At 42.7% G+C, this 53418-nt stretch overlaps 2 protein-coding genes across 4 annotated transcripts; both read right to left on the bottom strand.

The window, feature by feature from the left end:
• Positions 1-11386: 11386 nt before the first annotated feature.
• On the bottom strand, positions 11387-28647 carry dolpp1 (dolichyldiphosphatase 1). The gene is made up of 8 exons (XM_041897659.2): positions 28523-28647; positions 18851-18951; positions 18466-18550; positions 13743-13842; positions 13499-13597; positions 13162-13290; positions 12860-12949; positions 11387-12742 (listed from the first exon to the last, which is right to left on the bottom strand). The coding sequence occupies exons 1-8, from the start codon at positions 28596-28598 to the stop codon at positions 12706-12708; spliced, it is 717 nt and encodes a 238-aa protein (XP_041753593.1). The 5' UTR covers positions 28599-28647; the 3' UTR covers positions 11387-12705.
• Positions 28648-31272: 2625 nt separating this feature from the next.
• miga2 (mitoguardin 2) lies at positions 31273-41088 on the bottom strand. Of its 3 annotated transcripts, none has more exons than XM_041897660.1 (15): positions 41001-41088; positions 39672-40053; positions 39210-39420; positions 38811-38929; positions 36970-37090; positions 35866-36032; positions 35404-35521; positions 35082-35182; positions 34813-34922; positions 34469-34541; positions 34267-34353; positions 33946-34044; positions 33500-33634; positions 33125-33295; positions 31273-32718 (listed from the first exon to the last, which is right to left on the bottom strand). In XM_041897660.1, exons 2-15 carry the CDS (start codon positions 39807-39809, stop codon positions 32506-32508), a joined length of 1863 nt encoding a protein of 620 aa, XP_041753594.1. In that variant the 5' UTR covers positions 39810-40053; positions 41001-41088; the 3' UTR covers positions 31273-32505. The 3 variants fall into 3 exon arrangements, with proteins under 3 accessions (XP_041753594.1, XP_041753596.1, XP_041753595.1); XM_041897662.1 differs by having other exon boundaries at positions 35896-36032; XM_041897661.1 differs by lacking the exon at positions 41001-41088 and adding an exon at positions 40778-40992.
• Positions 41089-53418: the final 12330 nt, after the last annotated feature.

The raw sequence follows: 53418 nt of genomic DNA, 5'->3' as shown, positions 1-53418 counted from the left end.
ACTTTCCTGTGGATACCCCATCTCCACCTACCGCCAAAAGGACCAACACCATGTACAACCGGTAAAGTAGGTTAAAATATAATTGTAGTCAACATGCTGCCTTGTAAAGACTATTGCTTCAGTCAGACTGTAATTCCATGGTGTAACCATGGTAACAGTCTGACGTTTTTTGGTAAGGTCTGACATAGTACTCCGACTCAGGGACTAGTTCTTTAATACACAAATAAACACATCGGAGAACTAAATCAGCTGAATGAATATCATTCATGATGACATGTAGTAATAGTAATAATAATAGTAATAATTAATTAATAATAATTTAAAATGTCAATACTATCTAAAAAAAATTCTAGATACTATTTTTTAAAAACATATAGGATATGTTTCTTAATTTGTAGCATTGTGTGCCGATTTCTATATATCCTTGTTGCAGTGATCAGCACAGCAGGGCCGCTGGCAAAAATATGGCGAGCTGACATTTGCCCCAGCACTTTTGGTTTGGTATAATAAAAAATAGACACAAAAGCGTTGAAAAGAGGGACAAAGTACTGTTGTTTAGACTGATTTGCCACATTATTTATCTACTCATGCACACGTGTACCAAATTGTGTTACAATACGAGAGTCCTTGACTGATATACAGTGCATTCGGAAAGACCCCTTCCCTTTTTTCACATTTTGTTTACATTACAGCCTTGTTCTAAAATTGATACAATTATTTATTTTCCTCATCAATCACACACAATACCCCATAATGACAATTTTTGCAAATGTATTAAAAAGAATAAACAGAAATACCTTATGTACATAAGTATTCAGACCCTTTACTATGAGACTCGAAATTGAGCTCAGGTGCATCCTGTTTCCATGTATCTTTTTTTTTTTTTTTTTTCACCTTTATTTAACCATGTAAGCCAGGTGAGAACAAGTTCTCATTTACAACTGCGACCTGGCCAAGAAAAAGCAAAGCAGTGCGATAAAAACAACAACAACACAGAGTTACACATGGGATAAAACAAAACATACAGTCAATAACACAATAGAAAATCTATATACAGTGTGTGCAAATGTAGTAAGTTATGGAGGTAAGGCAATAAATAGGCCATAGTGCAAAATAATTACAATTTAGTATTAACACTGGAGTGATAGATGTGCAGAAGAAGATGTGCAAATAGAGATTCTGGGGTGCAAATGAGCAAAATAAATAACAATATGGGGATGAGGTAGTTGGGTGGGCTAATTACAGATGGGCTGTGTACAGGTGCAGTGATCGGTAAGCTGCTCTGACAACTGATGCTTAAAGTTATTGAGGGATATAAGAGTCTCCAGCTTCAGAGATTTTTGCAGTTCATTCCAGTCATTAGCAGCAGAGAACTGGAAAAAATGGCGGCCAAAGGAGGTGTTGGCTTTGGGGATGACCAGTGAGATATACCTGCTGGAGCGCATAATACGGGTGGGTGTTGCTATGGTGACCAATGAGCTAAGATAAGGCAGGGATTTGCCTAGCAGTGATTTATAGATGACCTGGAGCCAGTGGGTTTGGCGACGAATATGTAGTGAGGGCCAGCCAACAAGAGCGTACAGGTCACAATGGTGGGTAGTATATGGGGCTTTGGTGACAAAACGGATGGCACTGTGATAGACTACATCCGATTTGCTGAGTAGTGTTGGAGGCTATTTTGTAAATGACATCGCCAAAGTCAAGGATCGGTAGGATAGTCAGTTTTACGAGGGCATGTTTGGCAGCATGAGTGAAGGAGGCTTTGTTGCGAAATAGGAAGCAGATTCTAGATTTAACTTTGGATTGGAGATGCTTAATGTGAGTCTGGAAGGAGAGTTTACGGTCTAACCAGATACCTAGGTATTTGTAGTTGTCCACATATTCTAAGTCAGACCCGCCGAGAGTAGTGATTCTAGTCGGGCAGGAGGGTGCAAGCAGCGTTTGATTGAAGAGCATGCATTTAGTTTTACTAGCGTTTAAGAGCAGTTGGAGGCTACGGAAGGAGTGTTGTATGGCATTGAAGCTTGTTTGGAGGTTTTTTAACACAGTGTCCAATGAAGGGCCAGATGTATCCAAAATGGTGTCGTCTGCGTAGAGGTGGATCTGAGAGTCACCAGCAGCAAGAGCGACATCATTGATATACACAGAGAATAGAGTTGGCCCGAGAATTGAACCCTGTGGCACCCCCATAGACTGCCAGAGGTCCAGACAACAGGCCCTCCGATTTGACATATTGAACTCTATCTGAGAAGTAGTTGGTGAACCAGGTGAGGCAGTCATTTGAGAAACCAAGGCTATTAAGTCTGCCAATAAGAATGCGGTGGTTGACAGAGTCGAAAGCCTTGGCCAGGTCGATGAAGACGGCTGCACAGTACTGTCTTTTATCGATCGCGGTTATAATATTGTTTAGGACCTTTAGCGTGGCTGAGGTGCACCCATGACCAGCTCGGAAACCAGATTGCATAGCGGAGAAGGTACGGTGGGATTCGAAATGGACGGTGATCTGTTTGTTATCTTGGCTTTCAAATACTTTCCAAAGGCATGGCAGGATGGATATAAGTCTGTAACAGTTTGGATCTAGAGTGTCACCCCCTTTGAAGAGGGGGATGACCGCGGCAGCTTTCCAATCTCTGGGGATCCTTGAGATGTTTCTACAACTTGACTGGAGTCCACCTGTGGTAAATTCAATTGATTGGAAATGATTTGGAAAGGCACACACCTGTTTATCTAAGGTCCCACTGTTGACAGTGCATGTCAGAGCAAAAACCAAGCCATGAGGTCGAAGGAATTGTCTGTAGAGCTCCAAGACAGGATTGTGTCGAGGCACAGATCTTGGGAAGGGTACCAACACATTTCTGCAACATTGAAGGTCCCCAAGAGCAATCGGGGGAGAAGGGCATTGGTCAGGGAGGTGACCAAGAACCCAATGGTCACTCTGACAGAGCCCCAGAGTTCCTCTGTGGAGATGGGAGAACCTTCCAGAAGGACAACTATCTCTGCAGTACTCCACCAATCAGGCCTTTATGGTAGAGTGGCCAGACTGAAGCCACTCCTCAGTAAAAGGCACATGACAGCCCACTTCAAGTTTTCAATCTGTTGTTATAGCACCACCATCTGGCCAATCAGTGTTATTTTGTAAATACCAGATCTCTATGGCAAGACACATCATTCACCCAAGTTTTGTCAAAATCGGGCCAGTGCTGTCTGAGATATTGCATGTGACTAACATATGAACGTCACCTCAAGATGGGAAGACCATGATATTGACAACCAGGACAGGTATACCCTCCCATCCTCTTCACCCATCACATCAAGATGGGAAGACCATGATCATTTCATAGGATTGAGTGTGTACATTTGATATCAGACCACTGGCAGACATGGTGCAATTCTGGTCTGATTCATGCATGTTGTTCACTAGGGGATTTGACTGGCAAACCAGATGATTGTCCGCAACCAACCTCTGCCTCACATAGGTCCAGAAACAGTACTTTCTCTCTCAAGGGCACAGCTGTGTGGAGAAATGAAGAGAACAGAGGCTAGCCTGAGCAGTAGCGACAATTCTATCAGCAGAAAGGAGTAACAAAACTGTTGTTTTCACTTGTTTGTGCACCATGATCTCACACACTTGCTAAACTGCACATACACAAATGAGATTGTATCTTTCTATAAAAACTGAGACCCGACCCTGGTCGTCGGGCTCTCAATAATCACCTACGGGTGACCAGCTTCATTATTGCAATAATTAATCGATATTAAAGTATGATTTTTTGAAGAATCTGTAGTCTCTCTTCCTTTTGATTAGAATTTCCACGACACAATGATCACACTTCCCAGTTGGATTTTTCCCCACCAATTTCAATGTACTATTGAGCCTTGTATGTTCCAGTCTCAGCCTTGTGATTACACTTTCCTCCCTTCTCTCTCGGCCTGATGACCTCCCTCCCCCCACCTTTTCCTGAATCTTACACAGGTGTCTTCCCTTTCCCACAACTCTTGACATTTGTTTTTTACCACTGTTTTTATCAACCCCTTGGCTCCTGCTTTACTGATTGACAATTCCATCTCAACATTAGGATGTTTAAGAGCCTGCTTGGCGATAACATCCACCTCCTCATTCCCCTCTACTCCCACATGAGCTGACACCCAGAGGAACATTACAAATACCCCCACCTGTCTCACCCTATACAAGCACTGCAAAACCTCATACAATACATCATGTCTGCTCTGAGACACAAATGAATTTAAGCTCATCAGTGCTGCACAGGAGTCAGAGCAGATGACTACCCTGTCTGGCCACACCTCCTCCACCCACTCTGCAGCCAATAGTATGGCCATCAACTCCATTGTATAAACAGATAAATTATCTGTTGCTCTTTTTGTCACTGCCACAAACTCAGGAACACTAAAAGCAGCACCTGTCTTCCCTGTTTTAGGGTCCTTAGATCCATCTGTGAATATATTCAAGAAAGCATAGTATTGTATTCTTAAATGTTCACTTACAACTAAATCAACTTCCTCAACAGCTCTTACCCTCTCAAGCAACCCTAGATCTATCACTGGCTGAGGGAGCAACAGAGGGGCTAAACTCCAGCCCAAACAACCCCATCTCTCTCACCATGCAATTGCCTATCCACCCAAAACTTTTATTCAGATTTCGTTTATGTTGCCAGCACTCTAGGAGTACCTTTTTTGTAGGATGTGAAACCTTATGTCCTTGTAGATTTACCCAATATGTCATGGTTAGCTGTTGTCTTTTAAACTTTAACGGCATCTCTCAAAATTCTACCTGCATCACTGCCACCAGGGAGGTCCTGAGTGCTCCACAACATATTCTTAGGGCTTGGGCCTGGTTTACATCTAGCTTAAAGATGTATGAGCTGCTAAACCATATGCTACACTTCCATAATCCAGTGATGACCTTAACAGCACTATATATAGCATTTTCAATGCCGTTCTATCTGCCCCCCACTCCATTCCAGGCAACACATCACATTCAATATTTTCTTTCCTTTGACAACTACTCTGTTAATATGCTCCGCCACACATCATTCGAGTGTCAAACCAGACCCCCAGGAACCTAAACACTCCCACCCTCACAAGATTCCTTCCATACAACTTCAAGTATATTTCCTCCCCAACCTTCCTTCAGTCTGTATTTTCTCAACTGAAAACTTGAAGCCCCACCTGAGGGACCACTACTCAACTTCACTGATTGCCTCTTGAACTCTCCTGGCTGTGTGGGTAATATTTCTCCCCGTCTTCCACAGTGCCCTGTCATCCGCAAACAATGACCTCCCAATATTAGGTCTCACCTGAGAGAATACATCGTCAATCATAATGGAGAACAACAAAGGACTAATGACACTTCCCTGGGGGGGTACCATTATCTACCTCATAGCTTTCTGACATAGAGCTCCCCACCCTCACTTGTATTGATCGGTCAAAAATAAAATCCTTTATCCAGTTAAAAACCCTTCCTCCAACCCCCATGATATCCAGCTTAATAAGTAGGCCTTCCTTCCACGTCATAGGCCTTCTCTACATCGAAGAAAACGGCTACCACCACCTCCTTATCTGCCTGTGCCTTCTATATGTCTGACTCAAGGCACAGTACAGGATCCATCGTTCCCCTGCCTTTCCTGAACCCACTTTGATCTGGTGACATTAGTCCTCTACTCTCCAGGAAGTAATTCAGCCTTTCCATTAACATCCTTTCCATAAGTTTACATACGTGAGATGTCAACGCCTATAGCTTGAAGGACTAGAAGGATCTTTCCTTGGATCTTTCCTTGGTTTCCGTATCGGCACCACTACAGCCTGCTTCCAATTTCCAGGCAGTTTCCCTTGCTGCCACACCTTATTGTAAAGGCCCAATACTTTCCCCATTGCAGTGTCACTGAAATGAGCCATCATGATGTAACACATCTCATCCTTCCCAGGAGACGCTACCCCAGCTAATGTAAAAGGGGCATTCAATGCATCCCCCACGATCTTTCTCTGATCCAGGACCCCCAGATGTTCTCCTCTGACCCCCTCTCTCCCACGCTGCCCCTCTTCTGTCAGATTATTTGAGCTGTTCACCTTCACAAATGCCTGGGCTAATATCTCTGCCTTCTTCATATCTCTCACCGCAACAATCTCCCCACTGAAAAATATCCAATAGCTTTGGACAATCTGAATGATTCTGTTGTGCCATTTAAGTAGAGAGCACCTTCACCTTGTCGTCATGACAAAAGTGCCCCCCTAAACTGTATGAATATATATATATATATATATATATATATATATATTTGGCAAGTCGGTTAGGACATCTACTTTGTGCATGACACAAGTAATTTTTCCAATGGGGGGCTGTTGCTCTGCTCACAGCCTGGGCATATGTGCGGCTGTCATGTTGAGGTCCTTGCTGCAGGGGCAGGGGGCATGGGGGGGCAGAAGGGACATAGGTCTGATCTGGGGGGGCTTATATAGGGTGTGGCCAGGGTTTGTTTGGGGTGGTCTCAGCTGGTTGGGGTGTGGCTGGTGAAGCTGTGGTCCGGGTGTAGGTCCTCTTGGTGTGGGTTCTCTCGGTGCAGGTACTTCGGGAGGGGGTCTTGCAGGTCTGGGCGGGGTGTCTGTTGCTCCTGTGTGAGGTGCTGGGGCTGCAGTTGTGGGTGACGTCCTTCAGGGTCCTGGCAAAAGTTGGGATTGCTGCCTTGTAGAGGTGGACCTGGTCGTAAAGGCTGTTCAAGTCCAGGGTGGAGTTGTGGGTCAGGTAGACATTAGGTTTTGAGGCACAATCCCGGGAAACGCTTGTGTTCACCCGCTGTATGATGGCAAGGTGAATGTATTTTCGTGGTAGCAGGGTGGAGATAACCACTTGTGCGTTGGGGAAAGTGGAAGAAGCTTTTTCAATCACTTCCTTGAGTGCTGTGGCCACCCTTTCCTGCTGGGCCCTCAGGTCGTTTGTGCCAATGTGAATTATAATGTGGCTGGGGGACCTTAGTCTGTACTCTGACATCAGCTCCAGGGCATGCCTAGTGTCTGGGCACCAGAGTTCAGCCACTTTGTGTTTGGGAAAAAGTTTATTCTCTTGAATGTATTTGCCATTTGAGTCAATGAGGAGCACAATTTCTGGCTTTTGTGTGTCCTCAGTGGATGTGTGGGGGTTGTCGGGAGACCTATTGGGGGAGCTGACAGGGGGGCAGTTAGGAGGTGGTGGGGTCTGTTGGGTTGGTGGGTCCTGTGTTGTCTGTCCCATTGTGGTGTTGAGGTTCTGGTCCGGGTCTGAGGTGGGCTGTTCTGCTGGCTTCTCTGGGGGAGTGTCCGGCTCTCTGTCACACAGCTTTCTCACCCTCTCATTGTGCTGTTATCTGTGCCTTGTGTTCCTCTTCCTCCTCCTTCAGTGCTGTTATCTGTGCCTTGTGTTCCTCTTCCTCCTCCTTCAGTGCTGTTATCTGTGCCTTGTGTTCCTCTTCCTCCTCCTTCAGTGCTGTTATCTGTGCCTTGTGTTCCTCTTCCTCCTCCTTCAGTGCTGTTATCTGTGCCTTGTGTTCCTCTTCCTCCTCCTTCAGTGCTGTTATCTGTGCCTTGTGTTCCTCTTCCTCCTCCTTCAGTGCTGTTATCTGTGCCTTGTGTTCCTCTTCCTCCTCCTTCAGTGCTGTTATCTGTGCCTTGTGTTCCTCTTCCTCCTCCTTCAGTGCTGTTATCTGTGCCTTGTGTTCCTCTTCCTCCTCCTTCAGTGCTGTTATCTGTGCCTTGTGTTCCTCTTCCTCCTCCTTCAGTGCTGTTATCTGTGCCTTGTGTTCCTCTTCCTCCTCCTTCAGTGCTGTTATCTGTGCCATGTGTTTCTCTCCCTCCTCCTTCACTGCATTTAGCTGTGCCATGTGTTCCTCTCTCTCCTCCTTAAGTTCTCTCACCTCAGTCCGTAGAGCAGCCAGCTCTCTCAGACAGCAGTCCATCTCCACCTTCTGCCCTCCGGGTCTTGTTGAGGGGGTGTTGTTGTGCTGGTCTGTTTTGTGGGTCTGTTCTTTCTGGATTGTGTGGACTAGCTCTCTGAGCTCCACCATTTCTCTCTCCAGCTCTGTGAATTTATCCCTCTCAATGATGGAGGAGCAGTGCAGCTGTGGGACCTGGGTGTGTTCAGTGCTTGGGAGGTGACTATCCTCGTCTGCAGGACAGTTTGAAGAGGTGTGATCAGACTCACTCAGGATGGGGGAGTCGTCACCGAGAGAGAGCTTTTCCTGCTGTGCTCTCTCTTTGATCCCGTAAAAGTCCTGCTGGAACTGCATGAGGATGCCCTGCACCATTACTGCCCCAGACTTGTACACGTTGACAGAGGTTGTTTCAATTTCCTCAATGTCTAGTATTCTGAGTTTCCACCCTCTCTTGACAAAGGGGTAGTGTGCTCTTATAGCACCGTGCCATGCCAGGGGATGGTCTGTGTGAAAAATTAAGTTGCTTACATTCCCCTCTTTTTAGCAGTCAGAAAATAGTATCTCTGGATTGTCCTTAAGGAGCTTCTTTTTGTACTTATTCTGTGCAGTGTTATTTTTAATTTCCAAGGGGTAATGTACTGTGATGACATCTGCCCAGGGGTACACCATGGCGCAGGGGGCTTCAAAGGCCTCTGAATTTGGGTGGGGGAGGCTGTGAAACTCTGCTGCCATTGTTAGGCTCAAGAGTTTTCACACATCTCACTTCACACTTCAGTGCTAATTCAAGTTGCAGCCAGGTCTGTTCTGTCCTAGCAGCTTGGTAGCTTATTATTATTTACAAAGATTTATATAACAAAATTACCTAGAGATTGTCTTTTACTTTTTGGCTTCAGAAGTAGGTTCAGATTGAACATTACTCACTCAGTTTTGTGTTGGATGTTATTTCCAGGTTTCCACTGTGTTTCTTCTGCAGGTTTTGGTTTGCTAGTAGTTTTTTCTTGATAACTCCCGAGTGGCGCAGTGGTCCAAGGTAGGGGAGGGTTTGGCCGGCAGGGATGTGGGTTCGTTTCCCTCGGGGGGCCAGTAAAAAAATAAAAACATGTATGCATTCACTAACTGTAAGTTGCTCTGGATAAGAGCGTCTGCTAAATGACTAAAATGTAAATGTAATAGTTCTTGGTAGTAAGAATACATTCAAGGTAATTTTGTCCAAAGTCAAGGTTTTAGGTATGGAATTTTGATTTGGTTTGAAGGTTTTGATGTAGAGGGTAGTATCCTGTATAGGTCCTTGAGAAAAAAATCCACGTTTATCTACATTTATCCAACTATAATTCTATTTTTTGCAAAAAAAACTAAGGAGCCCATGATCTCTCACTCCCTCACTCATTAACAGCCTGTTCACTGCCTGATAGTCAGCAGCAGCAGGTCACAGTGAAATATATATTTTAAGAAAAATAAAAGCTAACCAACAACTGTAATGATGTATTGGACACAAGTGGCCATGGTGCAAATGTACACTACCGGTCAAACGTTTTAGAACACCTACTCATTCAAGGGTTTTTCTTTATTTTTTACTATTTTCTGCATTGTAGAATAATAGTGAAGACACCAAAACTATGAAATAACACATATGGAATCATGTAGTAACCAAAAAAGTGTCAAAACAAATCAAAATATATTTTATATTTGAGATTCTTCAAATAGCCACCCATTGCCTTGATGACAGCTTTGCACACTCATGGCATTCTCTCAACCAGCTTCACCTGAAATGCTTTTCCAACAGTCTTGAAGGAGTCCCACATATGCTGAGCACTTGTTGGCTGCTTTTCCTTCAATCTACGGTCTGACTCATCCCAAACCATCTCAATTTGGTTGAGGTCGGGGGCTTGTGGAGGCCAGGTCATCTGATGCAGCACTCCATCACTCTCCTTCTTGGTAAAATAGCCCTTACACAGCCTGGCGGTGTGTTGGGTCATTGTCATGTTGAAAAACAAATGATAGTCCCACTAAGCCCAAACCAACTGGGATGGCGTATCGCTGCAGAATGTTGTGGTAGCCATGCTGGTTAAGTGTGCCTTGAATTCTAAATAAATCACAGGCAGTGTCACCAGGAAAGCACCCACACACCATAACACCTGCTCCTACAAGCTTTACGGTGTGAAATACACATGCGGAGATAATCCGTTCACCCACACCGCGTCTCACAAAGACAGTCTCCTCTGAACAGTTGATGTTGAGATGTGTCTGTTACTTGAACTCTGTGAAGTATTTATTTGGGCTGCAATTTCCGAGGCTGGTAACTCTAATGAACTTATTCTCTGCAGCAGAGGTAACTCTGGGTCTTCCATTCCTGTGGAGGTCCTCATGAGAGCCAGTTTCATCATAGCACTTATGGTTTTTGCGACTGCACTTGAAGAAACTTTCAAAGTTCTTGAAATGTTCCGTTTTGACTGACCTTCATGTCTTAAAGTAATGATGGACGGTCGTTTCTCTTTGCTTAATTGAGCTTCTTGCCATAATATGGACTTGGTCTTTACCAAATAGGGCTATCTTCTGTATACCCCTACCTTGTCACAACAGAACTGATTGGCTCAAACACATTAAGAAGGAAAGAAATTCCACAAATTAACTTTTAAGAAGGCACACCTGTTAATTGATATGCATTCCAGGTGAATACCTCATGAAGCTGGTTGAGAGAATGCCAAGAGTTTGCAAAACTGTCATCAAAGCAAAGGGTGGCTATTTGAAGAATCTTTAAATATATTTTGATTCGTTTAACACTTTTCTGGTTACTACGAGTCCATATGTGTTATTTGATAGTTTTGAAGTCTTCACTATTATTCTACAATGTAGTTAATTGTACAAATATAGAAAAACCCTTGAATGAGTAGGTGTTCTAAAACTTTTGACCGGTAGTGTGTTTTCAATAAACATGAGATGAAATATAGCTTACGTTGTCAACAATGTAAGCCAACCCTGTCTGTTTTGACCCATAGTTGTGCATACATTGGTTTTGTTGCTAAACAACCAAGCAGTCTATATGAACCACAGCCCTCTGCAAACACGCCTTCTCTGACGTTGGTTTCAAGGTGGTACTTTTTTAAATTAGGTAAGAATATCATGTTACCATTGGTGTATGGAACTGAGAGTTAGGGTGATGTCACCCTGTCCCCTTAATAATCCTGCCTCCTGAATCTAAGTGTTGGGACATGGGGGGGAACCAGACATTTTATTATCAAACTTTGTTAATGAAAAAGCAACAGTAATTTTTCATACTTGTCATCATATAGTAAGTTGATCTGGTTTCATCCAAATATCATGAAAAACATGACTTTGACACTTCATGACCTTTATAGAGGTCATATTAAGGGACATATTTCTTAAAATACATAATTATGCTTTTCTGGACCTCTGGACCACTTTTTGTTGACTATTCACTGAAGAATTGGATGGAAAAGAAGCATACATTTATACATAAACACATCATGTCTTTATTCAGCCTGATATGGGTTACACTAGATGGAAAAAATTATAATCTAAGAGAACTACTTCCCTTTATGGAGTTAATGACATTTCCAAACCAGCGTTTGACCCTCACCAGACAGCCTCAAACATCAGTTGTTGCATTTACGAGAGGAACACAGCATTATCACATGCTACGATTGACCTGAGGTTTCCTTTTAAAAACAAAACAAACATTTTTCCCTCAGCAGTCATATCGTTTGTTTTTCCACCAAAAGATATGGAATGTTTTGGAAAGGCAGGTGAAAAGAAAGTTAAGACAGACAAGTGGTAATCCACCATTTCATGTTCTCTAGAACCGCAACAAAAATGGAAAATAAATTTTAAAAAACTACAAATCCTAGGTTTCTGCTCCTTGGGTGTCAGACATGCAGGGAGAAAGGGTTTGATAAAACACTCCTTTGCTCACTGTGTGAGGAAGAGGCGCAGAAACACAGCACTTCCCCTTGTGTTGTGGCGCTCATTTCTCTGCTTATGTATCATCTCAAACAAACATAAATCCAGAACTTGGTGCTGTGCAGAAAGTAAACTAGCCTCGGCTTGTACATTATGTGAGCGCTTAAACGCCTGCAAGTCAATTTTGGAACCAAATACATAGGGTTGGCAGTCATACAGAGAGGAAAGCGGTATCAGAGGGGGGAACAGGGGGGTCTTTCACATGTAACTAGTGTTAAACGTTTTTTCCCCACCTTTTTCTTAAATTTTCAGAGTGCAAATTTGTTTACATTACGTTTTACACAAGTTTTTAAAAAATGGTTCTTTTTTGTAATATAAGAGCCAAAAAAAAAAAGCGGTTAACTTGTTTACCCCTAAAATTCTGCAATATAAAAATAAATCACTAATTTCATGCTGTTTTAACACCAGCCAATATTTGTTACTTGACAGAGCCCTCTTTCTTGGCTTTTCTGAAAATATTTTTCTTACAGTATATGGTTACTATCTGCGCGCGTGCGTTTACAGTTAAAATATATATTAATTTATCATTAAATAGTATGCCTCTTGCACAGTCTTGCATGCATTGGGGGAGCATTTGGGCAAGCTATACAAGGAGGCATGTGGACGGACTTGCTCAGGCTGTAGACTCCAGGCAGAGTCCAGACACTCTTTAGGTCCACCTGTAAATGGATGGCCTTTTTCCATTGCACCCAGGTCAGTCCAGAAGATGATTGATTCTCCAGTGTGTTTCTTTATGGTTTGAATGTCTGTATGTGTGTGTGTGTGTCTGTCTGTTCCTTCACTCAGTTTCCCCAAGGAACTGCTGAGATCACTGAAGTTTTGTTCCAAGCTTCCGTTGTCTGTTTCTGGAGGATAAGCAGACATTCAAACCATTACTACACATGTAAACATGGTTAAAAACAAACTCTATATGGAGTCACACAGATTCCCACTGAATTTGGTGATTAAAATATGTCCCTCACCTCGCCTCTGACCTGGTCACCGTGTACTCGAACCACAGGATGTTGGGGATCAGGCTCGTGTCCCGCACCAGAAAGAACTCTGATATCGGCCTGTCAGCAGTCAGGGATGGGGAGAGAGGTGGGACAAAGTCAAAAATGGAGAAACACTGAGAAAGTGAAAAGTACACAAGAGATAATCAAGATGAACAAATCAGAAACACTAGCTACAGTATACGCTGGCCAAATCCGTGCCAGGCTCTGATGGTTCACTTCTTGCTAAGCCAAGCCTGTGTGCCCCCCCTGAGAGGTGTCCCGTTCTTTACCATGCTGCCATCTTGGGGAATAGCGGTGTCAGCACCTCCTGTGTGAAGAAGAACCAGACTACTCCTATGGTGCTACCGGCCACTCCCCCATAGAAGACCTGACTCCAAGTGTGGTACAACAGGTATACCCTGAGAAAAAGATGCGTACATTATATATTTTTTTAAAATAGCAATTGTGCAATTCTTGTATTTAGCTAATTACGATACAGTTATTAACAGCTAAATAGTTTCAAGAGTTGGGACCAAATTGACCAACTGTGTCATGGTCTAAAAATACATTAAAATCTAGATAAATTAGTTGTTTTTTTACACTGGGTCTCCCCCTCCACTCCCTCACCTGCTGTATGACACTGATAAGGCCACGCCCAACAAGGTGATGGACAGTATGTGTCTCCACAGCAGCTCCACACACCGAGCGTTGTTCGTTTGATGCATTCTAGACACAGGAGGCAAAGTGCGTCAGCCGACATCAAATGCCATGTATGGTTACAATGCATACAGACTATGAATTTTTAAAAATCATTTTCATTACTTTTTTTTATTTGAAAATAAATGTTGTCTGGGAGAGAACAGTCACTCACCTTAAATAAAGGAAAAGAAAGAAGTAAACAACAAAAAACCAGATGAACTGGGAATGACTGGAGGGCATCCCATATTCCGTAGTCAGGGTTGTGTGAGCTCCTGGGAAAATATAAGGAAGAACAGGGATTAACCACATGGTATGACATTAATCACAAATAGGCGCTCTAGGCCATATGCATTGGCCATTTTTGTCCGTCAAAAGCTGAAATTAGTCAAACTCGTGACGGTTAAAGTCAAGAGTTGCTTACGTTAGAAATGCCTTCAACAACAAGCTGCCACCCATAGTATTGTTGTTTTGTGTGTATATATATATATATACACACACACACAGTGGGGAGAACAAGTATTTGATACACTGCCGATTTTGCAGGTTTTCCTACTTACAAAGCATGTAGAGGTCTGTAATTTTTATCATATGTACAATTCAAATGTGAGAGACGGAATCTAAAACAAAAATCCCGAAAATCACATTGTATGATTTTTAAATAATTAATTTGCATTTTATTGCATGACATAAGTATTTGATCACCTACCAACCAGTAAGAATTCCGGCTCTCACAGACCTGTTAGTTTTTCTTTAAGAAGCCCTCCTGTTCTCCACTCATTACCTGTATTAACTGCACCTGTTTGAACTCGTTACCTGTATAAAAGACACCTGTCCACACACTCAATCAAACAGACTCCAACCTCTCCACAATGGCCAAGACCAGAGAGCTGTGTAAGGACATCAGAGATAAAATTGTAGACCTGCACAAGGCTGGGATGGGCTACAGGACAATAGGCAAGCAGCTTGGTGAGAAGGCAACAACTGTTGGCGCAATTATTAGAAAGTGGAAGAAGTTCAAGATGACGGTCAATCACCCTCGGTCTGGGGCTCCATGCAAGATCTCACCTCGTGGGGCATCAATGATCATGAGGAAGGTGAGGGATCAGCCCAGAACTACACGGCAGGACCTGGTCAATGACCTGAAGAGAGCTGGGACCACAGTCTCAAAGAAAACCATTAGTAACACACTACGCCGTCATGGATTAAAATCCTGCAGCGCACGCTCAAGCCAGCGCATGTCCAGGCCCGTCTGAAGTTTGCCAATGACCATCTGGATGATCCAGAGGAGGAATGGGAGAAGGTCATGTGGTCTGATGAGACAAAAATATTGCTTTTTGGTCTAAACTGGAGGAAGAAGTAGGATGAGTACAACCCCAAGAACACCATCCCAACCGTGAAGCATGGAGGTGGAAACATCATTCTTTGGGGATGCTTTTCTGCAAAGGGGACAGGACGACTGCACCGTATTGAGAGGAGGATGGATGGGGCCATGTATCGCGAGATCTTGGCCAACAACCTCCTTCCCTCAGTAAGAGCATTGAAGATGGTCGTGGCTGGGTCTTCCAGTATGACAACGACCCGAAACACACAGCCAGGGCAACTAAGGAGTGGCTCCGTAAGAAGCATCTCAAGGTCCTGGAGTGGCCTAGTCAGTCTCCAGACCTAAACCCAATAGAAAATCTTTGTTCTCTCCACTGTGACCCATACAAAAGCGATTGGCTCATTTGTTTTTTTCTAATACAAAATCTGTCTGGCTGCGAACTGGAAGCATTAGCTAAGTAATGCTGTGTACCATTTCTGCATTCTGTCTTGCCTACAGTATGAACTTATGTTACCATACACCTACTGTATATTTGATGCACAGACAGACACTGTGTATTGGAATTATTTGTATGTTTACAATGCATTCGGAAAGTTCAGACCTTCACTTTTTCCACATTTTGTTTTACGTTACTTATTCTAAAATGGATTAACTTGTTCCCCCCCCTCATCAATCTACACACAATACCCCATAATGACAAAGCAAAAACAGGTTAAGGAATTGTTGCTAATTTATAATGAAATAATAAACTGAAATATCACATTTACACAAGTATTCAGACCCTTCACTCAGTACTTTGTTGAAGTACCTTTGGCAGCGATTTCAACCACGATTCTTCTTGGGTATGATGCTACAAGCTTGGCACACCTGTACTTGGGGAGTTTCTCCCATTCTTCTCTGCATATCCTGTCAAGCTCTGTCAGGTTGGATTGGGAGCGTCGCTGCACAGCTATTTTCATGTCTCTCCAGAGATGTTCGATCGGGTTAAAGGCCAGGCTCTGGCTGGGCTGTGTGCTTAGGGTGATTGTCCTGTTGGAAGGTGAACCTTCGCTCCAGTCTGAGGTCCTGAGCGCTCTGGAGCAGCTTTTCATCAAGGATCTCTCTCTACTTTGCTCCGTTCAGCTTTCCCTCGATCCTGACTAGTTTTCCAGTCCCTGCCTCTAAAAAACATCCCCACAGCATGATGCGGCCACCATGCTTCACCGTAGGGCGTGACGCTTGGCATTCAGGCCAAAGAGTTCAACCTTGGTTTCATCAGAGCAGATAATTGTGTTTCTCATGGTCCGAGAGTCCTTTAGGTGTCTTTTGGAAAACTCCAAGCGGTTTGTCATGTGCCTTTTACTGAGGAGTGGCTTCGGCCAGACAGAGCAAAGTACAAAGAGATCCTTGATGAAAACCTGCTCCAGAGCGCTCAGGACCTCAGACTGGAGCGAAGGTTCACCTTTCAACAGGACAACGACCCTACGCACATAGCCAAGACAACGCAGGAGTGGCTTCGGGACAAGTCTCTGAATGTCCTTGAGTGACCCAGCCAGAGCCCGGACTTGAACCCGATCTAACATCTCTGGAGAGACCTGAAAATAGCTGTGCAGCGACGCTCCCCATCCAACCTGACAGAGCTTGAGAGCACCTGCAGAGAAGAATGGGAGAAATTCCCCAAATGTGTGCCAAGCTTGTAGCGTCATACCCAAGAAGACTCAAGGCGGTAATCGCTGCCAACTGGTGCTTCAACAAAGTACTGAGTAAAGGGTCTGAATACTTACAGTGAGGGAAAAAAGTATTTGATCCCCTGCTGATTTTGTACATTTGCCCACTGACAAAGAAATGATCAGTCTATAATATTAATGGTAGGTTTATTTGAACAGTGAGAGACAGAATAACAAAAAAATCCAGAAAAACGCATATCAAAAATGTTATAAATTGATTTGCATTTTAAATGAGGGAAATAAGTATTTGACCCCCTCTCAATCAGAAAGATTTCTGGCTCCCAGGTGTCTTTTATACAGGTAACGAGCTGAGATTAGGAGCACACTCTTAAAGGGAGTGCTCCTAATCTCAGTTTGTTACCTGTATAAAAGACACCTGTCCACAGAAGCAATCAATCAGATTCCAAGCGCTCCACCATGGCCAAGACAAAAGAGCTCTCCAAGGATGTCAGGGACAAGATTGTAGACCTACACAAGGCTGGAATGGGCTACAAGACCATCGGCAAGCAGCTTGGTGAGAAGGTGACAAAAGTTGGTGCGATTATTCGCAAATGGAAGAAACACAAAATAACTGTCAATCTCCCTCAGCCTGGGGCTCCATGCAAGATCTCACCTCGTGGAGTTGCAATGATCATGAGAACGGTGAGGAATCAGCCCAGAACTACACGGGAGGATCTTGTCAATGATCTCAAGGCAGCTGGGACCATAGTCACCAAGAAAACAATTGGTAACACACTACGCCGTGAAGGACTGAAATCCTGCAGCGCCCGCAAGGTCCCCCTGCTCAAGAAAGGACATATACAGGGCCGTCTGAAGTTTGCCAATGAACATCTGAATGATTCAGAGGAGAACTGGGTGAAAGTGTTGTGGTCAGATGAGACCAAAATCGAGCTCTTTGCCATCAACTCAACTCGCCGTGTTTGGAGGAGGAGGAATGCTGCCTATGACCCCAAGAACACCATCCCCACCGTCAAACATGGAGGTGGAAACATTATGCTTTGGGGGTGTTTTTCTGCTAAGGGGACAGGACAACTTCACCGCATCAAAGGGACAATGGACGGGGCCATGTACCGTGAAATCTTGGGTGAGAACCTCCTTCCCTTAGCCAGGGCATTGAAAATGGGTCGCGGATGGGTATTCCAGCATGACAATGACCCAAAACACACGGCCAAGGCAACAAAGGAGTGGCTCAAGAAGAAGCACATTAAGGTCCTAGAGTGGCCTAGCCAGTCTCCAGACCTTAATCCCATAGAAAATCTGTGGAGGGAGCTGAAGGTTCGAGTTGCTAAACGTCAGCCTCGAAACCTTAATGACTTGGAGAAGATCTGCAAAGAGGAGTGGGACAACATCCCTCCTGAGATGTGTGCAAACCTGGTGGTCAACTACAAGAAACGTCTGACCTCTGTGATTGCCAACAAGGGTTTTGCCACCAAGTACTAAGTAATGTTTTGCAGAGGGGTCAAATACTTATTTCCCTCATTAAAATGCAAATCAATTTATAACATTTTTGACATGCGTTTTTCTGGATATTTTTGTTGTTATTCTGTCTCTCACTGTTCAAATAAACCTACCATTAAAATTATAGACTGATCATGTCTTTGTCAGTGGGCAAACGTACAAAATCAGCAGGGGATCAAATACTTTTTTCCCCCTCACTGTATGTAAATGTGATTTTTTAAAAATACATTTGCAAAAAAAATAAAAAAATAGTTTTTGCTTTGTTATTATGGGGTATTGTGTGTAGACTGATGAGGGGAAAAAACAATTTAATCAATTTTAGAATAAGGCTGTAACGTAACAAATGTGTAAAAAGTCAAGGGGTTGAATACTTTCCAAATGTACTGAGTCACTACAGTCGTTTTCCTCACCTTCACATGGGCGGGGCTCCCGTAGAATATGCTTCAGCAGCCAATTCACCCCTTCGTTCAGTACAAGCCCACCGAAGAAAGAGATCTAGGGACGAGGAATGGGAAAAGGATTAGGTGTGATCATATGCCTTAGTCCACCATGTGAATGAATACAGCTTTTAGATATTTTCTTACAGCAATGTAACTTGCAACATCAGCCTAATCTTTACTATTAATGGGCAATAGACCAATAATAATCTAATCTATATGACCTTGCACAAGCATTTCTGTATGTAGGGCTTAGTGCGTGTCATATGTGAGTGTGACATGTCCTATCCTCATTTAGTGGTCCAGCAGGGATTTAGGTAACCCCATATGGGCTAAGTATCTGGGTTACATTACTTACCGTGTGCAGTTCACGCTTGAACACTATGAGGGTGACAAAGCCTACGAGGATCGCTATGGGCAGCAGGCTGGTGTAGGCCAACACTTGTCCTGTCAGATCCCCTTTGAGAACAACCAACAAGAAATTCTTATACACAATCCCCTTTCAGGAAAATGTGAACATTCAGGCGGAACTTACATCAGGGCATGTGGGGTATACAGTGGGGAAAAAAAGTATTTAGTCAGCCACCAATTGTGCAAGTTCTCCCACTTAAAAAGATGAGAGAGGCCTGTAATTTTCATCATAGGTACACGTCAACTATGACAGACAAATTGAGAAAAAAAAATCCAGAAAATCACATTGTAGGATTTTTTATGAATTTATTTGCAAATTATGGTGGAAAATAAGTATTTGGTCACCTACAAACAAGCAAGATTTCTGGCATTCACAGACCTGTAACTTCTTCTTTAAGAGGCTCCTCTGTCCTCCACTCGTTACCTGTATTAATGGCACCTGTTTGAACTTGTTATCAGTATAAAAGACACCTGTCCACAACCTCAAACAGTCACACTCCAAACTCCACTATGGCCAAGACCAAAGAGCTGTCAAAGGACACCAGAAACAAAATTGTAGACCTGCACCAGGCTGGGAAGACTGAATCTGCAATAGGTAAGCAGCTTGGTTTGAAGAAATCAACTGTGGGAGCAATTATTAGGAAATGGAAGACATACAAGACCACTGATAATCTCCCTCGATCTGGGGCTCCACGCAAGATCTCACCCCGTGGGGTCAAAATGATCACAAGAACAGTGAGCAAAAATCCCAGAACCACACGGGGGGACCTAGTGAATGACCTGCAGAGAGCTGGGACCAAAGTAACAAAGCCTACCATCAGTAACACACTACGCCGCCAGGGACTCAAATCCTGCAGTGCAAGACGTGTCCCCCTGCTTAAGCCAGTACATGTCCAGGCCCCGTCTGAAGTTTGCTAGAGTGCATTTGGATGATCCAGAAGAGGATTGGGAGAATGTCATATGGTCAGATGAAACCAAAATAGAACTTTTTGGTCAAAACTCAACTCGTCGTGTTTGGAGGACAAAGAATGCCGAGTTGCATCCAAAGAACACCATACCTACTGTGAAGCATGGGGGTGGAAACATCATGCTTTGGGGCTGTTTTTCTGCAAAGGGACCAGGACGACTGATCCGTGTAAAGGAAAGAATGAATGGGGCCATGTATCGTGAGATTTTGAGTGAAAACCTCCTTCCATCAGAAAGGGCATCGAAGATGAAACGTGGCTGGGTCTTTCAGCATGACAATGATCCCAAACACACCGCCCGGGCAACAAAGGAGTGGCTTCGTAAGAAGCATTTCAAGGTCCTGGAGTGGCTTAGCCAGTCTCCAGATCTCAATGCCATAGAAAATCTTTGGAGGGAGTTGAAAGTCCGTGTTGCCCAGCGACAGCCCCAAAACATCACTGCTCTAGAGGAGATCTGCATGGAGGAATGGGCCAAAATACCAGCAACAGTGTGTGAAAACCTTGTGAAGACTTACAGAAAACGTTTGACCTGTGTCATTGCCAACAAAGGGTATATAAAAGTATTGAGAAACTTTTGTTATTGACCAAATACTTATATTCCACCATAATTTGCAAATAAATTAATTAAAAATCCTACAATGTAAATTTCTGGAATTTTTTTTCTCTTTATGTCTGTCATAGTTGACGTGTACCTATGATGAAAATTACAGGCCTCTCTCATCTTTTTAAGTGGGAGAACTTGCACAATTGGTGGCTGACTAAATCCTTTTTTCCCCACTGTACAACTTACATCAGGGCATGTGGGGTATACAACTTACATCAGGGCATGTGGGGTATACAACTTACATTAGGGCATGTGGGGTATACAACTTACATCAGGGCATGTGGGGGTATATAGGTTGTGGTGTGCCTACCCTGTCTAGGTATGACTCCGAGGAAGAAGGTGAATACTCTGTTGAAGTTCTCATATGACTTTTACAACTTTCCACAGCCCTACAAGCTCGACGTCATGTATACCGTGAATAACTTGTAAGTGCAGTTATTATAACAGTAACACTCAACTCTGTGTAGAACCTGGGCTAACCTTTCCAATGCACAGATCAATGAGGACTTAAGGAGAAGAGGCATGCATCAAGCTAGCTACAGAACTCCTACAGATGGTATCCATGACTGGGAGTTATAGGTTAGGTACTGTTTGGTGTAGCACAGATATTTCAACCAACCTTAACGATACCATCTTCATTCTGAATTCATCCAAACATGCATCTTCTAAAATGTCTGTGTCCAGTTGCAGGTGGTGCGTTTGAATTTAGAAAATGCTCTGTTACTAAAATTAATAATTGTTTTGCTTCATGAAGTAATCAAACAATGTGTACGCCACCATCTTGTCTTTGAAATCTTCTCTCATTGATCAAGACAGGTGAGTGTCATGCGGGACTTTGGGGTGGACCCACCTGCCTCGATCAATGAGAAGATTTCAAAGACAAGATGGTGGCGTACACATTGTTGGATTACTTCATAGAGAAAAACATTTATTTTAATAACGGAGCATTTTCTCAATTGAAAACGCACCACCTCCAACTGGACAAAGACATTTTAGAAGATACAGGTTTGGCCGAATCGAGAATGACAATTGTGTCGCCAAGTTAAGGCGTCAGCATGCTTTGGTTAAGCTGCCGCCTAGCCGAACTCAGCTAGGCGAACCCAATGAATGTGCTCGCATTAGGGCTGTCCCCAGTGTTGCCAACTCCTCAGTAAGGAAAGTCGCTATTGGCTGTCCTAAAAGTTGCTAAATAATGTAATCAACTAATTTGCATAATTGACCATGTGCATGTAATTGTGATGGACACTGTAGGAGAGAGGAAAAGCGTTGTGGGAGAGACAAAGTGACTAAAAAAACACCCTACATTTCCATCCCGCCCTGAATGTAAGCCAGGGCGGGATCAGCCAGCAGCGGCTTCCCACATGTGCGATTCATTTGCAGTCTGGACGCGGAGGGGTGAACATCTCCTGCTCTGACTGCAGCTGGGAGGGACTGCTGTGCGAGGACTGGGCCGCCTGTGAATGCTTTGGGAGGGGGTGGGGCCCACGGCAGCACCCGCTGCTCGTTGAGAAGAGTAAGAACGATACGTGCTTTCACGTCAGAGTCTCCAAAAGTCTCCAATAACACCAGAAAAAGTCGCTAGATTTGTCGCTAGTCGCTTTTTGAAAAATATGTCGCTAGAGGGGTCTGAATACTCGCTAAATATAGCGACAAAGTCGCTAAGTTGGCAACACTGGCTGTCCCCGACAAAAAAAAATCTTGGTCGTCCGAGAGTTGTCCTGTTCTTTCGACCAATCGATTGGTCAAAATGTTTAAACTTATTTTTCCATATATAGACAGACACACCCTATCTGTTTGAATAAAACCAACTACATATGCACTGAGCTTGTCTGATGCTTTAAGCACAATGTTTGATTAAATAATGAAGACACACAAATGACTCAAGAAAGAGCCCGATGGGCAAACAGTGTTAAAAAAAATTATGCGAGTGCCTGTGTGACTGGTGCACATTGTCTCACTCTCCTCCCTACTGCAGTGAAAATGCACCACAACACAGCAAGTGTTTATGGCGCTGTCCGTGCTGAAGCTGCAACATCATTTCAGCCATTTAGTTTCTTACTTGTTTCTGACTGAAAAGGTTCTGTTACTGAAATCCTTAATTTGTTTAGGAAAAACATTCCCTATTCCCTCAACCCTTTCCCTCTTTACGTGAAACATGTAAGCATCGCATGCGACCAATAGGGCCTGACCTATTTAGCCTATCATAATCCCATTAATAAATTGGTTATAACAAACTCTGAACACAGTAATGTTGACAGCAAAATGGATGCGGAGGACGTGAAAAATAAACTCGAAACAGGCAAATGTTTACTGATTGCTCAGGAGGGAAAGGGGAAGTCAGATCTGTTGAAGATATGACTTAGTTGTGAAAACTACTGGAGATCAAGAAAAGGGAGGGTATAGGAGCAAGCACTGCGTGAGTATTATGTGTGCCAAACAGTTGCTGTTAAATTACAATATTCTAATTTTCTGACCATTTCGAACATTGTAAACAACAAATAAGTGTACCAGAGAGTCTGTTCTAACGAGAAAAAAAAAGATAAGGCCTTTATTACAGCAGACTAAAAACAGTTGCATGCATTCGTGAATTGCGGTTTATTTATTGTTTAGGCTAATTATTCAAAGCTCCCTTCATTATTTAATTTTAAAACTAAAATGCTTGATTGCATTTCAAAGCATGAATGTCTTGTATGCTGTGTGATGGCATGAACGAATGAATGATTTATACAGTAGCCTATATATTGGAATATAGGCATAAGTAAGTTATGGTATTAAGACTAAACAGGACGCGCCCTTAGGCTTACAGCTCGATGGTGGTTATACAAAGCTACTATACAAAGCCTACTAATGATAAAGACATTACAATTATTATAATGATCATAATAATAAGGATATCAAGAAAAGGACGGTATAGGAGCGAGAGCTGCATGCATATTATGTGACAAACAGGTGCTATTAGATTACATTTACATAATTTAGCAGACGCTCTTATCCAGAGCACTTATAAATTGAGTTGATGTTATATAGTAACTACATAGTAATCATCTTAGTAACAACAATGTAGGTAAATAGTAATTGCAATGTAATTAGATTACAATATTATTTTTCTGCCCGTTTGGAACAGTGTAAACACTAAATACATTATAAGTAATACCAGTCTGTTCGAACAAAAAAAGTAAAGCCTTTATTACAGCATAGTGAAGATTAAAAACAGCCAAATCTGTGAACTTGTTTTTTCCAACATGTTGCCATTGCATGAGGCTTGGTGCTCACGGAATCAGTAGGCTACTAAACAAACACTCAAACAGGCAACAGAAGCAAGATCTGTCTTATTTATGTAGTTATATATGGATGATTTATAAACCCAGCCACATTTAACAGTTAGGCTATTGATTAATGACCTAATTAAGTTGGAGTTTGCTCTCTCAATATTCTTAGACAATTAGGCTAAGCCCTATTTGCACGGGACTAGTATTACTGGAGAACGTTGGTTATGTAAGTATTACCCCAGAATGTCCGTTGCTCCAGAGGACTATTCGGACTGGATTCGTTTTTTCTTAACTGCCCCCTGTAATTCTTCATTATTTTCCAAATAAATTGACCGTCATGAGGGAAGCCTGGAGTTTTTTTTCTAGGCGTGAAGATGACAAGTCCAGGTGATAACTGGGCTACACTGATAACTAGAGCTTGGTTCCCAAGTTTCTAAAACATACCAAACCATCTTTGGTATAGTGTCGCCATAATATTTGAGTTGACCAAGTGTGATCATAATCATTAGGATATTTTAGCGATCTAAATGCCCCCGAGCCTTCAGATGTGAGCTAAACAGTGCACTTGCACTTGAGATGCGTTAAGGCTATGGATGCGAAAGTGAATTTATAATTTCCAAACGTTTAGGCCAGTTGTATGACGCTTTGCGATCTTAAATAGGCACAATATTTTTTACTGATGCATTCGGCAATATTCAACTCATACGCACAAAACATATGAAACAAATAATTCACTGAAAGTTAATACATGTAGGTAGGCCCTTCATATATAGGCTATGCGCAGCACTTCATTCCATTTATCGAATCAGTTATTGTTTTCTTACTCAAACCACGAGATACCTGTCAAACTCAGACATTCCTCTCAAAACACAAGAATGTCGATTCGCACGGGACTAGTATTATCAGAGGATCTTTGAGTTTGCCAAAGAACAGTAAGTTATTCTGTCTGGAATTGTTACTCTGTACAAATTACTGACATGGCAGATCCGGAAGGGACTAAAATTACAGATGTGGTGTTTTGTGCTTGTGCACATAATTACATTACCCGACCACCCCCAGTAAAACTAATCCCTTCCGAATAGGGCTTAAGGCAAGGGCTGTTTCCTCTTCCCTGCTGCTCTCAATATGCTTGTTAATTTTGCTATTATGCACATAGCAACATAGGGAAAGGTGCCAATTCTACGGCGCACTGAAGATTATGTTTCAGTACCGTGGACAGCAACCATATCCAACGCGGGAGAAAGCGCATGTTATAAAATAATATTAGATGCAGTGGCGGCTCCTGAAAAAATTCTCAGGGGGGGCAATTTTTCTGATGATTTAGGTGACCTACACACATTTTAAAAAAGATATGTCCAGCAACAACATGAAGACAGGGGCAGCATATAAGTCAATACTGATATACACATTACTTGCTTCAAAAAGGCCTCATGGTTGAATTGGAAATATGTGCACCTGAGCATAATTCACAACAAGCAAGCAGGAGCTTTTGATAGAGGCTACTGAAAACATTGATGCAAGTTATTGGTAATAAGAATTTTTTATAGACTTCCATATTCTGCCCTCTTGTATAGATTTGTGAAAATGAACAGTGATAGACATTTTGCCTGAAAACAGAATTTGAAAATAATTTCTAGAAAAGGTAAACACAGCTATCTGTATGGCTTTGTAAAAATGAACAACCATATTCTGGCCAATTGTATAGATTTGTAAAAATGAACATGAACAGATTTTTTTTTTTTTTTACTTTTTTAAAAATGAAAAATAACTATTTTAAACAACATCAACTGTGAACTGATTTGGGTGTGTGTGTGTTAAAGAGACAGACAGGGAGGGACAAAGAGAGAGAGAGGCTACATTACTTGTACTGAAACTGTTCTAGCTTGCTGCATGATCAAATTCAGCTGATGTGCATAGCAATGCACGTAATGGGCATTCTTGAAATGCTTACGCACCTTTTGCTGCACACCAGCCTTCTCTCCCCTCACACTGGCTCCATCGTAAGCTTGCGCAATGAGTTTGACTTTCTCGTCGTCGGCAAAAAGACCGTTCAGTCTCTCCAAAAGCACACTGGCGATTGAGACTGAGGTTGATTCCGAGATGGGAAGGAACTCAAAAAAGCGCTCCTGCACTTTGTGGTTGCTATCTATGTACCTCAGCACAAGCACCAGCTGTGTCTGTGTAGAAACGTCCGTGGTCTCGTCAGCTTGGATAGCTACGAAGTTCGCCGACTTCACCTCCTCCACAATATGTTCCCTCATGACCGCTAGCATACACTCCAGTAGCTCGTTTTGAATGGTATTTGATGTGCCCTTGAAAACTTTAGCATTTTTAAGATGGTCATCAAACACCTCATCTAATTGTGCCACAAAGTTGACAAGTCCAAGAAAAATACCAGGGTTGGTGGAGCCCTCAGTTTCATCTTTGCCTCGCAAAGCTAGCCATCTTGACAGTTGTACGTGAATTGATTGACGCTGCTACCCGCTCTTTTCTTAGTTATGTTCATGGTTACTTATGTTACGTATGACAAAAGCGCGTAAGTGCAAGCCCCCCCGGAACCCATAGAGATTGTATTGAAAGCTCTGATATTTGAAAAAATAAATTTTTTACATGATAGTCTATGAGAGACTCCTGGGCGATTTTCAACCTGACTGAAATCGCCCCAAAAGGGGCGGGGCCATTTGAAGCACGACTTTAGCCTGATTGGACATTTAGTGGCAGATCAGACGTCTAGATTAGAACACTGAAAACTACTGTTGCCGTGATATAATTGATTAGAAAAAAAATCCCTTCCTTTTCCCGTTTGGCAGTGCGTCGCCCATATCGCCCTAATGAACACACCGCCCCTGATTAGATGTATTAGTGTTGCGCCATTATTTGTACATAATATAACCATATACAATTTCAGTATCACATGTCTTAGAGTGATGGACTGTGCCATCCCAGTGGCCTCAGCAATGGATTAGTCCACTGAGACATTCGCGAATCAGATCAGGTAGGTGTTTCGTGCGCCATGAAAAAAATAAAAGTGACTGGTCAACTAAAGAAATCTCGGTCAACCAACAGTCTATCCACCAAACAATCGACTAGTCGACTAACTGGGGTCAACCCTAGCTCGCATACTCCCTGAAGAGATTTGCTTGAAAAACGAGAAAAGTGGTAAGAGCACTTTTTGTCAATTTTGAGACGCTGTTGCAAGTATACGCTTCCTCAAAATAGTCTAAATTAATCTAAGATAACTCATGAAATATCATTAATTTCGACGTTTTAGCCAAGGACATCTTAGTCATGCAATTTTACATCTAACTAAGATGTTTGGTGCAGTATTTCTCAATTTAAAAAAAAATTCTACATGAAAACGATTGAACACACTTCATTGAAAAAAATCCTACTGTTGACCAATGACCAAGGAAGGGGTGTAGACTTCAGCTACCGACTTCAGATTGCCTCGAGAATTTTTGGGGTGTGCAGGAACAACCGAAAAAATCCTTGCTGAAGACAAACTTCACAAAATGTCATCATATTATATGAACAAACTGTTTCGGCTGGGAATCATGTGGATGCCGTTAAAGCTGCAATATGTAACTTTTTGGGCAACCTGACCAAATTCACATATAAATGTGTGTTGTAGATCTGTCATTCTTATTCAAAGCAAGACTAAGATGCAGTAGATCTGTTCTATTTGAGCAAATTATATGCTTCCTGTTAAGTTTCGTTTTTGACTTTCGGTTTGGTACACCAGCTTCAAACAGATGAAAATAAAATGTTTTGGGTAATGGGAAATATATTTCACAACGGTTTAGATGGAACAATGATTCACTGTACTTGCTTGTTTTGTCACAAACTAAAATTAGGCAAACTTAGATTTCTTGCGACTGGGAAATGGCGGATTGAGTTCTGCATAGCACATCTTTAAGGTTGGTAGAACATTCTGTGCTACACCAAACAGTACCTAACCTGTAACTCCCAGTAATGGATACCAAAAATCTTTGGTAAACTCACATTCTCAGGTGTTACAATCTGTAGCTAGCATCAAGCAGCAGTTACATGCTCAATGTGATATAGCTGATTGTTAGAGTTAATATTCAAACACGATAAGGTTAGTAAGCTAAATTGTATGATTCTTTTTTTTTATCGTTACCCACGTGCCATTACAATGGGTGAAGGTTGGTGTACTGGGTAGTTGGCAAGTTATCTAAACCAGCTAACGTGAAGGTGTTTGTACAAGGCATTACAAATTGTAAATTTGCGTGATAAAGGTAACACGATCCACATATGTTTTGTCAATGTTCATGTTTGAGGCTTGGAAGGCATAACGTTAGCTGGCCAACTACACTCCGTGTCTTTCAGCTAAGCAGCTAACGTTAATTTAGCTAGCTACCTTACGATCTCACAAAACGAGTTGGCTATACTGGGCCAGTAGTAAAGTAGCAACTCTAAAAGATGCAAACTAGATACATTCGAAACGAAAACATTTCATTATGGGCATGGGTTGTATATGACCATTTTTAAATACAACACTTATATGTAGCAATGAAAGCTCGAGCTAGTTAGCTTGGCATTGTGGACAACTTCCCAACTGCGCATGCGGAACTGTCACACAATTTGGCAGTTCACGTTCGGAGCTGTGTACGCTTTTTTCAGGTCTCATTATTTGGCAGTTCCCGTCGGTCGTGCCCAATCAGTTGCAAATCATCTCACGATTTCTTGCAGATTACAGAAGTTTCGAGCATCTATCAGACGAATGTAAACGAAGAGTAACGCGTAGTAAATACACTTACCAGCAGGGAACTCTACGTGGGTTAGCGATATCGACCGCCATCGAAGTGGTACCGAGCACTGTTCTTCCGACGCCATCTTTCCCGGACACCGGGCAATGTGGATCGACGAATCAGAATGTAATACGTAATCCGTCCAACCAATTGGAAACACGGTCTCTTCTACGAAAATCATCCATTCACAAGAGTAGATCGCCATGAAAGAAATATGGCCAATCAAAATGAGTTTTTCCCCACAAAAGGGCATTATTACAGACAGAAATACTCTGCAGTTTCAACAGCTGTCCAGGTGGCTGGTCTCAGACAATCCCGCAGGTGAAGAAGCCCTGGTGGTTACGCCTGGTCTGCGGTTGTGAGGCCTGTTGGACATACAGCCGAATTCTCTAAAATGACATTGGAGGCGGCTTATGGTAGAGAAATTAACGTTAAATTATTTGGCAACAGCTCTGGTGGACATTCTGGCAGTCAGCATGCCAATTGCACGCTCCCTCAACTTGTGGCCTTGTGTTGTGTGACAAAACTACACATTTGTGTGGCCTTTTATTTTCCCCAAAACAAGGTGCACCTGTGTAATGATCATGCTGTTTAATCAGCTTCTTGATATGCCACACCTGTCAGGTGGATGGACTATCTTGGTAAAGGAGAAATGCTTGCTAACAGGGATGTAAACAAATTTGTGCACAACGTTTTAGAGAAATACGCCTTTTTGTGCATATGTAACATTTCTGTAATTTTATTTCAGCTCATGAAACATGGGACCAACACTTTACATGTTGCATTTATATTTTTGTTCAGTATATTTAGCTATCCTTAAATATAATTGACAAATGTCTGACCCCATACTTTCATGTACAGTACAAAAGGCTATAGCAAAGAAATGTGGAAGTAGAATTGTCATTCACACTTGACCGTTGACTTGAAAGCTTGACTGATGTCCTGAGAGATCTCTCTTTTAGGTGATGCAATGCCATAAGCCAAAGACAGTCACAATTTTTGTTTGATTGGAAAAAGTCCAATTAATAGATATTTTAATAAGGAAAAAAAAAAATGCAGATTCTAAAATGTTTACAGTTTGTGCTGGCATTGTAATTTCACAACAATAAAAAGACAAAAGGCATGAATAGGACACTTGTAGTGTACAACAAGTAATTTCATACTTAAAACTAAAACTTCTTACTCGGTTTTCTCCTCTTTGGCCATTTGAAATCATCATAAACCTCTAATGTCTCAATGCAGACGTTTAAGAGATTGAATAAGCAAAGCGTTAACTAGCTTGTCTCATCATCTTACATAAGAGATCCTACACCTGAATTCTGAGGTTGAAGTATAATTGATACAGTACAGAGTAAACAGTTAAGCAGTTAATTGTTCACTAAAATCTGCAATTTGTGTTGAAATGTTCCTAGTTTTGATACCACAATTACTGGTAAATAAGATAATTCAAAGGAAGTCACAGGGCATTAATGTAATCCAACACTATGCTGATTGATGGGTCACATGAACAAGATGCAAACAGCAGTAAAGGTATGACGGGTCCACATGCAAAGGCTGCTGAGGATAGTGGGATTCTCTGATAATACGTATAGATCTATTTTTGGTTCAACCGAGAAGGAAAAGTAAACTGATCTCTCAACCCAAAGGCCATAATTTGGGTATCTGAGCAGTAACACATAACTATTACATTAATCTCCCATTGGGATGTGATACATATTGATTGATTCCTATATCATATCATCATACACTATACATTTTATAGTAATTGGAGCCTAGGAGATCCCAAAATAGGCAGGACAGTTTTCATTTGTCAATCAATTGATTTGAATAACCCAATAGGAATATCTGATTCGAATATAGGCCTGAGGGATAATTTGCACAAATTAGACCAACAAATCACATGTACAGTAAACAAGAATTCAATCTAATACATTGTCTGGCACATTGTCTGCCAACCTTACAATGGGTATTCAATAATGCCATTTCTAGGGAAAAAGCCTCAACCTTGTTATCATTTATGCATGTCAAGTATATCCAATAACATCAGTACTTTTCTATGACCAAGAACATTTAAAAACTAGGCCTACCAATGACCTATGCCTCAACCGCGCTATCCAACTATTTTGATAAAAAATATATAGGGTTAGAAGAGCGTTTAAATATGTATTTTCCCATTAAAGTGCAAAGGAAGGATCTTTCATGTGCCAGAAAAAAAAGACAATCAAGTTTAATTCTACTGGTTACTAGAAAAGCTCCATAAACAGTAGTAGGTATTTTTAAGTTAGGCTTCAAGCTTGATATAACAGATAAAGGATTTTTATTTTACCCTTATTTTACCAGGTAAGTTGACTGAGAACACATTCTAATTTACAGCGATGACCTGGGAAATAGTTACAGGGGAGAGGCTAACAATATACCCCCAAAGCCGATTCTGAATACACGGCTACAATATACTGAACTCTTATATCAAGATCACACTAACCGCATACTATATCACAACATTCTAATGTACATAGACTTATCGGCTTTGACAATCCCCATTTCAACAAAATGTGACAGAGCTCAGTACAAGGTACCTGTGAATTCAAACATGTAAGGTAGTATTGCTCCTGTCTTTTGTTGAGAGCAGAGGGCATGTGAGAATATTAGTAGTGGGAAGCGCGCTATTCAGAAATTGCTCCTGTCTTTTGTTGAGAGCAGAGGGCATGTGAGAATATTAGTAGTGGGAAGCGTGCTATTCAGAAACAATGCTTCTCAAAAACAGCAGAAATTAACTTTTAAAAAAAAGTCTGGATAGACCACATCTCATCCTGCTCCGTTAGGTACATAACATTAGGTGCGGTACATACCGGTATCACGGTTTCTTACAGACTAAGCGTGATTACAGACAATAAGAATGATGGATTACACTCTCACACACACACACCGAACTCGACACCAATCATCAGAATTGACAGTCTCCCATTTCATCAAAGCAGTTAATGATATCCTATTTCTTGTTCTCCCAAGCGTAGTCTAAATTCAGCCTGCATTGTCACACGTCAGTTTGTCACCGAGGTAAATGCTACAGTATATTATTAGGATTTCAGGGGTGTTATCCCCCTGTTTGTCATCTTTTTTACCCCCACAGTACCTTGATACTGACAATATCACAATATTTTAAGTATTAGGACAAGATAGGAATATCAGTGCACTTTTCTGTACACACAAGTTTCTAACTGTCCAATGCCCTGCCTGACCTTACGTACAGTATTAGACATTTGTATTACAGATTCTCTTGAATGAATAGGTGCTTTTTTCATCAATACGGCACCTAACACTATATATGCTAAATGAAATGGATGATCAAATCAATGGATAGAGGAGACAGAAGCAATGAGTCCTGCAGCAGACTATGACATCACGTCTCAGTGCACACCTTCTATTGGCCAAGGGTGTCAGGATGATAATAAAGAGGGGATCGGTTCGGATCCCCTGCCTCAGAATACACACTTACAGTACATCCATTACATAGACACAACATAAACATTTTCTTGTCGGTTGGTTGTTGATTCATCAGACATGGGGGGAAAAAAGGGATTACTAGTATTGACTGATCTAAAACTCCAGATAAAACTCTGATGATAAAACATAAGGGGAGAGATGGAACAAAAACGTCCCTCTTTCATGTAAGGTTCAATACAAGTCGGGTTCTGTTCGATTGGTGGCTGTTATGTTTAGGGTGTAGTACCACAGACTGACAAGGTGATGCTGCAGTTCAAGCATGAAAATAACAACCCTCCTAAATCTTGCCTGTTAAGTGCGGCTTTGACAAAACCAGTCCAGTCCCTTCCAGCCCAGCTAAATCAGACACAGGGTCATATTCATTACGCCACACAGTAGCAAACCACTTTCTAACTGAAAATGAAAATCGATGTTCTTATTGGACAAATTAATGTATTACCTCCCCGTTTCACTCTTTCATAACATCCCTACTGATCACTACCCATGTCTCAGTGGTGGTTGGAGGGGCTGGGGCCGGCTTCTGTGTCTCCTTGGGGCAGAGCTCCGTTGGGCTGCAGCAGGCTGTCGATGCCCAGGTAGCCCAGCAGGATGTCACTGCGGCGGTGGGACAGGCTCAGGATGTCCTCGGCTAACGACTGGGCCGAGGTGAAGCGCACCTTGTCGTGGTCAAACATGTCCTTCAGGTACTGCACTATTTGTTGCTGGGGAGGGAGAAGAGAAAGACAGAGGGAGAAATAAGCAAATACAGAGTTCAGTACATTGTGAGGAATGTCCTATAAGAAAAAGCAATCTTTGTTTTCCACATTCATTTTCACTCCTGAAAATCGGTAGACTGTCTACAGGGATTATGATACTTGAGAGATGAAGGCATCGTAGAGATCAGTGTGATTAAACTGGTGATGTAAGGTAACAAGGACAGACAGATGGAAGGAAGGACGCAGACAGACACAGAAAGCACAAGCACAAAATTCCTTACAAAATCACAAGTGAATGAAGAGTAAATTAGTAGCAAATAAAAACATAGAAGTGATGTGTGACCTCTAAATACCGCTAGTTGTAAATTGGAGACTAAAAGTCAGGGGGAAAAAAGTTACGATTAAAACTCACCTTGAAGATGGTGCACACCTCACTGAGGTGCTGTCGCGGCCCCAGGAAGCCAAAGGCCAGGACGGGGCTGACCTGTTCTGATATGGCGTAGAAGTGGGAGATGAAGCCGTCTGGAACCATCAACAGACGCCGCTTGGCCTTCAGAACGGACCAGCACGCAGTAGCCAGGGCCTGAGAAACACACACAAAGTATGCTTTATTACATTTTAACCAATGGTATAGTTGCAGTGAATGCAATAGAGCCTGTTTTCTATGTCTGCCTGTGTAATTATAATTATGCTGTGTAATGTTGGTTGTGTTTGTATTGCAGTTGTAACAGAGCTAGTATCAATAGATCATGTTGACTATAGGATTGTGTGTGTCTGTCTGTCTCACTGTCTCTTTGAAGCTGTCAGAGAGCCAACGGTTCCTGAGCACGGCCACAACGGACGAGGGCGGGCTCTCCAGGTCATCGAAGGCATCCATCAGGATGAAGTCCAGCACGATGTCAAAGAAGTTCATAACCACCACCTGATAAAGGTCATAGATCATACGAGGTCAGGAGCTTTAAAAACACCTGGGACATATATTCATTAGGGCACACCATAGAATAACGAGCGCTTGTTATTGGTAGAAGAAAAAACAAAACGGTAGTCCCTACCTGTTTGGTTTGTAATGAATATGGCCCAGCTTCATACCACATGGAAAATGTGAGAGTTCACGAGTTGTCACACACTAAAGTCAGTCTACCCAGAGCAATTTATAGACACTGATTCTACCTACAGCATCTTGAAGGTACAAAAGAGAGAAAACATCATTTTTTTTGGAAAATAATGTCTCACCCCTCGCCCCTGCAGTTCCATCTTGCTGACTGGCCAGGTCTCCTCTCTCTGGGTGTAAAGAAGCATGTCCTCATAGGTTTCCAGAAAGGCTTTGGGACTCTACAGGTGAAAGAGGAACACAACCAACTCAACAAAAAACCCAATCAGAGCATTATAAAGTAACATTCATGTTCAGAGAGAAGAAGAGTGTTGGTGAGGAGCAGTCTCACTCTGTGTACTGTCCGTCCGGGAGGATGGGAATGAAATAACTTACAGCAGAAATACTACATTTCCATTTCAATGGACAAAGTTACATTGTATTGTATGGGTTAGTGTTGTCACCTTGTTTGCCTTGGTCATGAGTCCTGTGATCATCTGCTTGCCGGTCTCCATGAAGAACGTCCGGTGAGTTTCGTCCAGCAACAGAACCTGCCGAAACAACAACCGCTGTGAACTTCAGCAAAGATGACCCATCTTAGTCACATCAAATCCATAGAGACATTGTCCATATACCAATAAGTCATCTTCAGTAAGGATTTCAGACCTGGAAGGCTTGTCTCACACAGTGGAGCTTGGCTAGGAAGTCTTGGTCACCGTAGCATTCTAGCAGCTCAGTTCTGAGGGACGGCAAGGGGGAAAAGATGGAAATCAGAAATGCGAATAGTTATCAGTTAGTTTTATGTCGGAAATATATGGTTGTGAGTAACACTTCACAAATAGTATTTGTTTTCTTCCAAATACTTAGAGCTGCGCTTGATTGATCTTCCCTGGCGCAATGGAATCTATGGAATAGTCCCAAAAGTACACTCTCCCATCTGGCACTCAATCAAGTGCTCCAAAAATACTACTATTATTTGAACCTAGGTCCAGTACCTAGCTAGTCCTTACCGGAGCTCTCGACAGGGCACGCTGCCGTCCTGGACTAGTGACACAGCCTCATCGTAAAGAGCAGCGGGCCTCAGAGGCTGACACACCTCCAGAGATAGGTTGTCAAACAGCTGCAGAGTAGAGAGGGAGAGGCACAATCCTCAACACATGTTCAAAACATAGGATATATGATAGTCATATGAGAGAGAGAGAGAGACTGTGTGAGGGAGAGAGAAAGAGAGCATACGTGCGTGAGTGAAAGAGAGATAGAGAAAGAAAGAGAAACAAACTTCTGCCGCTGAGAAGAAGGAGTCGTCCGAAGTGATCGTAGTGGCGTCGTCTTCGCGAATTCTACTCTCCAAGTTTGGCAGGATGAGTGTATCCTCACTCTCTGACAGGACAACAAAGCAAACAGTCTGAGCCACAACACAAGGACTATGTAAGCCAAATGACCCATTATGGATAAAAGCTACTGTGTAAACAGAAAATCAACAGATTCATGTTGCATGCTAATAGCTAAATGCTACAGTTACCATCCAAAAGGAAATCAACAGATTTGCGCTAGCTGCATGCTAATGGCTAATAACAAAAACATTGTGGCATATTAATTACCAAAGTCTGCCAGCAGGCTATCTGGGGGAATGGTGGTACCGAAGTCCTCCTGTAGGTGGTAGGCCCGGTGCAGGAGGGTCTCCAGCTTCTCGGCAAAGACCTTGTTACGCGACTCAGACTGAAACCATGAAAACAAACATCACTACATTAGTTGATTAATTCAAATCACAGTGGCCCTCCAGGGCCGGAGTTGCCCATCCTTTCTCTGAATCTTTAAGGAAATGGAGGCTGGTGGAGGAAGAAATCGGATGATGGGCTCATTCAATTCCACTCCAGCCATTACAATGAGCCTGCCCTCCGATTTTAAGTGACACTGGCCTCCAGTTTTAATGTAATCTTTGGTGGATTTGTGAGAGTGCTGTTTCCTCTTGACCAGGGCTCCGTTGAGAACGAGATGCATATCTCAATGGGACTCACCTTGTTAAATAAAGGATAAATCAAATAAATAAAAGTGTACCGTACCGTTGAGAGTGATATAGTTCTGTGGCGTACCGTGGGCAGGTCGGGGCAGGCCGCTGCCCCCTCCAGGGCCAGGCTGGTACTGGCGTTGGAGGCATTGGAGTGGGTGTGGTGCCGAATGTTCAGGGCCTGCTCCCACTTCTGAAGGGCCTCTTCAAACAGCTCCATGCCTGGGGGAGGGGAGAGATGTGATTAGAACAACATAGAACATCTGGATTTTGGCTAAGGGATAGGTAGGTTCAATGATATGAATGATAAATGCCAGAAAAGCAGGAATTACGAATTAATCAGGAAGAACGGTATTCCTGGTGGGGGGGGGGGGTTACTTTAGGGTCTGTTCCTATTCCTTACCCTTTCCACCAGTGTGCAGTGCACTTGGTGGATGTAAAACCCATGCTTAAATCAATCCATTGTTTCTTTAAATGCAGTAGAGGGAGAGAGCGATTGTGCATTGGGGAAAAAACAGTAGGGAGATTGGAACACAACCACAGCTTAATTGCAGTACTTAGTATTTTGATGCATTGTAAAATGCCAGGATGAGTGATGCTATCCTGCCAGGTTGTTTGATAATGACATCTAAGGACTGGGAGGCCTCCCAGACATTTGGTTTTCAAGGAAAGATAACTGAGTCTAGATGAATTACAGAGATGTCTTTGTCCAGGTATTAATGGAAAGACTAACAGTGAAGGAAATACAACATAGTCAGATGTAACCCTCTATGTCAATGTCCCGCTCCTATTCTTCCTCTACCCAAGGGTCCTCATAGCCCCTTGCATTGAGCCAAACAGTTCTTCTGAATGTCAACTAATAACCAATTCCACTTTGGGAAATACTTTTCCCCATTTGCGGGCGGGTAGCCTAGCGTTTAGAGCGTTGGGCCAGTAACTGAATAGTTGCTGGTTCGAATCCCAGAGCAGACAAGGTGAAAAATCTGTCGATGTGCCCTTGAGCAAAGCACTTAACCCTATTTTCTCCTGTAAGTCACTCTGGATAAGAGTGGCTGCTAAATCACTCAAAATGTAAAAGCACATCAAACACTGTCTCAGTTTGTTATGGACAGTCCCCTTCGCTGAATCTTTGAGGGAATTCATGAAGGGGTATTATTACCAATGATGTACAGGTTCTCTGCGTTTGCGTCCCCCATGGCTCCCGACTCCTCCTCCACAGGCTCTGCCTCCCAGGGAGTCGACGGATTGGCCGACTGGTTCGGAGAAGTCGGGACTCGCATCTGTGACACAACAAAAAGCCAATTACAAATTGAATTCTTGAGGGACCATGGACCACGAGGATCTAAAAAGAGTTAAGTGAGGTAAAGGATACACTGAGAAAGAGGAGTGAAATCAGAATGAGTGAGAACTATGTGAGAATGCTCTTCATAGACTACAGCTCAGCGTTCAACACCGTAGTTCCCTCCAAGCTCATCACCAAGCTATGGACCCTGGGACTGAACACCTCCCTCTGCAACTGGATCCTGGACTTCCTGATGGGCCGACTCCAGGTGGTGAGGGTAGGCAACAACACCTCCGCCATGTGGATCCTCAACACAGAGGCCCCTCAGGGGTGTGTGCATAGTCCCCTCCTGTACTCCCTGTTCACCCACGACTACATGGCCACGCACGACTCCAACACCATCATCAAGTTTGCTGACGACACGACAGTGGTAGGCCTGATCACTGACAGCGATAAGACAGCCTACAGGGAGGAGGTCAGAGACTTATCAGTGTGGTGCCAGGACAACAACCTCTCCCTCAACGTCAGTAAGACCAAGGAGCTGATTGTGGACTACAGGAAACAGGGGGTAGAGCACGTCCCCATCCACATCGACGGGGCTGTAGTGGAGTGGGTTGAGAGCTTCAAGTTCTTTGGTGTCCACATCACTAAGGACTTAACATGGTCCACACACACCCGCACAGCCGTGAAAGGGACACGGCAGCGCCTCTTTCCCCTTTGGTATAGGCCCTCGAATCCTCAAAAAGTTATACAGCTGCACCATCGAGAGCATCTTGACTGTCTGCATCCCCGCTTGGTATGGCAAATGCACCGCCCTTGACCGCAAAACGCTACAGAGGGTGGTACGGACAGCCCAGTACGTCACTGGGGCTCAGCTCCCTGCCATCTAGGACCTCTATATCAGGCGGTGTCAGAAAAAGGCCTGAAAAATTGCCAAAGACTCCAGCCACCCAAGCCATAGACTGTTCACTCCACTATCATCCGGCAAACGGTACCGGATCATCGGCTCTAGGACCAACAGGCTACGAGACAGCTTCCACCCCCAAGCCATAAGACTGCTTAATAGCCATAAGAATGCTAGATAGCCCGGGTAACCATTTAATTGACTATCTGCACTGACCCTACGCGTACACACACATTTACATTCGCACACCGACATAACACAAACACACTTTTACACAATTTGCTGAGGCTACTCTGTTCTTTATTTTACTCTTATTGTTTTCTATTCTAATGCCTAGTCACATTGCCCTGCCTTCATGTACATTTCTACCTCAAATACCTCATATCCCTGCACATTGATACTGGTACTCCCTGTTTATAGCTCCACATTGATCTGGTACTGGTACTCCCTGTATATAGCTCCACATTGACCTGGTACTGGTACTCCCTGTATATAGCGCCACATTGATCTGGTACTGTTACTCCCTGTATATAGCTCCACATTGATCTGGTACTGGTACTCCCTGTATATAGCTCCACATTGATCTGGTACTGTTAATCCCTGTATATAGCTCCACATTGATCTGGTACTGGTACACCCTGTATATAGCTCCACTGTATATTTTATTCCTTGTGTTACTATTTTTTTTCTGCATCATTGGGAAGGGCTCGTAAGAAAGCATTTCATGGTAAAGTCTACACCAGTTATATTCGGCGTATATGAAAAATGTGTTTTATTTGAGTGATAGAAAGAAAGTAAGGAGTGTCAAACGTACAGAAGCTATGCTGTGGGAGGAGCTTGAGTGTTTGCTGGGAGCCAGTGAAGAGATGCCGCTCATTGTTTCGTTGCTCCGCACGCTGGGGCTCATTATCTGTCGCCCGGGAAACGGACCACCTGGGACGGAAATGCGGCTGTTAGCTAACACTTCTATCAACAAGGCATTTGGATCACATTAAAACTGGTGTTCTAATCGTGATCATGCTGAAACAGCTTTCACATACAGTGTCCACACAGCCTTATGGAAACACCAGCGTGTCAATGAGCCAACTTACTTGACTTAATCCCTTTTACTTCCTTGAGGTCAATCAGCCAACCAACAAACACATCAACAAATCATGAGCCAATTCCACAGCCTGATTGAAACCACCAGCAATCACATTGAAGTGAAACTCACCTCTCCTCAGAGATGATGGTCTCCCTGACCGGAGCAACGCCTCTGGTATTCCCACCTGCTTCTGCTCATCTTTCGCAGCCGTTGCCTGTTTTCGTTTCCTGCCGCGTCTCTTCATGTGGTGGGCGGTGAGGGCCAGGGCTACGCTCCCCAGAGCCGTGGCGAACAGCACCTTCTTCAGACTGGGAGAAAGCTTCAGCTGAGAGAATATGGACTGATGGGAAAAGAGATGGGGTGAGTGGTCACCACAAGCTCAAACCACTTGAAGCATACATGCTTATGTATCAAATGTGTATCTTCTGTGTGTCAAATATTGGGGGGTGCAAATAACAGTTACTTGCTAATAATGAACAAACATATGCTTTTTTTTGGCAACATCGTTCTTTGCAATGTTTTTGGAGCAGATTCTTACAAACATATTCAATAGTTTACTTGAAAATGTGTCTTCTTGGGGACGTTGTTTACCTGCCCAAAGGTGGAGTAGAGAAACACAGGGATCTCAGCCACAGTCATGGCCAAGGCCTGGGCAATAGACATCCCTTCTGCTCTTCTGATTGACATTTCAGTAGAATGCCCACAGAGCCTCCAACAACCCCTTAACATCCACCTCCTAAGGGGCTTCCTTCTCTGTTCTGTTCTGCTCGGAGACCAGACAGCCAGCACAGTGCCTGGTCCTGGTTGTGATTGGGCTGTAGTCAGCCACTTCTGAGTCTGTGTGGGTCCCGTTGGTCCAGCTTCAGACTGTAGCTGCAACCAGTGTTCCCAGAGTCCTGTCCACACTGGTTTTGGTGCCCTGTCTCTCTTCTTCACTTATCCAAAGGCACCATGTTTCTCGACCCGTGTAAACCTAGGGGGAATGTGAATTGTTGTCATCATGCTGCAATAATATTTTAATAATTTAATATGCCATTTAGCAGACGCTTTTATCCAAAGCGACTTACAGTCATGTGTGCATATATTTTTACATATGGGTGGTCCCGGGGATCGAACCCACTACCCTGGCGTTACAAGCGCCATGCTCTACCAATTGAGCTACAGAGGACCACAATGAAGTGATATCGATCAGTGATAGCAAAATCTGACTACTTCACAAATATGTAATGAACTGAAATTAACTGTGATCTTAAACTTAGTCAGATAACATCGTCTCAGGCTATATAATGTAACACACCCACAGCATCGAGAACAGAGTGAAGTAGACGCTACACAGGCCACCACATGACAGCTGTAACGTTACTTACACTCTTAACTAGCTAGCTAACGTTAGTTACTAGCCAGCATAACATCAAAGAAGCACGACCAACTAAATATGAGAGTAGACAAGCTTCCTCTAGAAGTTAATAAACATGTTTAACGTTTTTATTTTTTACTTTGACCAAACATTAACTCAAAGAGAGAGACCCTCACAGCCTGGCTGTCAAAGTAGCATTAGCATCATGCTAGCTGACAAGCCCTCACAGCTATCTATCTGCAGGTTCACAACAACTTTCAAGGGTTATCATATTTGACGATAACCTTTGTAACATCAATAAGGTCTCTTCGGTTTTGGCTGCTAATGGAATATTACAAACCTATCCTGATTGATGACCAACCCCACTAGCCGGACATGCTAGTTAGCCAGCTAGGAACTTTGATTCGAGCACTGACAGCTACTGCTGGCTTCAATCCGGCCTGGTTGTCAGATCACTCAGTCAACGGTCTCTGATGGACTACTAAAAACTGTATATTCAAGAGATTGCTAACCCTTTTATGGATAAGAAAGATACCTAACACAATAGTTCGGAGAATACCTACATCCAAAAGCTACTAATGCACATTGGGCATGCAAAGTGCTGTAGAAGGACATTCAGCGCCGCATTTCACACACTATGCTGATATTTGCTTCGGGGCAGACACCTTTGTAATTGATACCATGGTAGACCAATGGCTGTTGAGTATATTCGGGCGCGTTCCTATTGTGGTCAATCATAAGAGGAAGGAGGCGGGTGTACATCGGATATCCAATAGTATCAAAGATCGGGGCCTGACTCTTGCTTGTTCCATGGCAAAAATTAGGTGAAAAGTCAAAACGTCTAATCCAAAAATGGATCAATAGCATTAAAGTAATCTCATATTTAACACGGATTATGTATTTATTTTTGAGCACACAACTGTGTTGTCAGAGTTGGATCGGAATAAAAGGCCATTATTGTTTTAAATCATGTGAGATGAGTATCTACTCCTATCTTGAGTGTAGTTTGTGGACAGTGCTGGTGTTGGTGATGGTATTGGTGGTGGTGGGTTTTGACTAGATGGGATACTGGCAGTTTACGTCAGAATTAACCAGAATAGATAGCAATAGTAACGGCATATTCATCAGCTAACGTTGCTTTTTGTGAATTTTGAAGCATTTATGTAATTTTTTTGAAAGCACATGAAGCAAATAATTCATAAAGATAATGTTAACTGACTGATATTATCTCATAGAACAAAACGTATAAGATATCCTAAGCCTGTGTTAACCTTATTTTCGGCGTTTATCCCAAAACCCTATTATTTTCCCATGAATTTTCCCCATAGGAATGGCTGAACGAACTAGAAATAACTCATTTCCGGTTTTTAGGAAGTTACAAGCTGGTGAACGCTATTGACGTTTCGTAGCAGGTTATGAAAACGTACTCAGCAGGTTAGGATAATTAATGTAGCAGGTTAGGATAATTAGGTTAAGGTTTGGAAAAGAGTTAAGGTTAGCATTAGCTAAAATGCCAAAAATGTTAGTGATGCTTATGCTGCAACCAAGAAAGATACTGCTGCTGCTGCTGCTGCTGCTGCTCATTGCTGATACTGCTGATGATGAAAGGGATGTCTTGAAGAGCATGGCCCTAACACTGTAATGGCTCTTAATTATAACTAGTTCAAGTCAATGATTGTACCACTGATCTGTGCTTATAATAAGGCGTTTTATTGCTTTTTTATATACAATTCTGCAAGTCAAAGGATATCAATAATTAGATTTTCCCAAATATGGACTTTTAGAGGGGGATATATGTTTTTAAATCCTTCTACTACTGCATTGTATTCGTTACATCATTCATTCACTGAAATATTTTTCCACTAATAAAATGTTCCCATTATGATGTACTCCCTCAGGAACTAAGCTAGGTGTACTGTAAGTTCGTTGTGGCGAAGCAAGAACTTTTCAGACGGGTTAGCCAAGAACAAAATAAGAAAATTGAGAGAAAGGCAGCGATGCCAGAGTCCCCTGGTGCGAATCAGGAGTACGGTGGAAGTAACTTTAGACAAAGATTTGGTTGGAGAGCCTCGTAAATGGCTTCCCTTGAGAAAGCAAGAACAAGATGTATGTCAGGAGAAGTGCAGTATTATCATAAGGAGACGTATACTTGGAATATGGAGGAGGAATGGAGGGGAAAAAAAGAGGCAGAGGAGGTCTAAGAGAGAGAGGGAGGAAGATTGTGAGCTTGAGTCGGTTAAAAATGACGGAAAAAAGGGAGAAGGTTTGTTAAAGAAGAGTGGTAGAAAAAGTAAGCAGAGTGAGCTGAAGACGGGAGGAGAAATGGAAGTGAATGAGGTGAAGTATCGGTAGGTGGTAGGTGTGGTGAAATACTCGGAGACCGAGGCTTGCACTGAGGATCAGGATAAAGATGAGTCTGTGACAGTAGGAGTGAAGTTTTTGGAAAAAGTGGACCATTGCCTTTTGGCTTATCCATTTGTGGTTTTCAGGATGGGTGAAAAAATAGTTGGGTATAGTGGAATCGGTGAGGGTAACCAGAAGTGGTCTAGTGATAATTGTTTGTGTTTCTGCTGGTCAGAGGGAGAAGGCGCTTGGAGTTAAACAAATGGGGGCAAAAAATGTGAATCGTTTCTCAAGAAAAGGGCGCCATTGAAAGGAGTGATTACTGGGGTAGCAGTACAGCTTCTACCCCCAAGCCATAAGACTCCTGAACAGCTAATCATGGCTACCCGGACTATTTGCACTGCAAACTATTTGCACCCATCCTTTTTACGCTGCTGCTACTCTGTTAATTATTTATGCATAGTCACTTTAACTCTACCCACATGTACATATTACCTCAACTACCTCAACTAGCCGGTGCCCCCGCACATTGACTCTGCAACGGTACCCCCCTGTATATATAGCCTCCCTACTGTCACTTTATTTTACTTCTGCTCTTTTTTTTCTCAACACTTTTTTTGTTGTTGTTTTATTTTTACTATTTTTTTTGTTTAAAATAAATGCACTGTTGGTTAAGGGCTGTAAGTAAGCATTTCACTGTAATGTCTGCACCTGTTGTATTCGGCGCATGTGACCAATACAATTTGATTTGATTTGATTTGATGTAAAAGTTGACCAACTGAAGGGGAAGATTCCTGGTGTTTGTGATGCTCGTCGTTTGGTGTGACGCAAACAGGGTGGCGAGAGTGGATCATTGTCTGGTCTTTTGAGTTTTGAAGTTGAGTCTTTGCCCGACAAAGTGAAGTTAGAATATATAAGTTATCCAGTACGAGCTTATGAGCTGAATACATTACGATGTTACAGGTGTCAAACTTATGGGCATGTGGCAGCAGTGTGTAGGAGGGAGGTTCCAAGGTGTGAGAAGTGTACAGAAGGGCATGAGACAAAGGAATGTGTAGCATTGGGGAAAGTAGTGGTATGTGCTAATTATAGGGGTGCCCATGGGGCTGGGGATCAGAAATGTTCCGTGCGAGAGAGGCAGATTGAGTTTTCCAGGGTAAGAGTGATGTGGAAAATTATCACTATACTTCTTAAAAATCAATGTTCTTCCAGAGTTTTTGTAGAATCAAGATAGACTTTATTACATAGAGCAACGAAAGCCAAGCTGGTCTGCAGAGCAACTCTCGTCTACCTCTCAGCTCTCTGTTTATATAGTCATATTCACATACATCTTAGCTTAAAGCCCCTCCCTCTTGGGTTCCCCCACCACCATCCTCAGTTTCCCGCTCTCTACCGCTCCGCCCACTTCCTTAGTCTATGATAGCGGCTAAATTGGACTTTTATTCAGTCTAGAATCAATAGTAGTACAATCAATCAATCCCTAGTCATGCAAAAATAATAATGTTCAGTTTAAACTCTGTTCAACCCCAGCTCACCCTGGCTTGACCTGAAGATTGATTGTTGGACATGACAGGTCCACACTCAATCTTTCAAACGTACCCAAACCCACTCCTCTCTTCCCTCCTGTCATGCTGTAATTACTCATGATTAGTCTAAACTCTGTTAAACTCTGGCTCCGCTCTCTCTACTTTGTTTGAGGAGAGAGGCAAAAGGCAACAGTCTGGTTTCAGTCCCTGATAAGGTAGGACAGCCATGGATTAGGTAAGAGCGAGGAATTCGACCCGAGGTCAGATCCCCATTTCGCACACACACAAACCCAGTGAAAGGAACCAATTAAGTTCTTGCCTAGCAACAGAGAATTCTGACTATATGTTCGTCATGTCTGTGATTAACTTTGTTTATATAATAGTTTACTGAAAAATCTTCATCATATCCCCCCTTTGGGACTTTCATTGGTCCCAAATCCTTACAAAAGTATATAATGATTAATATAGTAACTAACATAAGAATAATTATGTTTATGCTATCAAGCACAATCCTTGCATTTAAGGTTATACTCACAATAAACAATATCAGGACACCTTCGGACACCTCCCTAACAACCATTTTCTGAATCTAAGCAGAACCTGTGTAAGGGATTAAGAGACATGTCCTTGGACACTTGAAACCGGAAACCCTATGTTTCATGCATATACTTCATAGAGAAAACATGAGAGAGGCCTATTCTATATTTTTAGGATTTTAGGTTTACCCCAGGCGTCCTATATGGGACCCCTAGTTTTAATACCAAAATCAATTGAAATGTTACCTCACCTATTTCCCTTAATTAATGCTTAGACTCTTTATCACCACTGAAGTAATATGGAACAGGATATAAATCTGGGAGATTAATATCTCCAAGTCCAGCGTCCTTCAGCTGTTGCTTGTCCTTGTAGTCAAGACAAGCCCATCCTCCTCCTGCCACTACCCCATACAAACATTCTAGGTTGCCATAAGGGCAGTCAAGGGGTCCTCATTGTTGTGAAGAGGGCCAAGCAGGGCTCTCTTCCGATAATGACCATCTGCTTCTGAGCCTCTACTCCGGGCCGGCGTTGGTCCCTTTCGCTCGGGACCTTCTTCCGTCACTAGGGTCTCGGCATCCTTAGCTTTCTCATCTCTCGGTCGTCGGTTTCCATGTGGTACTCTGGTGCAGTGGTTTAGATGATACCAGGTTGAGCTCCACTCGACCCTTACGGCAGTTGGTGTAGCCTGGATGAAGGTGTAGGGTCCCTCATGTCTCTGTTCATTCCACTTCCTTCTGAAGACCCTGACGTAGACCTTCTTCCCCGGGACCACTGGTCGTGTTGGATTCGCCTCTGGTTTTAGAACTCTGCTTCTCTCCTGTTGGTATATAACTTCATGTATGACAGTTAGTTGCCTGATATACCCTTCTAATTCCCTTTCCATTTGCTCTAGAGGCGGATCCTCATATGGTCCCCTAAGCACCGGCACTGGTATGGGTCAACCCGTAAGCATTTCATGCAGTGTTAGATGCATTATTCTGTTAGCTTGCATGCAATAACTCATTAGTGCCAGAGGTAAGGCCCCAAAAAACAAAACAACAATGTCTGTTAAAACAAAATAACAAATCAACTTAGAATGATAACCCTTGATAACACCTTAACTTAATTGTATCCCATAAGGTAATTCAAGGAATAGTAAAATTGACTAGCGACAGGTGTCCCTCATTCTCTTTCTCTGTCCTTGTCATGGTATGAATCATACATAGGCCTATTGCTAAATTATAAACTTCTTCCTAATTATTAGTGTTTACATACTACATATAAATCTCACACAATGTCTCTAGCTTTCGAGTGAGGGTGATCAGGCCTCGCCAGAAAGTCAGAACAGAGGTCAGAGGTCATTCAACCCCATTTAAGTGAGTGCCTCTTTCCCTTTCCTTCCCCTTTACCTCAGATATTATTTAACGATATTTCAAACATTTCAAACATTTTGTGTACCAGGTTTACATTGTTTTTTTCAGTATATTTCTTATCAGGAGAACTTACATGTGTGTAATTAAAACTATGGCAATAGAAACGTCCAAAAATTAAGTTGTATGTGCCCTTTAAGGTGTATTATTTCTAACCTGTGAAAAATCCACTAGACCAAAAATAAAACCCTACACAACTACCAAATATTCATAATAGGTGGGTTGTGTGTGCTGGTGTAGGTGGTGAAACGTAGGGCAAAAACAAACAAATGGCTAGGCCTTATTTAATTTGGTAACTCCCTCTTACGGCCTAATTATAAGATTGCTGAGTTTTACTAACTGCTCTCCTCAGCTCACAGTCTCAGGAAACATTACAAAGAGAGATAATGAAACTCCCATTCTCCTGGAAAAGAAAGTGTACATTTCGTTAACATTCACTATAGTACATCTTAATCAACCACCCAAACGTTTGAACTATAAACAAAACATGAAAATAATTATATTGTACTCCATCAAATTAGTAATCGTTTGTTTCAATCTAATTCCTCGTTTATATAAATTGCTGTCATTTGTAAGTAAAACAAACAAGTGTCTACTTTCTTATGCTAAAGGTACACTAAAACATGCTCCACATAAGTCTATTACTGAGAAACATTTAGCATCTGATGGAATGTTTGTTAACAGTGTGTGTGGATTGGGCACCTCTGCTTTATAGTCTTGAACTACTTCATTCATTGCTCTCAGGTCATGAACCAGTCTCCACTTCTGTTTGTCTGCCTTTAGTACCCCTGCTTTTATCAGTCCCTCTATTGTAGCTTGAATTCCTGCCTCTGCTTTCAATGTCATTGGGTATTGCTGTTTCCATGGGGGTCTAGTGTCTACCTTTACTTTAATGCAAATTGGATTAGCTGAATTTACTAAACCCACATCTGTATCATATTTTGCCCATAAGTCTTCTGTGATAATACTTTCCATTTGTTTCCTTAGCTTTTCCTGTTTTGTTTCTTCTTTAACTACTGTCATCTGTCTTTCCTCTGTTATTTCCACTTCCTGTGGTTACCCCCATCAGTTCTGCAAAGCATAGGACTTTAATTAGGTTTTTGTCAACAGACTGGAAAATTAATGGAATTAACGGCCACTAAAAGTGTTACGTGAGGTTCTGTTCCTGGTATATCAAACCAGGTCTGTATGATATCAGATCCTGGAGCATCATGTGCTTCCATTGGTGTTATGTGAATTATTAAACAAACTATTTCAGTGTCTCTGTGCGTCTCCCAAAAGGTTGTAAGTCTTTTGGGATTTAAGTAACGGACAGAGTCCCGATCTGCATAGTCAGAGATCTTTATTCATTGGGATTTCTAAAACAAAATGGTGCTACAATCCTTTTATACACATAAGTCATACGAAAAATCCTGCAACCTTCACTGCAACCTTCACACATTAGAACTAAGAAAAGTTTCATCCAGTCTCAAACTATCTGAATCGTCGTCATCCTCCACCAAGCCTGGTAGGTCATATCCTTCATTCCTTAGGTCAGAGTCCGGGATTGGGCCGTATCTCACCATCTGTTGGGAAACTGCCTCCTCCATCGCCTTGCTCACCAACCCTCGGACACAGGGAATAAGACAACATCCACAAAGAACAAGTATACCCATAGAAGCTATAGCTGCACCCAGAATAGTTACAACAATAGTTTTCCATTTACCAAATATGTTATCAAACCAAACGTTTAGTGAGCTATCAATACCAGAGTTCTCAGCCAGTTCGTTAGCCAGCGTGGTGAATCCCTGAAGCGCTTTGGTCACGGACCCGTCTGGTGCTGTATTGTTGGGGATGAAAGTACAGCACATAGATCCAAACAGAACACAAACTCCGCCCCGCTCAGCCAAAAGCATATCTAAAGCTATTCTATTCTGCCATGCCATTAAGCTAGTTGCCGCTGTCTGCTCAGCCAATCCCTTTATTGCATCACAAGTGTGGTTTATAAATCTTTGCTGGTTATAGTAAATATAATTTATCCAATCTACGTTTTTATTAATTGTTGACCACCAGAAAATACTTGATTCAAACCCAGCTGCGATCTGATTCCTAGCTTTGAATTCTTCTGGGACCCCTCGAGGTACTCCTATCCCATCAATATATATCCTTTCATCAAAGGATCCTGGGAGGAGGTCCCGCTTTCTACGTGACAACTCACCAGTCTCTGACACGTTTGATTGTTTGATGAGAGTGAAGGGCATTGCCAGCTGAGCTAGCGCACAGGTTCCCGTCCAATTAGTATGTAGGTGAGGCCACAGTCTGTTATCACCACATAACCACCAGATGTCAGCACGGGCCTGGTTTTGGTTCCTAAAATCCTCTGGTTGCAACAAAGAGGAGAGATTAGTCATGGTCTCTTTAGTTGTGACATTCTCTGTGTCGGAGCAGGAGCTAAGATGCCCTACCCTGTATCCTATCTTATCAGTCCTAGAGAAACAATAGTAAGAATCCCCTGAGACTTCAAACGGAGGTAACCTAGGTCAGGGTGACTTTGTTATCAGGGGATACAGATAGTGCAAGTTACTACAAGACTCCTTCACCACATTCCCAGGTGGCTTGAACAATTTAATCATGCAGGATAAACCTGACGGAGAGTTAAAGCCCGTCAAGGGGAACGGAGTAGTTGTTAACCTTGGTTTGGCTGTCCCACAGGCATAACAGTCCTCTTTAGACATAGTTCTTGCCGTATACTGAATCCATTCCAACCACAGGTTAGGATCCCTATACCCCGTCTCCACCTGTACTACTTCCTTCAGGTCTATAGTTTGCACTATCTTCACCACAGCCCCGGTCTCACTACCTCCCTCAGAGAGGTTTACTCTATAGGGTGCCCCAGTTGAAGAGGATATCTCACTTGTCAGGTCTGTAACATCTGCTGGGTTGATTACTACCCAGAAAGCCACTAATGGGTCTCCACAACATTTGCGGTCAAATCCTATGTACCACATTCCCTCATTCGTAGCCTTTACCTGTTTTAGCGTAATTCGGACTTTCAGACAGTACCTACCCTTATATGGGTCGCACTGCCATTTCTGGTAATTCCTTACTTTCACAATACTCCACCTGTCCTTAAACTGTGTATGGAGATTGACATACCCCCCCGCTCGGTATGAGCAACTACATGGTCCCAGGATGTACATGGTGACATATATATCTCCTATCCTTTACGATACTACCAGCCAGTAGTCCCCAACTCCCCAACTGGTCCGCAAAGACCTCAAAGGTGATGTCCTTCCCTACAGTCCCTAGTACTTCCCATTTCCCTACGTCTAGCTGTCTCCTATGCCTTCGTAGACTGTGCTCAGGTATTATTTTATCAACTTGTGTTAGGCTAACTACTACTTCTGGTGGATCAGGAGGGTTTGAGTGTGTTAGGAATATGGCCCCCACAATCAGACAGCTGCCTACCGTCAGGAGACCTGTGAATCCCCACCCTCGCCCTGAGAACATGTCAGACGCCAGAGGCCAACCCATTGCTTTACCTTCTATCGAACTCACACAGGGATGATCAGACAGGGTAAGGGAATCTTCGTTAAGGAGCCAACCCCCGAGCCCTAGTGGTGATCGGTTCTTTCTCCTAACTCTGTGTTTGTTCGTCAGGTGTAGCTGGGTTTACCTTTTTACAGTGTGTGACATGCACCCAGGTGGATCTTTCCGCAATTCTTACAGCGAAGGCCGTCACCAACAGGACCTGATATGGACCTTGCCAACGGGGCTGCTTCCAGTCTTTCTTCTTCAAGGATTGGATCCACACCCAGTCACCTGGTTGGATGGAGTGGGTTACCTTCTCCTTTAGTTCTCCTGTGGGGCACAAAATCTTTGACATACGTGTTTGGTTAATGAACAGTCTTCTCATGTGTTGTGCCAATGTGTCTTCTACTTCTATGTCTGCCTGTTCTGGCCATGCCAACTGTGACATCCTGTAAGGTCTTCCAAACACTTTCTCAAAGGGGGACAATCCATTCTTATCTGGCGTTATTCTGATAGTCATTAGTATGATTGGCAGACATTGTACCCAATTCCTTCCTGTGCTCATGTGAGTTTTTCGTAATCTAGCCTTAATCGTCTGATTCATGCGTTCGATAAGTCCAGACGATTTCGGGCTATACGAACAATGCTTCTTCATGTTTATTTGTAACCTCTGTCCAATATTATCTATTACTTGATTAGAAAAATGGGATCCATAAAAAATAGTTTCTGGAAGGCCGAACCTTGGTATTATATCCAGGCATATTGCTTTTGCTACTGTTATAGCATCTGCCGAGGAGGTAGGGAAAGCTTCTACCCATTTAGTGTATTTGTCTATTATAGTCAAACACCACTTCTTTCCCTCACTCTTGGTCAGCTCTATAAAGTCCATTAATACATTTTGAAAGGGGTACTTAGCCGGAGGGTACTCACCCAGAGGTGCCCTTTGTCTGCCCTGGTGATTACTTTGAGCACAGATAACACATCTTGAACAAAAGTTTTGTTAATAATTTGTAATCCCATATGCAACAAAGTATTGTCTAATCTGCTCTACCATCCCTCCGGTTGACACATGGCTCTGCCCATGTGTCAATATTGCAGCATATCTAAACAGTGAGTTCGGGAGAATTGGTAAGCTATCTTTGACCCATATTCCTTCCTTATTTACTGCGCCTTGCTTCACCCATTTGTGAACTTCCTTAATTGGGGCCCTACTGTAGCTCTCTATAAGTAGATCTCTATCTATCGAAACTTCCTCTTTTGACAGCTGACTGGAACCAGAGAAGTGTTTTGACCCAGCCTTCTTAGCTTCCTCATCTGCCTTTGCATTCCCCAAAGTAATGCTATCCTTCCCTGTAGTATGCACCACACACTTACATATTGCGAGCTTTTTTGGTAATAGTACTGCATCTAGGAGGTCAAGAATCAACTCTGCATGTGTTATTGGTTTACCCGAAGTCGTAACCATTCCTCTATTCTTCCACTGGACAGCAAAGACGGTATTAAAGGCATATGCACTGTCGGTATAGATAGTTATAACCTTCCCTTTACCCAGTTGGCATGCTTTTGTTAATGCCACTATCTCTGCCTGTTGGGCAGAGTCGTTTCTTGGCAATGGTTCAACAGCTAGAACCTCGTTCTCTGTCACTACAGCATAACCAGTTGCATTCGTGCCATCAGGATTCTTCTTAGAAGATCCATCAACAAACATTGTTACTTCACAACATGGTATAGCTAAGTCTGTTAAGTCAGGCCTGGGTATTACAATTTTTTCAGTTTCTTCAATACAGTTATGGGGACTACCATCATTCACAACTGGAACCAATGTTGCAGGATTCAGCGTTGTACATTGTTCAATAGTTAGATTTGGCATGTTCAGCAATCTTATCATACAAGATAGGTGTCGTGCTGGTGACATGTACGCTATCTTGTGTTCCAGTAGCAGAATTGACACTGCATGTGGAACTTTTAAGGTTAGATCATGGTATAGTACTATTGAAGCTGAATCCTGCACTGCATTAGCAGCTGCCACAACTGATTGCAAACAGACAGTCATTGCCTGAGCCACCTCATCAAGTCTTAAAGAAAAATATGCTACCGGTTTATTTTTGTCCCCATGTTTTTGTGTCAGTACTGATGTCATATATCCCTCTCTACAATCCACAGTTTGAGTGAATGGTCTGTCATATCTAGGGAACGCCAGCACCGTTGAAGAGGTCAATAATTGCTTAATTTCCTCAAATTGCAAATCAGCCTCGTTATTCCAGATTATTTTATCATGTGCTGCCATAGCTTTTCCATAGATAAGATCACTCTATTTTCCAGTGTGTAAAGCATAATGGGGAATCCATGCTCGACAGTAATTTATCATTCCCAAAAAGCTCATCATTTGTTTCTTATTCAGAGGTTTAGGAGCTTCTAATATTGCTGTTTTTCTTGACGAGTTTAGGGTTCTCCCATCCTGCGTTATCGTGTGACCTAGATATATTACCTCTTTCTGCCAGAGTTGTAGTTTCTTTTTACTGACCTTCTGCCCTTGTCCTGCCATAAAAGTTAACAACTGGAGAGTATCCTTTTTATACCCCTCCTTCGAGGGGTTTGCTACCAGTATATCATTGACGTATATAAAAATTTGGCTCCCCTCTTGGGGTTCAAACATTCCCAGGTTACGTGTGATAGCCTGGGAAAAAATTGTTGGACTTTCCGAATAACCTTGTGGAAGTCTCGAGTATGTGTATTTCTGACCTTTGAAGGTAAAGCCAAACCATCCTTGACTTTCAGGATGTACAGGTATACTAAAGAAAGCATTAGCTATGTCTTTCACAGTAAAGTAAGAATGTTCTGGTTTCAATTGGTTCAATAGAGTGTGTGGGTCTGGAACACAGTGTGCTCTTGGAATTATGTTCTTATTTACCCCCTGTAGGTCCATTACCATTCGCCAATCATTGCTTGGAGCTGCCTTCTTTACTGGAAATACAGGTGAATTACACTGTGCCTCATCCCCCGGGATTACCACTCCACCTTTGAGTAAGTGGTCAAATGTGGGAGTAATCCCTATAATGGCTTCTGGTTTCATTGGATATTGTTTTTGGTATGGCCTATGGTTTGACCGCGGAACCACCTGGACTGGAGTTACTCCCTTAATTAACCCCACATCGGCTGGTCCCTTAGACCACAACTCTAGAGGTACAATCTCAAGGTCTCTTTCTTGTTCCTCTGTGAGGAAAATGTCTGGTCATCAATTATCACATCCTATGTCTAGGTGCACAGCGGGTGTGCAACCTGCTCTCCAATTCAACTTCCTACGATATCGGCCGGTTGATTGGCTATGTTGGTCCCCGTTAGGAGCAGTCTGCCAGTCTTTAACATACTTTGCCTGTGTCACCCATTTCCCCAGATCTAACCACTCCTCTTGAGCTTCCTTTGCTTTCATTTTAGGTGAGTCAGGTACTAGGGTTTTAGTCAAGTCTACTAAGGTCTTTGGTATGTCTGAGTTACCTCCCCTCAACAGGTCCTGGCTATACCAATAACATGGTTCCCCTTCACCACTTACAACCATATTATCCTTTATCACATAAGCCTGCATTCCCCTCACTGTCGGTCTTACTTCTATGTTTAACTGCGTCATCGCATCTCTTCCCAATAGATTAACAGGACAT

The sequence above is a fragment of the Coregonus clupeaformis genome, chromosome 15 (assembly GCF_020615455.1).
Source record: "Coregonus clupeaformis isolate EN_2021a chromosome 15, ASM2061545v1, whole genome shotgun sequence".
In the NCBI taxonomy this organism is placed as follows: domain Eukaryota; kingdom Metazoa; phylum Chordata; class Actinopteri; order Salmoniformes; family Salmonidae; genus Coregonus; species Coregonus clupeaformis.
Note: the sequence above shows the minus strand (reverse complement) of the source record. Positions and strands in the feature narration are given on the sequence as shown.

What these genes read in the sequence shown, in the direction of transcription:
- dolpp1 (XM_041897659.2), bottom strand. Translation starts at nt 28,598, where the DNA reads ATGGCGTCGGAAGAACAGTGCTCGGTACCACTTCGATGGCGGTCGATA. An exon ending in TTCCCCAAGATGGCAGCATG is followed by an intron (nt 12,950 to 13,161) that starts GTAAAGAACGGG and finishes GACTGCTGACAG; the next exon opens with GCCGATATCAGAGTTCTTTC. An exon ending in GTGACCAGGTCAGAGGCGAG is followed by an intron (nt 12,743 to 12,859) that starts GTGAGGGACATA and finishes CTTATCCTCCAG; the next exon opens with AAACAGACAACGGAAGCTTG.
- miga2 (XM_041897660.1), bottom strand. Translation starts at nt 39,809, where the DNA reads ATGTTAAGGGGTTGTTGGAGGCTCTGTGGGCATTCTACTGAAATGTCA. An exon ending in CCTTCTTCTCAGCGGCAGAA is followed by an intron (nt 34,923 to 35,081) that starts GTTTGTTTCTCT and finishes TCTACTCTGCAG; the next exon opens with CTGTTTGACAACCTATCTCT. An exon ending in TGGAACTGCAGGGGCGAGGG is followed by an intron (nt 33,635 to 33,945) that starts GTGAGACATTAT and finishes GACCTTTATCAG; the next exon opens with GTGGTGGTTATGAACTTCTT.